At 43.0% G+C, this 72,089-nt stretch overlaps 3 protein-coding genes across 3 annotated transcripts in view; 1 reads left to right on the top strand and 2 right to left on the bottom strand.

The window, feature by feature from the left end:
• Nucleotides 1–3,465, top strand: part of LOC120380101 (olfactory receptor 1020-like) — an 8,750-nt gene extending 5,285 nt beyond the window's left edge. Inside the window, exon 2 of the mRNA XM_039497597.1 lies at nucleotides 3,411–3,465. Coding sequence (XP_039353531.1) covers nucleotides 3,411–3,465 — 55 coding nt within the window. The remainder of the gene's footprint in view (nucleotides 1–3,410) is intronic.
• A 12,089-nt stretch (nucleotides 3,466–15,554) lies between these two features.
• Nucleotides 15,555–19,243, bottom strand: LOC120381268 (olfactory receptor 10A4-like). Its single transcript, XM_039499452.1, has 2 exons — nucleotides 19,235–19,243; nucleotides 15,555–16,510 (listed from the first exon to the last, which is right to left on the bottom strand). The coding sequence occupies exon 2, from the start codon at nucleotides 16,488–16,490 to the stop codon at nucleotides 15,555–15,557; it is 936 nt and encodes a 311-aa protein (XP_039355386.1). The 5' UTR covers nucleotides 16,491–16,510; nucleotides 19,235–19,243.
• Nucleotides 19,244–22,094: 2,851 nt separating this feature from the next.
• On the bottom strand, nucleotides 22,095–58,981 carry LOC120380100 (cytosolic phospholipase A2 gamma-like). The gene is made up of 17 exons (XM_039497596.1): nucleotides 58,758–58,981; nucleotides 47,825–47,976; nucleotides 47,422–47,450; nucleotides 46,421–46,537; nucleotides 45,317–45,459; nucleotides 41,138–41,336; nucleotides 39,291–39,408; nucleotides 37,149–37,289; nucleotides 35,236–35,289; nucleotides 33,973–34,038; nucleotides 33,337–33,393; nucleotides 28,711–28,773; nucleotides 27,272–27,316; nucleotides 25,512–25,607; nucleotides 24,488–24,642; nucleotides 23,244–23,412; nucleotides 22,095–22,430 (listed from the first exon to the last, which is right to left on the bottom strand). Exons 1-17 carry the CDS (start codon nucleotides 58,979–58,981, stop codon nucleotides 22,258–22,260), a joined length of 2,001 nt encoding a protein of 666 aa, XP_039353530.1. The 3' UTR covers nucleotides 22,095–22,257.
• Between the last annotated feature and the right edge of the window lie 13,108 nt (nucleotides 58,982–72,089).

The following is a 72,089-nucleotide window of genomic DNA, read 5'->3' as shown; positions in this document are numbered from 1 at the left end:
TTCTTTCTTTCTTTCTTTCTTTCTTTCTTTCTTTCTTTCTTTCTTTCTTTCTTTCTTTCTTTCTCACCACTCCTGCAAAATATTTACAGCCCTAGAGTGGAACTCCTCCTCTTATACAGGGACAGATTTTAAGGGTATTTTACATTCCAATGGGAGCTGAATATCTTTAAAATCTGTCCTTACTCATTTGAGTAGTCTTACTGAGCCAGATTTATTTAGACACCTAGTGGGATTCTCAACAGAATCTTGGTACCTAACACTCATTGTAATCATTGGGTGTTAGGTGCCTATGGCATCCAACTGCCAATGTTGGGGCCTAAATCCCATCCAGTGGTATTCACAAAATCCCTGCTCGGCTGCTACTGAATCTGGTAGCTGCCTGAACTAACTGGTCACCTAAGTTTTTGCAGTAAAAGCTCCCTGGTTGCCTATGTTTCTGCCTCTCGGCATGTGCACTACCGCTTCCCTCTGGACATCCAGACACTGAAGCCCCAGAGTGATTCATGAACCAGGGGAATAGGGGTCTAAACCACCTGGCCTGGTCTTCACTTTCACTATTGTGCATTCAGTCTATGTCCATGAGATAGAGAGATAGATAGATAGAGAGATAGATAGATAGATAGATAGATAGATAGATAGATAGATAGATAGATAGATAGATAAAGCCTCAGATGGAGCATTATGTGCAGTTCTAAGTGCCACATTTCAGGAAGGAGGTGGACAAATTAGAGAAAGTCCAGAGGAGAGCAACAGAAAAAAATTAAAGGTCTAGAAAATATGGCCTATGAGGGAAGATTGAAAAAAAAATGGGTTTGTTTAGTCTAGAGAAGACTGAGGAGTGGGGGTGGGCATGATAACTCTTTTCAAGTATGTAGAAGGTTGTTACAAGGAAGAGAGAGAAAAACACTATTTTCATTAACCTCTGATGATAGGACAAGCAGCAACGGGCTTAAAAGGGAGGTTTAGGTTGGACATTAGGAAAAACAAACTTCCTGTCAGGGTATTTAAGCACTGGAACAAATTGCCTAGGGAGGTGGTGGAATCTCTATCACTGGAGATTTTAAAGAACAGGCTAGACAAACATCTGTCAGGAATAGTCTAGCTATTAAATAGTCCTGCCTTGAGTGCAGGGAACTGAACTGGATGACCTACTGATGTCCCTTCCAGTCCTATATTCTACAATTCTATAATAGATGCTTTACCAGATGAAGAGACTCCAGTGTGCAAAATTATTTTTCTGCTTCTGTATGTTCTACAGGAGGTACGCTGTGGTTGTGTAACTTGAACAGAGTGGGACAGAAAGAACCAGAATTGTATAAACCAGCAAATGTCTACTGAAGTCAATGACTCAATGGAGGTATGATGATCTACACCAGTGTGATAGCTGGCCCCACTGACTGCAACAGGGTTGAAATGATTTACACCAGCTTGGTATCTGGCCCCATTGACTTCAGTGGAGCCATGTCTGCTTCACACCAACTGGGGTTTCAATGAGTTGAGTTCAATGGATCTTTGGCAATTGACACTAGCTGGGGATCTGGGCTTTTGAAGTTGAACTGGGCCTCTTAAGGAGAGACATTTTGTTGATTTTCTCACTTAAGCATCATAATCTATTCTATCCAACTTGATTTGATGCAGTTCTGCTGAGGTGCTTTCCAAAATCCCTCTTTAGGTGCCTAAATATCTTTGAAAATATGTCCCTAAGTGACTTGGGAGCCTAAGTTCCATAGTTTATTTCTCTGAGACTTTTACATTAGCATCCATAGAAAGGAGTACATGCAGTCTGACAATGTTCAGAGGAAAAGATAAACAACCATGCAAAGTAGAATTGCGAAGCTGGTTTTCATCATGTAGGGTTGACTGTCAGCTGCCCCTACCAGTGCATCTCCAGGGTTCAAAGTTATTGTATTAGCAATGACTATAGATTCCACTTATATTCAGATTCCCATTTTACCAGCCGCTGCACAGACATGCAACCAGAGAAAGTTTGTGCTCCCAAAAAACTCACCATGTAACCAGACAGAGCTGGAGAATGGAATTGTCAATAGCCACATTTTACAGATGGGGACTTGAGAAACAGATTAAGGTTGGGTCTTTCAAAGCTGCCTAAGCATTTTGGATACTAAAATCCTAATAAAGTCAATGAGAATTGGGCATCCAAATCCATCAGCATTTCAGCCTCAGCAGATTGCCCAGAGTCACAGAAGGAGCTAGAAATAGATTTCAGATTTCCCAAGTTATAGTCCAGCATCTTCACCACAAAACTATCCATCCCCACAATTGAGAGAGCTCCTCTTCCAAGGAACATAGAGATGAGCCTCCGATTCATCACCCTTACATTTTGTCTGGGATTTTCAAAGGAGTCAAAGGGAGTTAGATGTTCAACTGAGTGCCTAATTCCCTTAGGCCATTGAAAATCCCTGCCTTTGCCCATAATATTCACCAGCTGAGACCATTGTTCCATGGAAGAGCCTTGTTGGAATTCTGTTGTCTTTGGCACCCATTGTCATCCATCCCAAATATTTGTTCACTCTTCAATAGCCTTGATCCTTCAGGGAGCTGAGTGGAAAAAGCCTTTCTTTGTTAGTTGTTTTCTCAGGGCCCCTTTCACCTCCTTGTTCCTCAGGCTGTAGATGAAAGGGTTCAGCATGGGGATGACAATGGTGTAGAACACAGAGACCACTTTGCTTTGACCTGGGGAGGATATGGCCCCGGGCTGGGCATACATAAAGAAGATTGTTCCATAGAACAAGCTTACAGTTACCAGGTGGGTGGCACAAGTGGAGAAGGCTCTGTGTCTTCCCTCAGCGGAGGGTATCCTCATGACAGTGGTGATGATGAAACCATAGGAAATAAGGATGACCAGGCCAGTGCTCACTATGATGAACCCGCACACGGCCAACATCGCCATTTCACTGGCAAAGGTGTCAGAGCAGGAGGCTTTCATCACTGCGGGGACATCACAGAAGAAGTGATCGATTTCCCCTGGCCCGCAGAAGGACAAGGTGAATGTAAAGCTTGTCTGGATGCTGCAGTTCAGGAAACCTGAGAGATAGGAGCCTGCCACCAGGCAAACACAAGTCCTCTTAGACATTGTGACTGGATAGCGCAGCGGGTTGCAGATGGCGGCAAAGCGGTCATAAGCCATCACGGCCAGGATGAATGTCTCGGTGGTCCCAAAGAGAGAGAAAAAGAACATTTGGGCAGCACAGCCATTGTAGGAGATGGCTCTGTGCCCTGTTGAGAAGCACAGCAGGGCTTTGGGGGCAATGACGGAGGAGTAGCAGAGGTCCAGGAAGGACAGGTTCTTCAGGAAGAAGTACATGGGGGTGTGGAGCCTGGAGTCAGTGCTGATGATGGTGATCATGCCGACATTCCCCACCAGGGTGACAGTGTACAGAACCAGGAAGAGGACAGAGAGGAAGGCTTGCAGTTCGGGATGACCTCCGAACCCCATCAAGGTGAACTCAGCCACCGTTGTGTGGTTTTCCATGGCACCTTTTGTATATGGAGGAAAGAAGAAATAACTTGTGGAGAATGTTGTTTCCTGAATGAGCTCCAATCACCATGTTGGTATACACTAGCTGTCAGCAGACACATGCAGTGGACCGATCCATTGCAACTCTCGGCATGGGACAGAGAAGACAATACATAAGAATCATGCTTTCTTGCATCAGGTGTCATACTTCCTTATCATGAGCAAACATCCAAACATATAGTGTATCATTGTAGAAATAGACTGGTCCTGAAAGTTGAAAGAAGGTAGAGAATTACTGAGAGAACTTCAACAAGCCGGGAAAACTGTCATAAAAACGTAGATCTAAATAAATATATTACATTAAAATAGCTAGAAAAAAAGAGAAAGGAGAGGAAATAGAGAAAGAGATTAGAAAGGGAAAACAGAGGGAAAAGATCGATCGATCGATCGATCGATAGGTAGATAGATAGATAGATAGTAGGGCTACTGATTAATCACAGTTAACTCACGCTATTAACTAAAAAAAAAATCATGATTTAAAAAATTAATCATGATTAATTGCAGTTTTAATCGCACTGATAAACAATAGAATACCAATTGAAATTTATTAAATATTTTAGATGTTCTTCAACATTTTCAAATATATTGATTTCCATTACAACACAGAATACAACGTGTACAGCGCTCACTTTATATTGTTATTTTTATTACAATATTTGCACTGTAAATATGATAAACAAAAGAAACAGTATTTTTCAATTCACCTCATACAATACCATAATGTAATCATTTTATCATGAAAGTGCACCTTACAAATGTAGGTTTTTTTAGTTATGTAACTGCACTCAAAAATAAAAACAATGTAAAACTTTAGCGCCTAAGCTTCCACTCAGTCCTACTTCTTGTTCAGCCAATCACTAAGACAAACAAGTTTGCTTACATTTACAGGAGATAATGCTGCCGGCTTCTTATTTACAATGTCACCTGAAAGTGAGAACAGGCATTCACATGGCACTTTTGTAGCCAGCATTGCAAGGTATTTATGTGCCAGATATGCTAAACATTCATATGCCTCTTCATGCTTCAGCCACCATTCCAGAGGACATGCTTCCATGCTGGTGACAAAAAAATGTGCTAATTAAATTTGTGACTGAACTCCTAGGGGGCCAATAGTATGTCTCCTGCTCTGTTTTACCCATTTTTTGCCATATATTTCATATTATAGCAGTCTTGGATGATGACCCAGCATGTTGTTCGTTTTAAGAATGCTTTCACTGCAGATTCGACAAAACGGAAAAAAGGTACCAATGTGAGATTTCTAAAGATACATACAGCACTCAACCCAAGGTTTAAGAATCCAAAGTGCCTTGCAAAATTTGAGAGGGATGAGGTGTGGAGCATGCTTTCAGAAGTCTTAAAAGAGCAACACTCCAATGTGGAAACTACAGAACCTGAACCACCAAAAAAGAAAATCGACCTTCTGTTGGAGGCATCTGACTCAGATGATGAAAGTGAACATACATCGGTCTGCACTGCTTTAGATCATTATCAAGCAGAACTCCTCATTAGCATGGACGCATGTCCTCTGGAATGGTGGTTGGAGCATGAAGGGACATATGAATCTCTAAGGCTATGGCTACACTTAAACTTCAAAGCGCTGCCGCGGCAGCGCTGGCCGCGGCAGCGCTTTGAAGCGCTAAGTGTAGTCAAAGCGCCAGCGCTGGGAGAAAACTCTCCCAGCGCTGTCCGTACTCCAGCTCCCGGTGGGGAATAACGGACAGCGCTGGGAGCGCGGCTCCCAGCGCTGGGGCTTTGATTACACTGGCGCTTTGTAGCGCCGCAATTTGCAGCGCTGCAGAGGGTGTGTTTTCACACCCTGCTGCAGCGCTGCAAATTTGTAAGTGTAGCCAAGCCCTAACACATCTGGCACGTAAATATCTTGAGACACTAGCTACAAATAGTGCCATGTGAACACCTGTTCTCACTTTCAGGTGACATTGTAAATAAGAAGCGGGCAGCGTTATCTCCTTTAAATGTAAATAAATTGTTTGTCTGAGTGACTGAACAAGAAGTAGGACTGAGTGAACTTGTAGGCTTCTAAAGTTTTACTTTGTTTTATGTTTGAATAAAGTTATTTTTTGTACATAATCCCACATTTTCAAGCTCAACTTTCATGATAAATTGTATTACAGTACTTGTATGAGGTGAACTGAAAAATACTATTTCTTTTTTTAATAGTACAAATATTTGTAATAAAAATAAATATAAAGTGAGAACTGTACACTTTGTATTTTGTGTTGTAATTGAAATCAATATATGTGAAAATGTGGAAAACAGAAAATATTTAAACAAATGGTATTCCATAATTGTTTAACAGTGTAATTTTCATGTGATTAATCATGATTTATGCTTTTAATTGTGCAATTAATCAGGTTTAATTTTTTTAATCACTCGACAGCCCTGATAGATAGATAGATAGATAGATAGATAGATAGATAGATAGATAGATAGATAGATGTGAAAACTTAAGTATTAAATTTTTGGCAAGTTAGGTGGGAATACATTCGATAACAACCAAACTCCTACATTTTTTCAATAGCCATTCTCATGACAATTTCACCATTCATGGTGGCAGAAAACCTCACAAGAGTTCAGCCCAAACCAATCCAAGCCAATTAGTCTTCTAGCTAGAAAAGGCTTTGCCCGATTGAGGTCCAAAGATCACTTCACTGATCCTCACTTGAAAGCGGAGAAAAGGCGTCCAAATTTTACTTCTGCTGAGAGCAGTGTACATCAGGAACAGATGTTAAGTCACTTTCCTTAATGAACTACTAGAAGGTGCTTGGATACGGGATGAGAAGTGCAGTATAAAAACCTATTTAAAATAGAATAGAAGAGAATAGAATATGAAAATATGTATTGAACTCAATGGTTTTCTCCTCTCCCTGACCCTCATGTAAACCAAGAGTACCTCCATTAGAGTCGGCAAGACTGATTCTGCTCTCACTCGCTCCAGTGTTATTTGACTGTATCTCCATAATGGTCAACATATGGCTTTGCTGTAAATTTGGTTTAAAAGACAACAGAATCAGATCTCTTATGTCCTTACATCTAATCATTTGACACCACCACAGAGTCGATTTATCTCTCCTTGCCCCCACCCATTATAAACTTATTTGTCTTCCCACCCAAGAAGGACTAATATTTTGTCACTAAAAATAAAACAGTGTAGCTACTGGGAATTTGACGCAGTCATGAATTACTTACTTTTCAGGTATATGCACCTCCACAGTGATTTACAGATAATCCATTGAGTTTATTTCATTCGGAAAAAAAGGTGGCTCTTCAGAAATATGCTAAATAAAAAAACCAAAATAACAAAATCCTGAGCTATGGAACATCCAGAAATCCTATGGCAGGAAAGCAAAGAATCTGTTTAACCATGGATGCCAGGGGCTATATGAATGCAATGAAGCAGAAGCATGAAGAATAACACTTCCCTCAAACTCTTTCAAACGATTCAGTTACTTTCAGAAGTTTGATAAAAAAACTGATTGCCGTCCATAAAGATGCCCACCTACCACCAAAGGACAAGCCGGTCTCATGATCTCACTTGGAACATGCTGCCTTCACTCTGTTTACAAAGTTTAGATGCCTCCTTATATTTGTATACTTCATAGGAGACAGCTGTGTCTCTGTTGATACAAAAAAAAAAACAAAGGGAGAGAGAGCAGAAAGTTCTACCTTTTCTGATACTAAGTTTTTAATGAGACTGATTGCATCTGAAAACTTTTTAATTATGGTCTCAGTTCACTCTATAACTGGTATAGCCATTTTGATAATTCCAAAGAACTTTTCCTCCTAATGAAGCCCAATGTGAGTTATTTTTCCCCTTATGCCATTGCATTTAAAAGAGAAATGAAAAATCTATTTAATCTGTGGGGCATGTTTTAGATTTGGCCAGGTTTCTGTTTATGAACTGTTCTAATGTCTGTGCAGGAGATCAACTTACAATACATTTAAATGATGTTATGTTAAACAATAATAATAATAATAATAATAATAATAATAATTATTATTATTATTATTATTATTGTTTAACATACAATAATGTCTGTGCAGATCAACTTACAATACATTTAAATGATGTTATGTTAAACAATAATAATTATTATTATTATTATTATTATTATTGTTTAACATAACATCATTTAAATGTATTGTAAGTTGATCTGCACAGACATTATTAATTATTATTATTATTTGTTATTTAATAGCAAGGAGGCCCAATTATGGGCTAGGTGCTGTACAAACAAAGAACAAATTGTTGCTTTGTTTTGTTGTCTGGTTAAGTTGTTGAAATAAAATTTCTAAAAGCAAACTAACACTATTTTTAAAGGGCTTTAAGCAGTTAGAAAGCTATCATACGTCTTTTTACTTTTTTTTAATTGTAAAATTCCTTCTTCACATGAGGGTTCTGTATAATATTGTTATTCCTCATGAGCTAATTTATTCATAAGTTACTTGCCTGTAATCTATTTTTACATGGGTTTTCTTAAAATGCAAATTATTTGGACAAAAATTACTAAATTTTTTTATTTAAATTCTGTCACAGGGATGATATTTAGTTATGGAAATTAAGTAAACTTAACAATTTCCCACTCTTGGCACTTCCTCAGGATGTAAAACTATGCATATATTATTTTAAACATTTATGATGATATAGCTTTTAAGTATTTTATTTCAATTTTCATTTTATTTCATTTTAATGCTGTGATTAAATATTATTTCACTGCAAAAGTTAACAGGAGTTTTGTGTGTATGTGTGTGTTTTTAAAGCAGGAGGGTATGTGGAGAAACATGCATCTTCATCACTATGCCATTTCTCTTATTCATGTTGTTGCTCAATATTCATGATGACACATGGCTTTGACCTGACAGTCGGGTCAACTTGTGTGTGACTCACAACAACTTAGCAAGAGGCACTGAAATGTAATCAAGACAACCTACTTATATTGACAATAGGGTGACCAGATTTCCTGGTTTTATAGGTACAGTCCCAATTTTTGGAGCTTTTTCTTACATAGGAATCTATTACCCTCCACCCCCATCCCGATTTTTCACACTTGCTGTCTGGTCACCCTAATTGGCAATCATTATTGTATTCTATTGACACAAAGATCAAAGATGTAAGATATTGTAGGAACTAACAGTATTATTTACATTGTCTTCACCTTAATTATCTATGCTATAATGAAATGTCTTGATTGTTTGAATGGCTCATTGCCTTATGTGAATAAACACAGCTAATTTACCTGGGTATGCACAGGAACCAGAAGATTAGCTTCAAAGTTACAGTATACACTGCCTGTTCTTCATCCGAGGAAAGTCCTGCTGTGAAGATTTCTTTCCAGAGGCTTATCATCTTGCTAGAAGACTATAAAGAAAAAATCCCTTCCTGACCCTTTCTATTTCAGGTCTGCTTAAACTTTGACAGCGAAGATCTAAGCCACAAGATTGAGGTCTCGAGGTTTACTCTGGATTTACCCTGGAATTCTCATGGAAGAATTTCAAACAAACTCTACACCAGGACTACTACCTTTTGGTCTATAACCTTTTACACTGATTCCAGAGAGACTTTTACAAATCAGCAGCCTCATCATCTCTGCTATGAAATTGACCTAAGGAGTTTTCATATATCTGTATGAGTATTGATCTATTAACCCACTGCAATTCTCTTTCTTCTTTTTCTTTTTACTATTAAAACCTTTAGTTTTAGTTCCTAAAGAGTTGACACCGGGGTGATTTTCGGGTAAGATCTCATATTGATCTGGGTATCAGTGTCCGGTCCTTTGGGACTGGTGCACCTAACATATGGTGAATCTATTTTCAATAACCACTCACTATATTAGACTTGGCTGTCTAGATGGGAATCAAGGGCTGAGGTGCTTAAAGGGGAGAGTATCTGGCTTCTTGGTAGCCACAGTACTATTGCAGGAGATGTTTTGTTACTGTCTTGGTGAATCTAATTATAGAATAAACCACCAGTTTGGGGGATTGTCTGCCCTATTCCTTGCAGTTTGCCCTGAACATAGCATCCTTAGGCATCCAAGTATCTGGTCACAGAAACACATTTGTAAATAAGGTTTATCTGTAGCCACCTTGCCACCTGTTTCAGAGGGGTAGCCATGTTAGTCTGTATCAGCAAAAACAACGAGGAATCCTTGTGGCACCTTAGAGACTAAAACATTTATTTGGGCATAAGCTTTCATGGGCTAGAACCCACTTCATCAGATGCATGGAGTGGAAAGTACAGGAGCAGGTAAAAATACATGAAAAGATGTGAATTGCCTTACCAAGTGTGAAGTCGGTCTAATGAGACAATTCAATTGACCTGTGTTTTATATAAAATTCTGGACTGAGGATTTTCATATTATACCCAGGCACCTATTAGCAAATCTCCCCAATGGCCAGACATGGGGCGCCAGATGGGGAGGGCTCTGAGTTATTTAAGTTAAGGACTAATATTGGCAAAAGAAGAAATGGATATAAACTGGACATTAATAAGTGTAGGCTTCAAATTAGATGGAAGTTTCTAACCATTAAAGGAATGAAGCTGTGGAACAGTCTTCCAAGGGGAGTAGTGGAGACAAAAAAACTAACTTGTTTTTAGACTGACCTTGACAAATTTATGGAGGGGATGGTAAAATGAGATCACCTACAATGACACATGGCCCATCCATGACTGGTATTAGCAAAGATCCCCAACAGCCGGTGAAGGGACACTAGACAGGGAGGGCTCTGAATTACTACAGAGAATTCTTTCCCAGTTGTCTGGCTGGTGGGTCTGACCCATGTGCTCAGGGTCTAACTGATTGCCAGATTTGGGGTGGGGAAGGAATTTTCCCCAGGTCAGTTTGACAGAGACCCTATGGTGTGAGGTTTACTTTCCTCTGCAACATGGGGCATAGGGTCATGTATTGGCTTGAACTAGAGTAAATGGTGGATTCTCTGTAACTTGAAGTCTTTGAATTAATATTTGAGGATGTCAGTAACTCAGCCAGAGGTTATGGGCCTACTAAAGGAGTAGGTGGGTGAGGTTCTGGGGCCTGCAGTGTGCAGGAGGTCAGACTAGATGATCATGATGATCCTGTCTGGCATTAAAGTCTATGGGTCTGGAGGCCCAGTCATAAATCAGGGAGTCAATGTGCAAACACATAACAAAGGGACAGTCCTTTCCCCAAAGACCGTATAGTATAAGGGTAAGACATAAAATAGGAGAATACAACGAAGAGACAGAAGGAGAAAAACAAAACTGAGACAGTGCAGGTCAGCATGGAAAGCCTGGGCACAGCACACCAGCTACTTAACTATCATCAGATACGGCTGGTCAAGAATTTCCCACCCAAACTGTTTTGCACACAGAAATGTGAAAAGGGGCTTTTCATGAAGCGTTTCCAATTTTTTGCACTGAGAAAGCAAACACCCCAAAACTGAAACACTTGGAATCAGATGTCCTTCTGCAGCACCTCACAACAGTTGTAGCCCACCATCTCACATTCTGAGTGTGTTAACTCCTGGGCAATGGCTCTCTCTATCTGACCTGATGAAGTTGTTCCACCTTGTAAAGAACAATTAACTATTTACTGGAGCAGGGACTTGGCTCTGTTGTCCTGTCCCCTAACATTCAGGGTAAAGAGTCTCATTAACTATTTCATGCAAAGTAGGAATAGCTTCAAAAGGGCAGACTGAAAAAGCCCTGAACCAACATTGCAAGTAGGCCTTTGATAAGGGCGGCTTACTGGCTAGGAAAAGGCCTGAGTTCAAGTCCTCACTTCTCTCAGGTACAATAGGGGTTAGAACCCTGTTCTCCCACAGCCCAAGTGAGTGCTGTAACCATTTGGTTATAGGATGCATTTTAGGACAGTCATCGGGTGACCTCAAGCCACACCTATGGATCAGGGTCTACAAACAAGATAGGTGGGGGAATACCTAGTTTGGACTCTCCCTAGGACTGAGGCATCTCTGGGTATGCCCGCTGGTTGAAATCCAGGCACTAGCTAAGCAGGGATCTAAATTTTCGATGTAGGCACCCAAAATGGCAGTTAAGTGCCTAAATCCCTTGGTGGATTGAGCTCCCAGTGGGGTTTTAAGACGTATTTAAGGGCATGTCTACACTGCATCTGGGAGCGAGCTTCCCAGCCCTGGTCCACAGACTCAGGCTAGCAGGTTGCATGCTAAAAATAGCAGTGTAGGCATTGTGGCGTGGGCTGGAGCTCGTGCTGTGAAGCCTAATGGCAGAGCATTTGTTACATAGACATGTTTAGTGTCCTAGTGTGACCCACACTACCATAAGTGTGTGCACCCTTCCACAATGTAGCTTGCAGTGTAGACATGAACTGAGTGAGTTAGGCAGCTAACTCCCATTGCCTTTCCTTGGGAGCTAGATGTCTAACCTGATTAGGATATTATTTTTTGTCAGTTACTAATGGAGAGGTAGGTTTGCCACTAGACAATGCTGATATAATTAGCATTTACTGACTCTGTTTTTAGAATTTCAACCCATAAACTGGTAGGACTGTGAAGTCTGAATTCCATGCTCAGTCCTGGAGGACTTTCCAGCCACAGAGTCCATTGAGTTTATTAACAAAAGGAGATAGGATTTTAGGTGAATTCAAGTATCAGAGATAAAGTTAGAAAGGATTACAAGCAAAGAAAAGTGAAAACAAACATCTAAAAGTCTAAAACTTAATCTAGCAAGGTACAGCCTCAATTCAAGATGACTTTCCTCATTCACAGTCTTCTAGCAAGATGGTGTCTTACACCCCCACACCCCAGCCAAGATCTCTTCCAGAAACCCCAAAGTGCTGGTTCCTTTGTCTTTGTGAAAGAGATAACTTGGGGGGTAATCTGCCCCTTTCTTTTATAGTCCATTGAATCTTTGAAACAGAGTCTTCTGAAGGTTACTTGTCAAAGTAAAGTTTATTCAAGTTGTGAGGGGTGAAGTGGAGTCTAGTGACCAAGGAAGGTCCATGTTGTGACCCCCCGCACACACACACACATGCTGCCATTTGCTAAAATGCAAATTGTTCTGTTTCCAGCAATCTCTGCCCCTCGTTAGCTTGATGATCGTGTTTATTGCCTATATGTAAACTGAGGAAAATCTGCATTCTTTTGTTTAGGAATGACTTGTTTGCCAACTCCCCGACCATGCCTGCATCAAACGCTCTTTAGCCACAATTCCAGCATATATCCATAACTCTTAATACAAACTGAGTCTATCCATCATGCAAGAAGATTAATGAGCAGTGAGTTATTAGTGTTCAAATGATAGCTGACAGGGCACATTTTGTACAAAGATTGTTACAGAAGTGTGTAGGATGTGAACACCTGGGTGCTTTGGGTCATCAGCTGCAATTTTCAAAATTTCCTGACAAAAGTTTAGTCAAAACATTTTATGGTGGGTTTTTTTTGCTTATTTCAACAAATCAGCATTTTCCAGTAAAAGAAACCTTCATCACACAAATCCTGAGTAGCTTTGGCCTATAATTTTCTATCAAATTTGAAGTGCATGTAACAACGGTCTGAGATGATGTAAAGTTTACACAAATATGTAACTCCAGCCACATGATCTCAACAGGCTTACTCACATGAGTGACTTATTCATGGGCATCAGCTTTCTAGGCTCAGGACATAAAAGATGACTACCAAAGCTGAGTCAAACATCTCAGATCAGGTATTTATCTGCCTAACAGAGCTTTAGAATGACCAAGGGTGAGAATATGAAAGTTACTGCACATGCCAGGCATGGTAACTCAGCCTCTTCTTTTACACAGCCAGAATTATAAAGAATTCTCACTAAAATGAACAAGAGAGTTTTACCTTCTTCAGATGCAAAGACACAACAGAGCAAGACCTATTACTGCACAATGCCAGTGGCACATTCTTCTGCACTACACACTCTGGCCTCCTCCCTGCTTTAACCTCCTTTGGAAAACACTTGGATGTCTTTAGAAGAACTTTCCATCAGTCTCTCCCCACTTGCCTATGCGCTGGTAGCCGGTCACCTCCAGTGAAGTGACAGAGTAGAGGGCATTGGTTAGATTGCTGCTCACTCGTTTTCCAAAGGACTTTGTTAGCAAAGTTAGAAACTGACTCTGGATGTACCAGGGGACTTGGTCTCATTAGCTGCATCCAAGCAGCACCAGAAATAGTTCCCTGAACTTTTATATTTATTCTGGCCAAATTGAGCAGTTAGTGGAAACTTCTCACTGCCCCACAACCAGCCCTGACCTCCATGCTCCAATCACTGCATGGTGGGTCTGACATTCTAAGGTTTAAACACTGTGTAGGCTGCACATGATGGTTTCGTATAGTTGTACAGGATTGGAAATCTCCTGTCTGTCTAGGGTGAGCAGCAGGGTCTCTCACTTCAAGGTCATTGCAGGGCAGGTAACACACTGTGTTCATGATGGCCTAGAGATTTTATGGTCATGATTCAGCAAGACACTTAAAAATGTGTTGAACCTTTAGCATGTAAATACTACCACGGACTTCAATTAGACTAATCATAGGCACATATTTACAGTCTGTGGTGAAACAGGATTTCTTTCTTTCTTTCTTTCTTTCTTTCTTTCTTTCTTTCTTTCCAATTATCATCTGGATTGAATGCACATGCTCTGCTCTCTGTGTAAGGAAAAAGTATCAGGAGCTCCTAATTTCACAACTGTCCTTTATCTCTGTGTTTGGAAAAAATGCATCTTATTGTTCAGAGTCTCTCAACATTTGAAGGTAGTGCTTACCATGCATATCACAATGTTTTGACTCAGAGCTAGAATTGTTTGAAAAATGTCTTCAGCCCCACACCCCTCTCAGAAAATTTTGACATTTATTCCATGTTTTTTCTAGAAGAAGATGTTGGGTGATTTTTGTTCTTTTTGGTTTTGTCAGAAACATATACACAAATACACACAAACTTGGAAAGAAAAAATATTCCCTTTCCCTGTTGAAACCCCCTCCCCAGGGTGGCTTTCAAACTTTCAGCTTATGTATCTCAGGGAATGTCTAGTTCTAGCTCATGGCAAGCTGAAGAGTAAATCTACCAGGGCACTGGACTAGATGACCTATCGAGATCCCTTCCAGTCCTACATTTATATGATTCTATGATAACCTCACCTTTAAAAGGAAAAGGGAAAAAGACGGGAGTAGAGAAAAGGTAAAGAAAAGAAGAGAAGAAAAAAAGGAAAGAAAGAAAATAATGGAAAAGATAGAAAAAGGGGAGAAAGAGAGACATGAAAAAAGAAAAAAAGAGAAATAAAAAAGAAGAGAGAAAAAAAAGGATAAGAAGGTAGAGAGAAAAGAAAATAATTGTCTCTGAGTGGTCCAGGTGTCAGACCGCGAGCGTTCACCAGTGTGGGGTGGAGTCCTGTGATTGTCCCACTCCCAGTACCATGGGTATCAACCAGGATTGCTCAGGCGATCCAACTGGACTCATTACCAGCACATGATCTCTCGGGGAGCTGTGTCCAGTGGTGAATACAGTGATCCAAAACAGTCTTCTTAAAACAAAGTATTGTTTGACTTGAAGAGTAGGAGTATGACATAGGAGAGGATTAAAACAACAAAAGGTCTACCTTTTATCTTACCTAAACGCGGAGCCCCTCGACAGGCTAAGCTTCCTTGAGGACTGGAGGGGAGTTTCTCCTTCTAAACCTTCTCACCAAACCAGCCTCTCCTCTATTCAGAGACAGTGTCTCTTTAAATACCCTCAGACTTTTGATCTTCCTTCCTTTGTAAGGGAAGGATTTAGCCCTGGGAAAGCTGGCCTGGAAGGCCTACCATGGGTGGGCAGAGGTAGCATATCACAGTTAATTCTCCTTGGTGTTTGCTGAGGATCTCTTATCTTGGCTGTTGTGCTTCTTCCTGGGTAGTTCCTGGCCACTGAGCTCTTGTATTAGCCAAATATGTGAATACAAATAACATCTTTACAATATACAAACATATTGAATTCATAGGTTGCTACAGGCAGCTCCAAATCCACCACAAGAACATTTGAAAAACAATATTTTTACAGGTTTCAAATAAATATTTTTCTGACTATCATTCTTCTCAGGGCTTCCTTTACCTCTTTATTCCTCAAGCTGTAGATCAAAGGGTTCAGCATTGGGGACACCACTGTGTAGAACAGGGAAAGCAGTTTGTCAATGTGGAGGGAGTAGCTGGATTTGGGCCTCAAATACGTCATGATACCGGACCCGTAGAACAAGGTCACCACAATGAGGTGGGAAGAGCAGGTGGAGAAGGTTTTGCTCCTGCCTGTATCTGACGGTGTCTTGAGGATAGCATAGAGGATACGGACATAGGACACAAGGATGAGTAGGAAGGGGACCATGATGAAGAGGACACAGATGGTGTAAATAGAAATTTCATTCCTGTAGGTGTCTGTGCAAGCCAGCTTTAGCAGTGGGGGCAAGTCGCAGAAGAAATGGTTGAGATTATTGGGCCCACAAAAGGGTAGAATGAATATGAAACTTGTCTGCCCTAATGCCACCAGCAGACCAATGAGCCAAGACACAGCCGAGAGCTGGAGACACACACTTCTGCTCATCATGGCCCTGTAGTGCAGAGGGTGGCAGATAGCCACGTAACGATCATATGCCATGGCAGCCAGCAGGCAACACTCTGTGATCCCCAAGAAGGTGAAGAAATACATCTGCATGGCACAGCCCAGGAAAGAAATACTTTTGTCTTTGGAAAGGAAGTTCACAAGCATCTTGGGGATGGTGGATGAGGTGTAGCCGATTTCCAGAAAGGACAAGTTCCGGAGGAAAAAATACAAGGGGAAGTGAAGGGTAGGGTCCACCACTGTGATCGTGATGACGACGACATTGCCCACCAAGGTGATGAGGTACAACACCAGCACCAAGAAGAAAAGAGAGACCTGCACCTCCAAGAATTCAGAGAAAGACACGAAGAGGAACTGTGTCACAACTGAATGGTTCCTATTATCCATGTCCCCCTGTTGTTTTCCATCTGCAGAGACAATAAAATCATTCATTCACCGGTTAGCTGGGAGGATCCACCAGTATATACATATATAGCCCATGACAAACATTTTCAATAGTGGCGACTGGTCCTGGGTGCCCAAATTTTTGGATGTCCAACATAAGACCCCTTTTGGTTGATGTTCAGTGGGACTAAAACACACAGCTCCTATTGACTGGGCTTAGAAAATCAGGCTCAAGGGGCTAGATACGCAAAGGGACTTAGACACCCAATTGTCTCTTTAGGTGCCTAAATCCCAAAATTAGACCCCAGTGGGATTCACAACCCCCCCACTCAGATGCTCATGAACCATATAGGCCTCTGAACTCACTTGACACCTAGGTTTTTGCAATAACATCTCCCTAGGCTCCTCTGTTTCTTCCTCTGAGCATGCCCACTCTCGGTATCTGGACACCTAAGTCCCAGAGCAATGTGTGAACCAGGGGCAGCCAGGTGTTCCTCCACCTAGTTCACCTGCAAGGTCTGATCCGTCAGCATGCTCAGAGCTCACCTAACTCCATAAGAAACAGCTGGGAATGGATAGTGGGGTGGGGGGAAAGACCTCCCTCCTCGCTTTCAGCCCAGTGGTTAGGGTGCTCACCTGGAATGTAGCAGACCTTGGGTTATTTATTTATTTATTTATTTATTATTTTATCCAATTATTAATTGGAACAGCTTCAACAGGAAAGACTGAAGGAGCCTCATGTCAGGATAGCCCATAGCCCAAGGGTTGGGACACAAACCTGAAAGTGAGCAGATCCTTTTGCAAGGGGGCTAAGGGGGAACTTGAGCCAGGGTTGCCTGCACTCCTGGTGAGTGCCCTAAATACTGGCCTCACACAGGGGCGGCTCCAGGATTTGCGGCGCCCCAAGCAGGGCGGCATGCCGCGGGGCGCGCTCTGGCGGTTGCCGGTCCCGTGGCTCCGGTGGACCTCCCGCAGGCATGCCTGCGGATGCTCCACTGAAGCCGTGGGACCAGCAGACCCTCTGCAGGCACGTCTGCGGGAGGTCCACCGGAGCTGCGGGACCAGCGGACCGTCCGCAGGCATGCCTGCGGGAGGTCCACCGGAGCTGCCTGCCGCCCTCCCGCGGGACGCTGCCCCAAGCACGTGCTTGGCGCGCTGGGGTCTGGAGCCGGCCCTGGCCTCACAGTTATGAGCAAGGCCCTCCTCCTGCAAAAATGGTAAGAGGCACCTGACTCCAATAGAGAGTTCACAGCTGAGGCTCCCAAGCAGATAAAGGCGCCTCCCTGCAGCCTGGATTTAGGTGTTGAACTCTGTGAGAGGGGCAGGGATTAGGACACGCCCATCTCCATTGGCTAGTTTAGGCAGAGAGCTACATAGCATGCTGGGTTCTACAGGTCCCATTCCTAGGTGCCTGTATCTCTCCATTCATTGCATAGGAAGCCTTGGCTTTGTGAATCCCAGAAATTTCCTAGGTCCCTAATTTCCTTTGTACACCTAGCCCCAGGTGTCACAAACTAGGCACCCAAAACTGAAGGCACTTAAAATCAGCGGCTAGTTGTGAGTGTATCAGCCTGGAGCTCCCTGTTCTGTAAAAGGAGGGCAGTGTTCCTTTGTCTAGTACAGATGCGAGCAGGTAACAAGTGGATTTTATTCCCTGTTGCCTGGGTGAGAATGACAAAGCTTGATGTCCCTGGGTTCCACTGCCAGCCAGACCACATTGGGCTCTGATCCTGAAAACCTACAAGTAGTCCTGGCTCAGTGATTACTCTGAATAATTGAAAGGCGTCTGCCTGCTGCATATTTCTAGGTTTCATTCTACAGGAGATTTCATGCAGGTAGACACATACTGATTGAGTGCACAAAAACACTGCAAACATGTTCCCATTTCTCTCTCTCTCTCTCTCTCTCTCTCTCTCTCACACACACACACACACACACACACACACATTCAAATCTTTGGTCTCACAAACAATTTGTTCAAAGATGGCTGAAATGTTAATCAACTTTCCAGCCAGATTCTTCCTTCAGTTAACAGCTCCAGTGCAGCAGCAGGGTGAAATAATACTCCTTTTTGGCAATTTAATATGCCTGACTTCCCTCTCTGTCTGGCTTTACACCACAATCCACTGTAACTCAATTATCTTCACTAAAGTTACTAATTTCCATCTGATGAAGTGAGAGGAGAATCAATGCCATCAAAATTCAAGTTATCCACCCATCCATCCATCTATGCATCCCTTCATCCCCAAACACACCCCTCTATCCATCTATCCAGCCATCCATCCATCCCCACACACCCCTCTATCCATCCCACCATACCCATCCATACCCATCCATCCAAAGGCAGCAGGAGATATATGGATCCAGGTCACTGTGAGAGCCAGGAGCAAGCCAGGAAGGGGGTGTTTAGTTATTTGCACTTGTGCAAAGCTCCCAAGACTTCTCCATGCCCACACACTGCAAGCAGCATTTTACAACCACTTCACACAGAGGTAAATGATTACACAAATTGGACAGCCACGCAGACTCGAGTCTTGACTTCTAACAGATGCTGCAGCATTGAGCACAGTGTAAGAATCCATCGAGAATTGTATATAGATTAGAATAAGTTACTTAATGCAAAATAAGGTTGGGGCTGGGACAAATTAAAAATCTAAACGAAAAAAATAACCAGTTATGGTGGGTAACCCTGGATGGAAGGAGCAAAATCAGTGCTAAGCAGAATCAGTAGGGGAAATAGCACTGACCTGAAACTCCAGGATGTTTGCAGCTTGAAGTAATGACCTCTTATTTCCCAGGATTGATGACCAGGATTCAGGTCTCACATCTCAGATTTATCTGTGTGTTTTCTCCACAATTTGGATTCTCTAGTTAAAGAGCCTCACGTCCCAGGAGCTGGGACTGGACGGCAGGGGATGGATCACTCAATAACTGCCCTGTTTTGTTCATGCTCTCTGGGGCACCTGGCATTGGCCCCTGCAGAAGACAGGATACTGACTAGATGGACCATTGGTCTGATGCCATGTGGCTGTTCTTAGCATGAGCAGAAGCCACAATCTCATGTGGAAGAACATGCTGCTTATAAAGTAGAGATGCTTGCACATATTGATACCTTTTCAGGAGAACACTGTGTCTCCCCCGAGAGCGCTTGTGAAAGAGAGTCTGGGGAGTTATTTCTATGTCTTTTGTGTTGATGGCACAAACAACAGTCCCAATGCAGGCAACGTTCTAAGTCACATGAGATCTCCCTGCTGACATTTCATCACTGGGGATGGTCAAAAAAATTTGTGAAATCTTTTTCTGAAGGAAATTTGGGATTTTAACTAAGGAACAATTCTACACAAATTGTTTAATTGGAAAACTTAAAAATAAAATAAAATAAAATAAAATAAAATAAAATAAAATAGTTTTTGGACCAATGGATTGTGAGTTAAGTAAGTTTTCAGCAAAAGTTTTTTGGCTTTCAAACTTTTTTGTTTTTGAGTTTTCAGTAGAAAACAATAATTTTTGTAGATGATAAATTTAAATTTCAATCGAAACGTTCTACAGAGACAAAGGAATTCCTGCTAGATTTACTACTGAAATTACAATTATAATGTATTATTTGCATTGTGCAATCAGCGAAGATCCCCAGTCATGGCCCAGAACCCCATTGCGCTAGGTGCTGTACAAACACAGGATGAGCTCTCGATGGCTGAAATGTAACTCTTAGCCCTGTTATGTCCCAGTGTAGGCTAGCCAGCCTCACTCCAGAACTCCTTATTCACACCAGCACCTCTAACCACCAGGTGACAGACTCATTCTCTTAGCGATTGCTCTGTCTCTGTCTCTCTCTCTGGGCCATGGGCTCTTCATTTATTTATTCACAGTGTAATAGCTTCAACCGGAGACAATGTGTTGAATGCTGAATCACAGCCAAAGTGAAAGGAGAGCTGTGGCCACTGGCTTCAGTGGAGTTAACTTTTGAGTTATTTATGTCCAGTGAAGAGTCTCACACCTGCTCCATTTTACTGTTTGATATTGTCCCCTGCTCACTCTCACCTAGGGTGACCAGATGAGAGGAAGAAAATATTGGAACACATGCGGGGGGGTTGCCAGTGGAGCAAAAGAAAAAGTGGAGTGCCGCCGGCGGAGCAACCCCCCGCCCAAATGGAGTACCGTGATCAGGACAAACATTGGTCTGGACGCAGGACAAACGCCTAACTATCAGGACATCTGGTCACCCTACTCTCACCTGTTGCTTTACCTTGATGAATGCAGGCAGGGCTCATCCAGCAGGGAAGGGATCTGGGGCGACCCTGGAGATCATTCCGCTCGCAGGGTGCCTCTGAAAGCTCTGTGGTTGCAATCTTACCTCCAGCTGGATTAAGCCCACAAGTGTCAGATCTATGAGCACATGCCATACTGCTGGTGCTGAAGAACCACCTCCCACAGCTGAAAGTCTGCAGAAGACTCAGTGTTTATACATGATCTAGTCACTAGAGGGGGACAAACAGCCTGACAGGGCTACCATGGGTTATGCAATGCCCTGGACTGCAGGAGCTCGTCCCAAGCAGCAGAGATCAATGTCAGTTCAATTCCCCATAGGTGCCAGCACTTTGTCACTCCGCTTGCTCCTTCTCAGGCAGATGGATGAAAAGGGTCAAACTTGAGAATTTGCAAGATGTAGCTCTTCACGTCATGAATATTTGAGTCTGCATGTTTGTATTGGTTCCCTGCAGCCAGGGGAAACTGGAACGTTTGGAAAAAAATTGGAAATGTTGGAAAGAATTTGGTGACATGATTCTGTTCCCCGTTACATCTGTATGAAACTGGACCAATTCCAGTGGCTAGAATGGGACTGGAACAGAAAACTCATCATTACTCCTCTTCTTTTCTTTCATTTTTATCTGTTTTTTAAATCAGAAGTTACCAGCAAAAAACATGATGAAAATGTTCCATTTATCCAAAATATTGGTTTCAGTTAAAAAGGTGCTATTTCAAGAACATTTTCAATAATATTTTCACAAAACATACATCTAGAACTTAGAAATGAAAATGATTCTTTGCCCACAAAACTAGGTTCTCATTTTTCTAACCTCTCTATGTATCAAAGGCCCTATAGCATGAGAAGAGCTAGGGGAGATGGCTTTTACCACAGGTACTTGTGCCTTTGCCGGCTGTTTCTAGGAGAGAGGCACTGCGTGCAAATCCTGTGATGTTATAGGCTTTATTGATTGAACATTAATTGTGTGGCAAGAGACAAAGGCATCTGGCATCACACAGAGCAGAGACAGCAAAGAATCCTGTGGCACCTTATAGACTAACAGACGTTTTGCAGCATGAGCTTTCGTGGGTGAATACCCACTTCTTCAGATGCAAGTGGTGGCCACCCACGAAAGCTCATGCTGCAAAACATCTGTTAGTCTATAAGGTGCCACAGGATTCTTTGCTGCTTTTACAGATCCAGACTAACACGGCTACCCCTCTGATACTTGACAGAGCAGAGACTGATTGAGCAACAATTCACACCAGCAAGCAAAGAATGATTTATACCAAGAGAGAATTTTTCTTTGACTAATGTGCAGAATCAGAATTGCTGAACTAAAGTGCAGTCAAGTCACGAGGTTAATTCATGAGCTAGATACTAGTGCTCTCATAGCAGAAGCTGAGAATCCTCACCCCACTGTGATCCCAAATAATGACATTTGCCAGCCAGGTGACAATTCTGTAGTTTGCAAAATCTACTGGGTGGCTTTAACATATGCAGAGAATAGATGAAAAAGTCTTCTTAAGAGCTTGCCTTCTTGTTGGAGCAAGCCACAATATGTTTGATCTCTTGCAGAATCTTGTCTTTGTTGTTCAACACATTCAGTCTGGCTGACTGGAGGAGTTTGTGGATGTCTCCCTCGTTGTAGAGAAAGCGAATGGGGGTGAATTTAATTCTCCATTCCTTCACATAGCCTGAAAGCAAAGAGAGAGAAGATGTGAATACGTTTTTAGGATGAGAATATTAATCTTACTAACGTAGTGTCAATAACTACTACTACTATTATTAGGACTAAAATACAGGTAGATATCTTTATGGATATTTTGAAGATTCACATTTAAATTAATTAAAATTAAAACAATGAATGGGATATAGGGCCAGATTTTCAGAGGTAGCTAGGTGTGGAAAGATAGGCGACTAGTGAGATTTTTGAAAGCACCTGTGTAGGTTAGATAGGTTAGGTACCTAATTCACTTAGGCACTTTGTAAATCCCACTAGGTGTCTATCTGCATCTATAGGCACCTAAATACCTTTTAAAATTGAAATGTTTACAGTTCAGTGAAGAAAAAAACCAAACCAAACCAGAGGTTAGTAACAAAAAACCTGTATCATAGATTATTAGGGTTACAAGGGACCTCAAGAAATCATCTAATCCAACCCCATGCTCAAAGCAGGACAAATCCCCAAACCATCCCCTCAAGGATTAAACTCATAACCTTGAGTTTAGCAGGCCAATGCTCAAACCATTGAGCTATTCCTCCTCCCCAGAGATCTCCATAACTACCTACTCTGTAATTTCTCCCAACTTCCTGTTACGTTTCTATCACTGGCTATTCTAAGATAGGACATCAGACTAGATGAATGTGACTTATTTTCCCAATCCTTATGTCCCTTTGCTACGTTACCCCAGCACAAATCAGACTCAGCTGTATTTAAGTCACCCATGTACGTGAAATAAGAGTGAGGTCAGGAGCCTTTAAGAAAGTTGGCGTGATGTGAAAGTTACCTGGGCAATTCACTTTGTTGAAAAGTGGGAAATGCATGACGGTAGGAGCACCCTCTCCTCTGAAGATGTAGCAGTCAGACGGGTTATCTGGGTCTTGGAGCAATTTCTCGTCCACCTTAGGGAACGGGATGCAGTTTTCTTCACAGTATTTGGCAGCTTGCTTGACTGTCTAAGAATGAGGGAAATGTGATAGTTTTATTTAAAAGAACTGCTGCTGTCCACAGATAGTCAAATACTCAAGAGCAGGTACCTCAAAACACAAAAAGGCTAACTTCTCTCTGATATCTCAAATAAATTGACTAAGCAAAAAACCTCCAGTGCAAATCAGACCCTCTGCTCTTGGGATAGGAAGAATGTTTGTGTAGCAACACATGGCTGTCTACACAGAAACCCCTTGGCTGGGATTTCCAAAAAAACTACAAGGAGCAAGAATTTACCTCCCTGGAGAAGTCAATAGGAGCTGGGCACTTAACTCACTTTAAAAATCTCAGCCCACAGCCATAATCAAACATGGCATATTGAGTCCAGCACCCTGGCACAGAGCTAGAAGGTTCACTGCAGCCCACAGCTGTTCCACAGGGATAGATCTGAGTGGTTCAGTAGGACCCGAAGGAAAGCTCTGCATAAGCTCAAAAGCTTGTCTCTCGTACCAATACTAGTTGGTCCAATAAAATTCATTACCTCACCCACCTTGGTTCAGTAGGAGACATTTTCCTCTATGGCCCAATATTCACCCCTGTACTCATCACATCAAAGCTCAAGGCCACTAACGCTTCATCTTACAGTTTACAGATTTCCTTTCCTGTGGTACTATGGGGTGGATTTTCAAAGTCACCTAATCCGTTGCCCGACTCCCATTGATTAAGGCACCAAACTGTCCATTATGCATTTGAAAATCTCTTCCAACAGAGATCCATTCGGCCACCTCCCAAAAATACTAGATTTGACTCAAGTCTGCTGACCAACTTCCTACTTGGATGGTTGGATTCTTTCCACCAAACATTCCCCCAGCAGGTTCAGAATGGTCTGGGATCCTTTGCTCACTTCCTGTCATGAACTGTTCTCCAGCAATGAAGTTAAAAGAAAAAGTTTGTTTTTTTTAAAGATTCTAAACTCCTTTTTTGGACCCTTATCGCTTGTGATCAGAGACAACATATTTTTCTATGTTCGAACATCACCTGGCACAATTGGCCTTCGATCCTAATTGGAACAATAGTAAAAATGATAACAATGATAGAAGTTACCTGAAACGGATCAAAAGGTCCATAGTCAAAGGAGAGGATCAGTTTCACTTTCCTGTCTGGGCGGAGAACCAGGGGGTAAGCACAGTTTATGGCTATGCCAGCATCAACCAAGGAGATGACTTTATTGTTCACCAGCTCAGGAGTGTCAATACCAGCTAAAGGAATGTATCCAAAAATAGAGTTTTAATACTAAGAGATTAGAATCTGCACCTACCCATAGCATGCGAACAAGATTTATAAATAATATTCACTGCAGCTATGGTTTGGTAAAGAGTCTGTATTCTGTGTCCATTATACAGTATAGCCGCCCCTTCCCCACCCTCATCTTCTGCTGCCCCTAATGCCCATTATACATTATACTCATTTCTTATTCTTAATCCTTCCATCCACTGGTCATTATACAGTACAACCACCAATTTCTGATTCCTGAGCTTCTGTTTCCATCTACGGGGCATCATTATAGGCACTGCTGGAAGCAGCACTTATAGTTACATTTTTCTAACACTTCCCATTACTCTGTTTTCTGTTTTCAAATTTTTTATTAGTTTGGGTGTGGGGGGTATTATATAAGCATGTAATTAAAGCTATATCATAATGCCTATGCAGAAGGAAGCTTTACTGCAGATCCATGGGCAACTTTAACTCTGATCTGTCCCAAGCTTTGAGTGCTTGACCCTCCAATCTTAACATAATATTGAGTACATAATGCTTTTGATTGGAAGCATTAGATTTTTATCGGTCAATAAACATGGAGTTCACCCTATATATATAAAGCAATGAAAGCCTGTTTCCACTGATGAAAATCTAAATGAATAAACATTTTGAAAAATGCTTAAAAATAAACATTGATATTGTCTGTCAAAATTAAAAAAAAATAAACATCAAATTCTTCCAATCCTAACAAGACAGTGTAAAAAGACAACCCTTCCCCATAGGTTTCTGTGTGATGTATTTACTGTCAAAACAGGACCCTAGGAAAGGGAGACATTCACACCACAGAGTCCCTAATCTGTATTTTACTTACAGTATTTGTAAAGAAAGTTATTATTGGTTCCCCATTTCCAGTGCAAGAGATCGTAAGTGGTTTTAGACAACATCCTAGCTAAATCCACTGCTGAGCCTGTGAGAGAGCACAAACCAGAATTAAAATATCAGAGCTAAGTACTAAAACATATTCAGGAACTTCTGAAAATCAGAGTTTCTCTTATCTTGTATTTGCTAGTATAGACAAGGAGCTGGGGGGGAAATTATGGTGTATCTTTTATGGAGCAGAAGCTGCAAAGCAAAGCTGATTCTAAGGAACATAAGGGGAACTCTCTCCTGAGACAGAGAGAAGCTGTGGTATTCTCAGCATCCTGGATCCCACACTGTGCCACATAATGCTCCACACATGCTTCTCTGCATTAAGATACCATGTTCTTTCCTTCACAAAAAACCTGCTGGAAGTTATAAATCATTTCCTATGTTCCACCATGTGAGATATGTAGCCTAGTTCTGTTAGTTCCTGAATTGAGCTGTATAAATAACAGATTTTTTGGTTCCATGGCTAAACAAACAATTGTCATTTAAAAAAAAAATGATTTTTTTTTCAAATTTTTCAGCAAACAGAAAAAGTAAAAAAATAACTTTGTGTGGAAAGAAACATTTGGCTTGACTCACAATGAAACATTTCATCCTGTTTTTTGAGCTTTTAAAGAGAGATCTTAAAGTGAAACTGAACACAATTTCTAAATAAAAAGGTTGTTTTAAACCAAAACATTTCACTTTGAAAATGTGACTATGAAAGGTTTTGTGTTTGCTTGAAGTGCTTGGGAAACCTCAGCTCAGGAACAGGGACTGGTGTATGTCCTTCCCACATTGAGGGAGGGGCAGACTGGGTTATAATGACTGGTCAGGCTTCTGATTCCGGCATGATGATACGGTTGTGGGGCCCTAGACCAGGGAGCTGGGGGGCATTGGCTGGAGTCTCTCTGTTCTTGGTTCATGAATAGCATTCATGTCACTCAGCAGGGGGTGCCCCTGCCTGTGGATGGCTGTGTAAGTGCAATACCTGGAGGGCTTTGCAGCTTGTCACAGCATCATAGTGAGCAAGGGATCCCAGGCTGGTAAGCAAGAGGTCCCAGCGGTACCCTAGTTCCAGGTTGCATACTGGGGAACCCATCACACACACACAACCAAAACAGCCGAAATGGTCAAAATCAATATGAGCCCCCTCTCCCAATAATCATTTTCAGTGAATCTAAACATTTTGGCTAACATGAAATGGCCTTTAGATGCCTAAATGCTTTTGAAAATACCACCAGGCACCTAAATACCTTTAAAAATCGAACATTACGTGACTTAGGATCATAAGTCCCACTGAAAGTCAACAGGGCTTCTGCTCTGATCCCCTTTACATGCCTTTTGAAAACCCCACCATACATCTGTCATGGTGCTGCCAGTCCAGGAATAATCACGTTGCCCCAGCTGAAATGGACATTCTGAAAACACATTCATCAACATTGGTGAAGGGGTCCAGAAACTTTCGTAAAGGGCATGACACAAAACCCTACACATAAATAGGGCTAGTCTGGAACAGCTTTGTCCTGAGCAGACATCTGCCAAAAACTGACGACATGAGAATTATTATTCACAAGGCAGGGTGTGCAAGAGCCGAGAGATTTGTTTAATTCAGCAGTGCACTCGGCGTTAGTCTCTTCTCACAATGACGCCAAATAACACCTCATGTAGCCAGTGTACGAGAGGAGATTCAAACTCAATGCATAGGGGATTCGACTGACTTACCAATGCCACTCACAATTTCTCCAGTAATTGAACTGCCCATAGTACCTGAAAAAATATATTTGGGTTATCAGTTACTGCACACTATCACTGACCTAGGAAACATAATTCAGGGCACAATGAGTAAGGCCGTGTTAACATTTCCTGCAGGTTGTATCATAAGAAAGAAAGAAAGTAGTGGAACTACGTCTAATATACAGTATCTTCAATTCTTCTATAAGTCTGTGTCAGTACCTTGCCACTTTCCCCTTTGCAATATATCTAAACTTACCCTTTGGCTAAAATCCTTTTCCCAGGCTCCACCATCTCTGTGTGCATCTCTGTAGCTTCCCTAATGCACAGAGCCCCCGCCCCCAACACACACCACAGTCCAATTGTCCACATTAAATCTGCTAAAATGACCTTTGCTTGGATTCTGATTAGCCAGTGAACTCTTTGAATCTCTCCACTGCAGCCCCCTTGCATATTTGAGGTTAAAATTCTCTTCCTCTTTTTCAATGCCCCCTCGCAATTTCATCCTTGACTACTTGGACAGGATTCTGCTTCTGCTTCTGGCTTTGCCAAAAGCTTTCTCTGTGGCATTTGAGAAGTCGCTTAGGCTGGGCTATGTAAGGAAGTCATCACTCATATGCCACTGAAATTCAGTCTTAACTTGTTTAGATTCTGTTGAATTTCCCAACTTTATATCTGATTGAACCCTCAGTTTCCCATCCTGAATTTTCTTAAGGTTCTCAGATACTTTGGTGGTGACCACCAGAGAGTTGCCTATATTAATAAAGAAATATGAGCTTCCCACGAGGCTTTAGGCTGGAGCACACACTCAGCAAAGAGAGAACATTACTCAGGAGGATCATTTATGTCATTAACGATCTGGATATGATTATCCTCTCAGGCTAGGGTGACCAGATGTCCCAATTTTTTAGGGACAGTCCCAATTTTGGGGTCTTTTTGTTATATAGGCTTCTATTACCTCCCACCCCCATCACAATTTTTCACATTTGCTGCCTGGTCACCCTATCTCAGGCAGGAGTAGATCAGAAGCAATTCCACAGCTGCCAATGCAGCGGTGCTGTAATGAAAATGTGTAGCTATCACTTTACCTTTAAGGGGTTTCCTAGTCATGATTGTGGTCTACAGGGGCTCTGAAGGAGGCATGTGATCTAGGTTTTTCAGCAGTCATGCTGCAAAAAGCCAGCCTAGATCAAGGTGGGGAGAGTTGTTCCTCTCTGCCTTAGGGAGCAGCCTGCTTTTACTCTGTTTTTGTTTTCTGTGTGCGAAGGTTCTGGATTTTAAAAGACATAAAGTAATATTACATTGCAACCTTCTAGCAAGAGTATTTAATGTTTTTTTTTAAATCTACCTTCCATGTTTGAATGCTGTGAACATAATAGCAGTAACATCTGTAGGGTCAGAGCCAGAGATCCAGGAATATATACACCTACCTATTGAAAAGGCACGTGGTGAAGGTCCTCCTGGCCCAGTCTGTAAAGCACCTTCCATATCACCTGAAAATGTTATTTTTCCCAGTCATTTCACACAGCCACAGACAATAACACAAACATCTAAGGGCTGGTCTACACCTAAAACGTAGGTTGACTTAGCTACTTTACTCAGGGTTTTGAACAAGTCACACCCTGAGAGATGTAGTTAAGTTGACCTAAGCCCCAGTATAGATACCACTAGGTTGATAGAAGAATTCTTCCATCAGCCTAGCTACTGCCTCTCAAGGGGGTGCATTAACTATAACAATGGACCCCCCCACACACACTGTCACTGAAGGAAGTATTCACAATACAGTACAACAGCGCCATAGCTGTGCCACTGTAGCATCTGTAGTAGTGAAGACAAGCCCTAAGAAACAACACTGAAATTACAGTGAAGATATTCATCAGTAGACCAAGGACAAAAATATTAGCTGAAATATTGCAGGATAGAATCTTCCCTCCTCTACCTCTAATCTGGGTTGTCCAACATTTTGCCCTTCCTGTGTGTGTACATGGCTAAAATCAATGCCCAGATTTTATCATTCCCCTCTCAACTATAGGTTAGGGGTTTGATACAGGAGTGGATGGGTGAGATACTGTGCCCTGCGTTGTGCAGGAAGTCAGACTAGATGATCATAATGGTCCCTTTTGAACTTAAAGTCTATGAGTCTATGACATCCTCTTCCTCTATTGCCTCCACAATATATGCATTAATCCCACTCTGGGAGGTTCGAAGTTTCACCCTGAATATCATCTTCCTCAACTGCATTATGGACACATCAGTATTAGGGCTGATGGAAAGTATTCTGTCCAAAATCCCCAAAATTTCAATGAAAACAGAAATTTTATATCTTTTAAATAATTCCATTTAATCAAAACACTATTTTTCACACACACATGACCTGGTCTACTTCGTTGATTAGCACCAAAGTGAACACAACAGGTACTTTACTGGCTTCCAGCAATATAGTGCTATCCTGAAACATGTTAATAGCTGCCATAAGTGTTTTCTTTGATCTGAAGACCGCCAGAGACCTTTTCAATGAGTCTGCCATGCATCATAGAATCTCAGAATCATAGAATCTCAGGGTTGGAAGGGACCTCAGGAGGTCATCTAGTCCAACCCCCTGCTCAAAGCAGGACCAAACCCAACTAAATCATCCCAGCCAGGGCTTTGTCAAGCCTGACCTTAAAAACCTCTAAGGAAGGAGATTCCACCACCTCCCTAGGTAACCCATTCCAGTTCTTCACCACCCTACTAGTGAAAAAGTTTTTCCTAATGTCCAACCTAAACCTCCCCCTCTGCAACTTGAGACCATTACTCCTTGTTCTGTCATCTTCTACCACTGAGAACAGTCTAGATCCAGCCTCTTTGGAACCCCCTTTCAGGTAGTTGAAAGCAGCTATCAAATCCCCCCTCATTCTTCTCTTCCGGAGACTAAACAATCCCAGTTCCCTCAGCCTCTCCTCATAAGTCATATGCTCCAGCCCCCTAATCATTTTTGTTACCCTCCGCTGGACTCTCTCCAATTTATCCAAATCCTTCTTGTAGTGTGGGGCCCAAAACTGGACACAGTACTCCAAATGAGGCCTCACCAGTGCTGAATAGAGGGGAATGATCACATCCCTCGATCTGCTGGAAATGCCCCTACTTATACAACCCAAAATGACATTAGCCTTCTTGGCAACAAGGGCACACTGTTGACTCATATTCAGCTTTTCGTCCACCATAACCCCTAGGTCCTTTTCTGCAGAACTGCTGCCCAGCCATTCGGTCCCTAGTCTGTAGCAGTGCATGGGATTCTTCCGTCCTAAGTGCAGGACTCTGCACTTGTCCTTGTTGAATCTCATCATATTTCTTTCGGCCCAATCCTCTAATTTGTCTAGGTCCCTCTGTATCCTATCCCTACCCTCCAGCGTATCAACCACTCCTCCTAGTTTAGTGTCATCTGCAAACTTGCTAAGGGTGAAGTCCACACCATCCTCCAGATCGTCAATGAAGATATTGAACAAAACCGGCCCCAGCACCGATCCTTGGGGCACTCCACTTGATACCGGCTGCCAACTAGACATGGAACCATTGATCACTACCCGTTGAGCCCGACCGTCTAGCCAGTTTTCTATCCACCTTACCGTCCATTCATCCAGCCCATACTTCTTTAACTTGCTGGCAAGAATACTGTGGGAGACTGTATCAAAAGCTTTGCTAAAGTCCAGAAATAGCACATCCACTGTTTTCTCCTCATCCACAGAGCCGGTTATCTCATCATAGAAGGCAATTAGGTTAGTCAGGCATGACTTGCCCTTGGTGAATCCATGCTGACTGTTCCTGATCACTTTCCCCTCCTTTAAGTGGTTCAGAATTGATTCCTTGAGGACCTGTTCCATGATTTTTCCAGGGACTGAGGTGAGACTGACTGGCCTGTAGTTCCCTGGATCTTCTTTCTTCCCTTTTTTAAAGATGGGCACTACATTAGCTTTTTTCCAGTCGTCCGGGACCTCCCCCGATCGCCATGATTTTTCAAAGATAATGGCCAATGGCTCTGCAATCTCATCGGCCAACTCCTTTAGCACCCTCGGATGCAGCGCATCCGGCCCCATGGACTTGTGCTCATCCAGCTTTTCTAAATAGTCCCGAACTACTTCTTTCTCCACAGAGAGCTGGTCACCTCCTCCCCATACCGTGCTGCAGAGTGCAGCTTTCTGGGAGCTGACCTCGTCTGTGAAGACAGAGGCAAAAAAAGCATTGAGTACACTAGCTTTCTCCACATACTCTGTCACTAGGTTCCCTCCCTCATTCAGCAAGGGGCCCACACTTTCCTTGACTTTCTTCTTGTTGCTAACATACCTGAAGAAACCCTTCTTGTTACTCCTAACATCTCTGGCTAGCTGCAACTCCAAGTGTGATTTGGCCTTCCTAATTTCACTCCTGCATGCCTGAGCAATACTTTTATACTCCTCCCTGGTTATTTGTCCAATCTTCCACTTCTTGTAAGCTGTTTTTTTTGTGTTTAAGACGAGCAAGGATTTCACTGTTAAGCCAAGCTGGTCGCCTGCCATAATTACTTTTCTTCCGACACATCGGGATGGTTTGTTCCTGCAACCTTTATAAGGATTCTTTAAAATACAGCCACCTTTCCTCGACTCCTTTCCCCGTCATGTTATTTTCCCAGGGGAACTTGCCCATCAGTTCCCTGAGGGAGTCGAAGTCTGCTTTTCTGAAGTCCAGGGTCTCTGTTCTACTGCTCTCCTTTCTTCCTTGTGTCAGGATCCTGAACTCGACCATCTCATGGTCACTGCCTCCCAGGTTCCCATCCACTATTGCTTCCTCTACTATTTCTTCCCTGTTTGTGAGCAGCAGGTCAAGAAGAGCTTTTCCCCTAGTTGGTTCCTCCAGCACTTGCACCAGGAAATTGTCCCCTACATTTTCCAGAAACTTCCTGGATTGTCTGTGCACTGCTGTATTGCTCTCCCAGCAGATATCGGGGTGATTAAAGTCCTTCAGACTCATCAAAATGCACATATACATCAGGCTACTTGGGAAATGGTTTTCTTGTTCCACAAGAATTTTGGAGATTTCCAACATTTTCCTGTCTCGAATTGAGACAAATAGTCAATATCACAAAATGTTTTGCAAATCAACATACCTCACCACAAAAATCAGTTCGGATCAATTGAAATATTTCATTTCAATTATTTTGAAATGTTTCATTTTGACTCTGAACTTTAAAAACTTTTCCCTTAGTATAAATGATGTTGAACTTCAAAAAGAAGTCAATTTCAACTGAAAAAAAATGATTTTTTTAATTTAAAATAAGCCAAAACAGAATTTTTCAACAATTTTGAAATTATTTTCCAACTTTTTTTAGTTGGGGTGTTAATAGATATTGACCCTTTCCAATTAACAGTTTCAGTTTTAGCAAAGTGGCTGAACGACCCCCACAACATTTTGTCAAAAACTTCCCAATCATCTCTGCAATTAAGAACATAAGAATGGTCACATTGGGTCAGACCAAAGGTCTATCTGGCCCAGTATCCTGTCTTCCAACAATGGTCAATGCCAGGTGCTTCAGAGGGAATGAACAGATCAGGTCAACCATTGAGTGATCGATCCTCTCTTGCCCATTCTCACCTTCTGGGAATTACACCCTTTTAGCAAAACAAATGCATACAGTGGAGAGTATTTCCAGCCACAGGTCAGAGTTCAGGCATGCATCCTGAGGAGTTTCCCTGTTTGCAGATGCTACAATACTGGTTGAAGGCCGGGTATTTCACAGCAAGAAAGCCAAGAGAAGGAGTTGTGAATGTAACCCTGAAAGGAAGCTCAGAGATAGAGCTCCTTGGGCACAGAGCTCATTAGAGTGGCAGATTTGGGAATTTCTGAGCAAGGAAACTGCTGAGTTTTTTGTTTCTACTCTGCTCAGGGAGACAGGATGTAGTGTACATATTTTGCAAATAAAGACGATTAGACCAAATATACCTGACTTGTATCATCTATTTTTCCTCTTAACAAAATGGCCCTGTAGGTCCCAAATATTAGCTAACAGCTCAGGACAAAACAGACAACCATATGTATATACTTACCAGCTTCAGGTTCAAGGGTGGGTGCTGGAAACCCCTCCAAAGTTCCTTCCCAATCACCTGAAAATGTCATTAGGATTATCAGTCATTTCATATAGCCAGGATCAATCATATAATCAACTGGGAAGCAACATTCAGATTACAGTTATCAGGGTCAAGTCAATATTTTCAAGTTTCATAAGAAACAAAATAGGTACCAATGAGAAGAAATACAATATCGTATTAGATGAAATAGCTTTTCAACCAAAAAAAAACAACAACCCCAAACAACAACAAACAAACAAAAAACAAATGAACATTTCTGTACAGCAACATTTTTGGGGGTTATTGTTTAATGAATAACCAAAATATCAAAACTTATTTTTTCAGTAAATTTGTTTTGGTTTTGGTAAAAATAATTGTTGTTTTTTTCAGAAATTTTTAGTGAAATATTTTTTATTTCTAGTATTTCAATGATCAACCAATATTTTTTTCCCTCTCAAAAAGAAGATTTTCCACTGGCATGGTTGGAATGCCCCTTTTCAGTCATCAGCAGTACAATGTAGTACCATTCACTTATCCCTTGCCTTACCACATAGGCACTTATGGTAAGTAATTCCACTTGTGTCATTGGAGTTACCATGGACTATAATGACCTACTTTTGTTAGCCACCGAGAATGATGAAGCCGATCCTCTTTCTCCCTTAAAGATGCCAAAGAACATATCTGAAAAAAAAAATTAGGAGTCAGTCATTTCACCTTACATTGACAATAACTCAGTCCTTTAGGAATCAACCTTTAGGTCACACTGATTTAGGAGAAAAATATATTGACGAAATTATAGCACAACCATTTCCATCTACTCCCACCAAGCTTGTCACAAAATCTCTGTCTTGTTAATATTTTCTTCATCCTGTGTTGAACATCCACTTAGCGTGGCACTGTGTCCCCCTTTGGAGGTGCTTGGGACACTTACAGATGTTGATATCACCTTTATTTATGGTTGAACTAGAGGTGGACAAAGTAACACTTGGAGTGGGAGTAGCTTATCTATCCCTTTCTGTATGTCCATATGGCTTAAACCATCATCTAGACCTCATTACCCCCCCCCTTTGACTTATTGACTCATTAATTAAGGTTTTTTTTAAAAAATATATATATATATAAAATATAGCTGATATAAACATTTTGACCAACATTTTTTTTTCCTGTCTGAAAATGTGGCTTCATCAAAGTCAAAATCTTCCATAGGAATATGTCAGTTTTGACCTTTAAAAAAATATCCAGGAGAAAACTATGAAAGGAAACAAACAACAAATCAATGCAAAATTACACTTTATTTTGTTTTGGTTTTTATAGAAATATTTTTCCCTACATTTGGAGTTTGGATTTTCACTGCATTTTATAACCTTTTCCTTCCTTTTTTTATTCCACACCTTCTTATTTTTTTAAACTCCCTGGAGAATATGGGGGGATATAAAAAGAAATGAGAAATGTGAAGTAAAACCCCATTTTCCACACTTATTTTACTATTTTCCAGCTCAAAAAAGTTGAGTATTTTTCTCACCAAAAATTGTGGTTTTCTGATCTCCCCTAATAAAAATTAAAAATAGTCAGCTCTCAGCCAGTCTAGAACCTCTTCCATAAATTAAAATAGAATAAAACAGACAGTCTGCAGAACATAAAACACCCCTGCCCTCAGCAGCATACACACAGAGATGCCTTTTCCAGTGTGCTGTAGAAATCCCTAGAACTGGGTTATTTCAGACCAGTGCAGGAAGCTGATTCTGGAGCTGATGATCTATAGGATCCCATCCAGCAGGACATACTTCTGCAGTGCCTCTTTTATAAGGCACCTGTTCTGTTTAAGTTGAGGACCTACATTCCAACTCCAGTGTGCTATGAGGAAAGAAACTGACATACCCTTTATGACTTTTTCATTTTCTTCTTTGCTGCCAATGCAACTTCCCCACAAACCTGAAAATAAGAAGGAAAAGAGTCTAAAATGAGTTGACTCTCTGTTTACTTGGACAGGCTCTGCCCAGGGCTGATAAACATATTTTCTTCTAATTATTTTTCAATAGAAAATTGGGGACTAGACAAAATGAAAATTTTGAGGAAAATGCTTTTATCAATTTTTTTTCATTAGAAAACTGATTTTTTTTATTTTGATTTATTTATGGTTGAAAATTGAAATGTTTTTGGTTTCAGGAGGTTTTGGACAAATGTATTTTGGTTTTCACTTGTTTGCCACTGATTTTTTAATTATTATTGTGCAGGGTTTTTTATTTGTTTGTTTGTTTTGTTTTATGAAATGTCATAGATTTCCCATTGAAAAATTTGATAATTAAATGATAATACATTTTCCACATTTCACTCATTGTTCTGTTCACTCCCTCTGAAGCATCTAGCACTGGCCACTGTCAGAAGCCAAGACACTGGGCTAGATGGACCATTGGTCTGACCCACTATGACAATTCTTATGTTCTTATTGAAATAAAGTGTTTTGACTGACCTGAACTGTCATAAATAAACATATCAGGGTTAAGGTCTTTTTTACCTGGAAAGGGTTAACAAGGTCAGTAACCTGAGAAACACCTGACCAGAGGTGTAACCTGAGAAACACCTGACTTGCATCCGAAGAAGTGGGTATTCACCCACGAAAGCTCATGCTGCAAAACATCTGTTAGTCTATAAGGTGCCACAGGATTCTTTGTTGCTGACCAGAGGACCAATCAAGGGACAGGATAATTTCAAATCTCTGTGGAGGGAAGCCTTTGTCTGTGTTCCTTGTTGGCTCTGAGTGCTCTCTTTGGATCTAAGAGAGGCCAGACATGTCTCCAAGTTCTCCTGGAGTAGTTCCTACTATCCAATAGTGAGTATTAATTAGAAAGGTGGATTAGTCTTATAATTTGATTTCTACATTTGCAATTGTGTGTTTGCTATAGAATTTCTTTACTTCTGTACTGTTAGTGCTTTTGCTGAGAAAGAAAGGAGGGGGGATTCTCTCCAGAGATGGATAAGTTTAGACCCTGTATTTTTGCATCCTGGTAATACAGAGATAGTTACTTTCTTTTTATTCTTTAATAAATCTTTTCTGTTAAGGACTTGGTTGATCTTTCCTTGGGTGAATTCTCAGGGAAAGGGGAGGAGGGAGGAGGACGGCATCCCTCTGTAGTTGGATGCTGGTATCTCTCCTAGGAAAAGGGAGGGGGGAGGAAGCAGGGGGGAATGGTTTATTTCTCCTAGGTGTAAGAACTCCATGGATTTGGGGTTCTTGGGATCCCCAAGGATTTTGGGGAAGGACTGTGTCCCAATACACGTACGTTATTGGGTGGTGGCAGCTTTTACCAGATCTAAACTAGGATTTTAGTTTAGGGGAGTCCATGCAGGTCCCCATTTTGGAACCCAACAGCTCTAAGTGGGGGTGAGACCTATGACATGAACCAAAATGTTTTTGTTTTTGTTTTGTTTTTAGTTTGTGAATATTTTTGAGATTTTGACTTTCTGTTCCGATTCTGGAAAGGAATTTCTATTGATAACTCTTTTTTTTTCCCAGCACAGGAAAACTGTTTTCTGCCCACCTCAACTATCTATATAAAAGCTTGATGTTATTATGTAGGGCATTTGTTGGGTGTTAGAAGAGATGAGTGAATGGAAGGAGGGATGATATGGTATATGTAGATGGAATGAGAGCTGGCTGGACACTCTCCACACTGCTCTATAATATATGTAAATATTACATATTTACATTTTAGAATTACATGGTTGACTTGCAATATCTAGCCATGTAACCAGCCTCAGTTCTCTCTATCTGCAGGAACATGAGCATTCACCTTGTAGGTAACTCATGTTTTTCTCTTCTTTCTGCTTCTTTAGCGCCCCATTCTTGTATTCACTTCCAAAGTATTCCATGGGTACACTTGCTCCATAGCCAAGGAAGCTGGCTTCATGAGGTGTGAACTCAAACCAGGTTTCTGAAAAATAAAAACAAAGAGTTTTGAAATCGGTCCAGCAATAGTTTTGAGTGGCAAATTAATCACCAGGAGGTATCCATAACTCATTGGAATGTGAGCATGATTCAAACAACATCTACATTAATAAAGTTTCTTCCCATCCATGTTGTCCCATCTTCTCATCCACTCTTGACTCCTATTCACATTCTGTATGAAGCTATTGGTCCTCACCTCCCAATCCCACACCACCTGCGTCTCACTTCAGAGTTCTTACCACTGAAGCTGAGCAAATAATGTAATTTTATTTCAGGGGCTGAACCAAAAACTCTGGAGAAATATCCAATTTGGTTCAAACTGAAAAAAAAATCTATATTTTTGCCAAATTAAATTTAAAAAAATCATTCTGAGTTGACACAAAGTGAAACTTTGTTTTGTTTTATTCAAGTCACAAAAAACATTTTAGTCAATTATTTTTTTACCTCCTTGGTTCAGCTGTTTTCACTTATTTTGAATGGTCACATTTAAAAATTGAAAGATACCTTTTACTTTGAAAAGTAGAAACAAAATGATTTTGCTCTTTAGAAAAATTTTCCTAACTGAAATTATTCATCATATTGAAAGAGACTCAACAAATGGGTCTGAAAATGCAGTTTCTGGTGAAAAATCAATTTATTGAAAAAAATTCTCCTAGCTCTACTTAATCACCCCTTTTGCTCCACCACTGAACTCCCTACCTCCCCATTATCTTCTCCCATTGTCATCTTCATGCCATCTTCCAAGATGCCCCAGCCATGCAGGGTTCTCTTTATGTTTCAGAAAGCCCACATGACGCACTAATTCATCTGCATTTCCTCCTATTGGTTCCTACTGCAGATAAGTCCCTCTGAACCCTCCCCAAAATGTATAAAGCACCACCTGGCCCCAAGCTCCATCCAAAATACTGGGCAAGTCTAGGGCGGTGCAGAAGCTATATTTCCCATTTAGAGGGAAATGCCACAGCTTTGACATTTGTTTTTGCCCTGAATTGGATTGAAAACAAACTTTAGAAAATCAAAATTTCCTGCAAAAAGAAAAGTTTAAGACAATTATGGTTTGGGTCAATCAACAAAGTTTCATTTTGATTTTGACTTTTTATTTCACGTTAATTTATTATTTATAAAACCTAAAATAAAATACATTTTGAAGTAAAATGTCATCTTGAAACTAAAAATTGAAAGGCTTCGTTTGGGTATTTTTCTAAATGATTTTTTTTGGTCAAAATTGACACATTTCCATGGGAAGTTTTGATTTTGTTAGAACACTTTTGACCAGTTCTAATCAAGCCTAAAAGTGAATGGAGACTTGGCTGGTAAGTTTCTTGTGAAATTATTTTTTCAAGCTGCTGGAATTTTGCTGTGTTATTAATGATGTTAGCTTCCCACATGCTTCCACAGGCATAATTTTTATTGCTATATCAAAATAAGTAAATAAGATAATAAAGTGTGTCTCCACCTAAAAAGATATACCAATGTAAGAGGAAGTTAAAAAGAAAACAAGAGTGAGTTTGAATTTTGCTGACAAAAAGTTTTTGCATGAAAAGTAGCCTTTTTTCAAAATGAAAACTTCTTATCAGTAGTAGTAGATGTTACCTGAGGTTTCCAGGTTATATGAAACTTTCTGCCATAGTTTTTACTGAACTTTTAAGCAAAACTTTTATAGATTTGTTTCACTGATGCTTTTCTTAATGAAAATAAAGATTTTGCCAAAGAAAATAAAATTAAAGATATGTTTTTGATAAAATGTCTAGGGGGAAAACAAGGGGAAAATATTGTAGAAAATTTCATGAAATATGGAAAAAGACCCATTAACAACCCTGACAATCAAAGGTTTAAAATTTTGAATGTTTTTGCCATTTTTTTTCATTTTTCAACAAGCTCTAAAGACAACCTTGACATCTCCGCCTTGAGGCGTTGCATGTTGATGTAATAAAAGACAGGCTTCTTTACACTGAGATTATTTGGAGATTTGTGTGATTGGTTTTACCTGGAGAGTATTCAGTTAGTTTGCAGAAACTTTGCTCATCCACAGCTGCATAGATGGGGTAGGGATTATTTCCATTCTCAGATGCACCCCTCTGTTCCGACAAGTGCCCCTTATCCAGCTGTGAAGATAGAATTTTATAGGTTCAGACAAAAACATGCCTAACTTTAACCTATGATTTTAACACTGTCTATATTCCCTGCCCAGACAGCTCAGTCCAAGCCTGAGCTCAGGACACCAGCATGTTACCACATGCTGAGACGATAGCTAGACAGATGTGGAGTTTGCTCTCAGTTACCCAAGCATATAGATGAACAAATTCAAGTAACTTCATTGAATTCAGCAGAGCCAATCAGCATTTATATGGGTATAACTGAGAACAAACCTTCCTCAATGACTAAGTGGTCAAGCCGTTAGCCTAGGACTTAATTCCCTGCTTCCCCTGCAGACTCTCTGTAGGGATGGGACAATGCACAGAGATCCAGAAAATCCATTCAAGCATGTTCTGGGTGGAACCCAAAGCCTGTTTAGGGAGATTTCACACATCTCCCCTACACTGAACACCAAGCCTGGGTTCTGACTCAGGTGTGAGCCCAAGACCTGCTTCTGTGCATGCACAAATCAGTCTGACTTGGCTCAGCTCCCGCTCAGGACCCAGGTCTTAGGACCTTAGTAGAGGAGTGGGTCAGAGCCAGAGTCCCACAGTGACTTGGGTCCAAGCCCTCTCGTTTTGCAGTGTGGACGCAAATAAAGCCGCAGACCAAGTCAGAAGGTTGGGTAGTGCAGTATGGCCGCAATAGAATGTCTGTGACACCTGGGTACAACAGCTGTGGGTATGTCTGCACTGCAACAAGAAACCCACGGCACCAAGTCTCAGAGCATGGGTCAATTGACTTGGGCTTTTGGGGTTTGACCAGTGGGACTTAAAACACTAGTGTAGACATTCTCCTTTGAGCTGGAGCCCAGCTCCATTGCCGGGTTTCAAAGCACAGGCTCCAGCCCGAGCTGAAACACCTACACCGCTATTTTTAGCCCAGAAGCCAGAGCTCCAGGAGTCATGGACCTGGTCTACACTGGGGGGGGGGTCGATCTAAGGTACGCAATTTCAGCTACGTGAATAGCGTAGCTGAAGTCGAAGTACCTTAGCTCGAATTACTTACCCGTCCTCATGGCGCGGGATCGACGTCCGCGGCTCCCCCGTCAACTCCGCTACCACCACTCGCTCCGGTGGAGTTCCGGAGTCGATGGGAGTGCGTTCAGGGTTCGATATATCGCGTCTAGATGAGACGCGATATATCGAACTCCGAGAAATCGATTGCTACCCGCCGATCCGGCGGGTAGTGAAGACGTACCCCAAGTCAATTCACCAGGCTCTGAGACTCAGCACTGCAGGTTTTTCTTTGCAGTGTAGACGTAACATTTAACCGCAGGTATACACTGCAATGTGGACATTCCAGCCCAGGCTTGGAAATGACAGGTCCGCCAGCCTGGGTCCCACAGACCCAGCTTTACAATGCAGTATAGCCATACCTGGTATGGCCTTGAGCAAGTCAAGCCAGGCCAGTTTTTAAAAGGTATTTAGGAACCTAGTAGGATTTTCAAAAGCATGTGGGCTCCTAACGCCCATTGAAATCAATGGGAGCTAGGTGCCTGCGTGCTCATCCCACAAGGTGATAGCTTTAAAAATCTGGCTCTGGGATGCTCCACACTTCAGTTTCTCCTCTGTACACTTCCCAACCTCACAGAAATATTGTGAGGATAAACACACTTCATGAAGAGCCCTGGTATTTCAGTGATGGGGGCCAGACAAGGACTTTAGAGATTTACAAAAGGGAAAGTTTTTCACCCACCTCATGTAACATTCCATAGACCACGGTGTAGGCCCAGAACTCAGTCAGAGAATAGTCTTCATCCTTAGCTGCCTCGAGTAGCATTTCCACGGCCTTTCTGAGGTTCCAGGTGGATTTGGTAAGTGTATCACACATGTGTTTCTCCAAGGCCTGCAATTTCTCTGCCCAGTCCCCATTGTTGTAGAGAGAGGACATGCACCTATTACAGAGACAAAACACACACTGCAAGGGGAATGGGATGTGGGCTATTGTCCCCAGCCTTTTCAATCTCTGCACAGTTATTAATTTATTATCATTCTACCATTGCAATACACCTGTAAGCCGCAAGGATTGCGTGACTGGTTGGCTGCTGTGGAAAGCCACGGCCTCAGCCGAGAAAAAATTCAAGTCCCCCAGGTCCTTACCAGACTATGCAAAAGGAGAATCTCCATTAGCAATATGCAGGGTCCATGACACATAGTTTGAACAGCTCTGATTACATCCAGGACATTTGTAATATCTACAGACCTGTCCAGCCCATCATGACTCTGCTGCCCTAATGCTGATGTCAGTGGGACCTTTTGCGCAGAAAGGTCAGGAGGGGAAAGATGGTTCAGTGTTTAGGGCGTTAGCCTACAACTCGGGAAATGTGTATTCCACTCCTTGCTCTCCCATAGATTGTACCCCAGTTGCTAATTCTCCCCGAGCCCTGGTTCTCCATAGGAAAAGGGGAGGCAGGCACTTCACTACCTCATAGAGGTGCTATGGAAATAAATAGGGCGGTGCTCAGATGCTATGTTAATGGTGTGTGTGTCGAGGCAGATAAGTACCTATGAGCATTAGAAAGCCACCCACTGTGTCAGTCTTCTGTTGAATTGCACCAACAGCTGAGTGCCTGACTCCCTTAGGCTCCCGTGTCTATTGCTATTCCCTGTAAGGCTGTCAGTGGGTGGATCAGCTGGATTTTCTGAAGGACAGTCTCCTTCTCCACTAGGAAATGAACTCTCCACTTTATCCTACAGTCTTACAGTCATTGTTTCCCCAGCTTGTGTTACATCCAGTGACTTGTTCCTGTTTAACGACCCCCAGTTATGTCCATTACTCACTATTCCCATGGCACAAACCATTGTACACACCCTGCCCCTCTTTAAGGACATTGTAAACACCCTGCCCCTTGCTGAATGAGGGAGCGAACCTAGTGACAGAGGATGTGAAGAAAGCTAGTGTACTCAATGCTTTTTTTGCCTCTGTCTTCACAGACAAGGTCAGCTCCCAGACAACTGCACTCTGCAGCACGGTATGGGGAGGAGGTGACCAGCTCTCTGTGGAGAAAGAAGTAGTTCGGGACTATTTAGAAAAGCTGGACGAGCACAAGTCCATGGGGCCGGATGCGCTGCATCCGAGGGTGCTAAAGGAGTTGGCCGATGAGATTGCAGAGCCATTGGCCATTATCTTTGAAAAATCATGGCGATCGGGGGAGGTCCCGGATGACTGGAAAAAAGCTAATGTAGTGCCCATCTTTAAAAAAGGGAAGAAAGAAGATCCAGGGAACTACAGGCCAGTCAGTCTCACCTCAGTCCCTGGAAAAAATCATGGAACAGGTCCTCAAGGAATCAATTCTGAAGCACTTAAAGTAGGGGAAAGTGATCAGGAACAGTGAGCATGGATTCACCAAGGTCCTAAATGCCTGACTAACCTAATTGCCTTCTATGATGAGATAACCAGCTCTGTGGATGAGGGGAAGGCAGTGGATGTGCTATTTCTGGACTTTAGCAAAGCTTTTGATACAGTCTCCCACAGTATTCTTGCCAGCAAGTTAAAGAAATCTGGGCTGGATGAATGGACGGTAAGGTGGATAGAAAACTGGCTAGATGGTCGGGCTCAATGGGTAGTGATCAATGGTTCCATGTCTAGTTGGCAGCCGGTATCAAGTGGAGTGCCCCAAGGGTCGGTGCTGGGGCCAGTTTTGTTCAATATCTTCATTAACGATCTGGAGGATGGTGTGGACTGCACCCTTAGCAAGTTTGCAGATGACACTAAACTGGGAGGAGTGGTTGACACGCTGGAGGGTAGGGATAGGATACAGAGGGACCTAGACAAATTAGAGGATTGGGCCGAAAGAAATATGATGAGGTTCAACAAGGACAAGTGCAGAGTCCTGCACTTAGGACGGAAGAATCCCATGCACTGCTACAGACTAGGGACCGAATGGCTGGGCAGCAGTTCTGCAGAAAAGGACCTAGGGGTTACGGTGGACGAAAAGCTGAATATGAGTCAACAGTGTGCCCTTGTTGCCAAGAAGGCTAATGGCATTTTGGGTTGTATAAGTAGGGGCATTTCCAGCAGATCGAGGGATGTGATCATTCCCCTCTATTCAGAACTGGTGAGGCCTCATTTGGAGTAGTGTGTCCAGTTTTGGGCCCCACACTACAAGAAGGATGTGGATAAATTGGAGAGAGTCCGGCGGAGGGCAACAAAAATGATTAGGGGGCTGGAGCACATGACTTATGAGGAGAGGCTGAGGGAACTGGGATTGTTTAGCCTGCAGAAGAGAAGAATGAGGGGGGATTTGATAGCTGCTTTCAACTACCTGAAAGGGGGTTCCAAAGAGGATGGATCTAGACTGTTCTCAGTGGTAGAAGATGACAGAACAAGGAGTAATGGTCTCAAGTTGCAGAGGGGGAGGTTTAGGTTGGACATTAGGAAAAACTTTTTCACTAAAGTAGGGTGGTGAAGAAATGGAATGGATTACCTAGGGAGGTGGTGGAATCTCCTTCCTTAGAGGTTTTTAAGGTCAGGCTTGACAAAGCCCTGGCTGGGATGATTTAGTTGGGTTTGGTCCTGCTTTGAGCAGGGGGTTGGACTAGATGACCTCCTGAGGTCCCTTCCAACCCTGAGATTCTATGATTCTATGATTCTATGACAACTAGAATAAGGGACAACAGAAGGTACTAGGCGCTGTTCTCCTATCCGGATTTCAGCACTAATGCCAACAACAAGTGTGCCAAAAATCACAAGTCAGGTTGCATAAAATCCTGAGATTGGCTTAAAAATCATGAGCATGATTTTAAATATGTGGATTCTTTTTATTTGCCTCTTGGCATTTTTGCTGATAGGGTTCACATTTCCAAATGTCTCTCCACAACCACCAGGCTAGAAACTTATGCTTCATAACATCATGAGAGCTGATGCCTGGTTACACTAGCCTGTCAAGTCGGCAAAAATGTGTTGCTCAGCGGGGTGAAAAATCCATACTCCAGAGCAGCATAGTTAAGCCAACTTAAGTCCCTATGTAGGCAGTGCTAGGTTGAGGGAAGAATTCTTCTGTTAGCTTGACTACGGTCTCTCAAGGAGCTGGATTACCTATGCGAATGGGAGAACCCCTCCCTCTGCTATAGGCAGTGTCTAGATTGAAGTGCTACAGCAGCGCAACTGCAGATTCGCAATAACATTGCAAGACCTATAAATATTAAATTAGAACTATAGGCCTGGGGTACTATCACTTTTGCCCATGTAAAAATCTTAGGAGGGTCACGCCCACACAGGCTCTGTTTCTGTTAACCTGGGGCTTGAGTGTCTATACTCAGTTGTAACCCCAGGTTTGTAATTGTTGAACCCTGGGTCTCAACATGGGGCTCCAGAATCTACACTACATTAAGCAGGACTGAATTCAGCCACCCATATCCCAGACTTTCTAGTGTCCTCCCACAATGTAGCTGCATTAGCCCTTTGTTTGTGATGCAGTGTGGGAAAAACTTATGCTTCATAACATCATAACATCATTGACTGTTCACAGGAAGACAGCCTGTGGGACATCTCTGGTGGACTCCCGGAGCATGAGTCCAGTGGGACTGCATAGCAATAGGGTTTGAACCCTGGGTCCTGCCCTGATTCAGGCTCAGACCCTCTACTCTCATGGAGCCCTGGGACCTTGGGTCTAAGCCCTGGGCTAGCATGATTTGGTGTAGTCGGAAGAGGGCTTGAACTTGAGTCCGAGTCTGAACCCTGGGCTTACACTGCAGTGTGGACGTACTCGCACAGTCTCACCTCCTCAGAAAATGGATAGACAGTGTTTTCCCACTGGTGATGGAGTACCCAACATGTCCTTTGGCTAATAATAACAATGGCAAGAATTGTCCCTGGCTGTCAGTTCTATAGAGGGATACACTTTCACTCACACGTCTCTTGGCATGTGCCTACCATGTTGCACCTGAGACCCCACACATGTACATGATGGTGCCCAGGAGACCATGCTTTTGTAGCTCCTGCAGGGTTCCATGAAGGGCGATCATGGCCCGCAGACCTCCCCCAGCTCCCAGGATGGCAATATTGGGCACATCTTCCTGAGGAAGAGAAAAGACACAACAACATATAAACTAGGATTACTGAGGAATCTCCCTTGCTCATGTAAATTACTTGTGTAGTATCTATAGTCACACACCTGCCATTCCCACCTGGGACAACCCCCATCACGTAGTTTAAAAGAGTAACTTGTAGGACCCAATCTGGCAAGTGTTTACACCTGTGAGTGTCTTTATTTACCTGGGTAGCTCCTTGGCTTATATGCAACAACTCCCATGAGCAAATTTACTCACAAGCTTTTCTGATTGCCGCAATGAGTTCTGATTTTTCCTCTTGATCTACAAGAATAACTGCAATAGCTGCTACAATATATGATATGTGTGTGTATATTATGTATTACATGTATCATAACTACTGTTAATTATCAGAACTGCTGGAAAATATTTCAGCGGGAGGGTTTGTTTGTTGGTCAGTTTGGGAGGTTGGGGGATGAAAAATGCATTTTTGATTTGATACATGTTGGGGGTTTTGCCAAAACCTGGGGGGGGGAGGATCATTGTTTAACAACCAAAAACTGCAAAATATATATGTCTGACACCAGTGCCACAATATGTTTGGTTTTAGGAAACAGAAAAAAAAATCAGATTTAAGGTTTTAAAAGAATTTAAAAAAAATCTGTGAAAAAAAATCAGCATAAATGCAAAAAAAAAAGGAATAGAAAATAAAATATATTTCCCAATCTGTTTTATCTGTCATTTATATATAAGCATGCATTTAAGTTCATCCCAATTCAGGAAAGCTCTTAAATGTGCACTTAATTTTAGCCACTTACTGAAGTCCCATTGGCTTCAATTGGTTTTATTGTAAAAGCCTGGGCGGGGGGAACCGGAAACAAAAAAACCACAACTTTTTGACGAACACATTTTCACCATCTCTGCATGAGTAATCATTACTATTGTCAATGTTCCTCTACAATTCAATAAAACATTGATGGACTCCTACCAGATTACAGGGAATCCCAAGGCTATCCAGGCATTTCTTCACCTGCACCTTTCTGTTGCTTGTGCCTAGTTTTTCCCCTTCTGAGAGCTCATAGGAAATTCGGACTTTACTTTCACCCTGGGGAAAAAAAATGTCAAGATAATGTATCATCTCTGAAAAATCTGCCAGGGATGGGACAATGCAGAGAGATCCAGAAAATCCATTCAAGCATGTTCTGGGTGGAACACAAAGCCTGTTTAGAGAGATTTCACACATCTCCCCTACACTGGAACAGCAGGGAGAAATCTCCATGAGGAAAAAGAAAGACAAGGTGGATGAGGTGTTATCTTTTATTAGACCAACTTCTACTGGTGACAGAGACAAGCATTCAAGCTCCACACGGCTCCTCTTCAAGTCTTGGAAAAGTACTCTGAGTGCCACAGCCACATACAAGGTGGAACAACTTGTTAAACATAAGCAGTTAACACATGTTGCAAGAAATCACTCAAAATCTCATATCCTGGGACCAACATGGCTGTAAGTACAATGCAAACAACTATGAGGAGAAACTCATGGACACTTCCCAACACTTCCCCCGCTTTTCTCCACCGCCACTCTGAGTGGTGAATAGACCCACTGACTGCATCAGAAACACAGGAAGGAATAGATTTTGCATGCATCATCTGCACTACATAATGCCTTCTCTCCACTCTCCACAAAATGATCAAATGTGGTAGCGGCAGTGATGGTGGCAGGGCTCAGCTTGGTCCCCACACTGAATAAAAGGCATGCTTGTATGAAAGACCTAAGATCCACAGGCATGCTCAGTTTCTGACAATTTGACTTTATGCTTCTGTAGCTTTTGGCTGCAGAGTGGGGATGAGACTGTGGAACTTATCCAAAGTGCATTTCATTGAGCAGTGTAAATAGGAAATGGTCAAAATGAACCCTGCAGCTTAGAGTTTCAGGTGTATATTAGCTGCTCTCAAATATAGCAAGATTGGGCCCTGAGTCATTCTTACATAGCTACAAGGAAACAATGTGACATTGTCTTTGAATAAATGAAACACATAAAATTTCAGAATAATTTGAACAGAAAACCTGCAGATGAAATTATTTGGTGGCCCTTCATATTATAAATAGTAAATAGCTGTTATAAGCATATTAAAGAAAGTGATATAGACAGTAATAAACACATCAGTGGAAGATATTATAGATGCTTATACCTCATAACTAAAACAACCTGTTGAGCTGCTGGGCCCTATAACAATTGGTTAGCCATTTATTCAAAAATGTATTTGTCATTTATGAACTCTTTATGAGCTGTTTGTGAATGTACCCTTAATATAAAATATGATCAAGCATTTCAGCACTTCCAAGTAACAATAGGTAGTGAAAATGCAAACCATAAGAGGAATAGTATACCTGGTGTTTGTGAAATATTTCCATCTTTGCTTTCTTGTGTCTCCGTGAGATGCCCTGGGATTTCAAATTCCTCCTTCAGTGACAAAGGAAAACTCAACCTCTTCCAGGACTTCCAACAGCTCAGGACAGCATCCAATTTATTTTTCCCTTGACTAAAAGTATACAAGAGAAAATGAACATTTAATATAGTATACAAGAGAAAATGGGCATTTAATACAGTAAGATAGGCAGCACTGAAGTATTGGATCAGACTCTAGGTCCATCCAACTCTGATTGCTACCATGCACATTGGCCAGTACCAGGTGTATTTCGGAGGAAAGTGCAAGAAACTCCAAAGTGAGTTAGTAAGGAATAATGTGTCCTTTTGGAAAATGTCTTCCTAATCTCTTCAGTTATATTGCTGAATGAATGGAGGTGCAGGCTGGGGGCCGTGGGTGTGTGTAGGGGAGAAAGATCCTGGGATTTTCAAGCAAGCATATTTTTTTCCAGGCACCCAACTCCTTCTGAATTTCAATAGGAGTTGGGTACCCAACTGTCATAGGTTCTGCTGAAAATCCTAGCCATAATAGCAATGTATTTCCCTCTTGCTACAAGATAACAGAGACTTCCTGCATTCACACTCCTCCAGTTCTTTTAAAGTTAATTATAAACAAAGGAAAAAGCCCACTCCAATGTTATCATTGGCATTGTTTTCTGACAAATCCTCTGGAGAGAGAATACTCACAGAACGGACCCAGGAGAGAAGGACTGTGGGACACAGCTGGCACTGTTGTATTCAGTGGATGTCAGGATATATATCTATACTGATGCCACCCTGCCTGGATAGCTGCTGGGTCTCTGCATATACTGCATGGCCTGGGCTGAGTCACTCTCTTATCTCTCAGCTTTATCTATCTGCCAGGAGAGCCTTGTTTTATAATGTTTACTGAAGTGTTATCTGATGACCAGGGGCGGCTCTACAGTTTTGGCCGCCCCAAGCAGTCATGCGCGGGAGGCGCCCCGGAGCCGCGGGAGCAGCGGACCTCCCGCGGGCATGACTGCAGAGGGTCAGCTGGTCCCGCGTGGCCCGGCTGGACCCCCCGCGGCTGCCGACGGTTCGCGGATCCCGCGGCTCCGCTTGAGCTGCCGCAGTCATGCCTGCGGGAGGTCCAGCCGAGCCGCGGGACGAGCGCTCCCTCCGCAGTCATGCCTGCGGCAGGTCCGGTCGTCCCGGGGCTCCGGTGGACCTCCCGCAGGCATGACTGCGGCAGGTCCGCCGGCGCAGCCTGCCGCCCCCTAGATTTGGCCGCCCTAGGCACCAGCTTGTTTTGCTGGTGCCTAGAGCCGCCCCTGCTGATGACAACTCAGCATAGCCTGCAAACCCTAGCTAACTGCAGAGCATTGAATGCAATGCTTCTGGTGCTGTTTGGGGAAAGCAGGAAGATAGAATAGAATATCAGGGCTGGAAGGGACCTCAGGAGAGCATCTAGTCCAACCCCCTGCTCAAAGCAGGACCAATCCCCAGACTGATTTTTGTCCCAGATCCATAAAAGGACCCCTCAAGGATTTAACTCACAACCCTGGATTTAACAGACCAATGCTCAAACCACTGAGTTAGCATGGACAGAGAAACTGTAGCCAGCTTGTGTGATCCTGATGACAATAAGGTTGTTGTTTTGTAGATCAGGATGAAGAGCTGGGAAGTCAGGATCACTGGAATCCACACGGAAGCAAGTGTCTAATAGTCAGTGAAAATAGAAGTTCCCTGCATGATTCCTATGTGGTCAGGACGTGCTTTGGGACAACTGGTCAATGACTGACCGTGTGCTGTTGACATTTCCATTAGATGTCTATATGTCACTTAATCAATCCCTTGCCACGGAATGGGACTTGGGCATTGGTGCACCTCAGTCCTGTTGTAATAACTAGGCCTACAAGTTTGCCCCCAGTGTTAGCTCAGCTGTGGGGAAAGAGATACAAGTTTACAAAATCTTCCGATCATGCATAAGGATAAATGGTGGTGGGAAAAGCTGTAAATGGGAGACAGATACTGAATTGGGTCAAACAAACATGCTTCCTGGTAAAACTCAAAAATGTAGGTGTCAAAAATGAGTCCTGGTTGGTGACCGAAATAAGGAGAGAGGCTGGGTTTTCCTGTCCATCAGTCACTTTTGGGGTCCTTAAGAAAAATGGATTTGGAAAGAAACATGAGCGCAACAATTGATGACTGAAAGGAAGGGGAGGAGCGAGCACCACCACCATGACAGCCAACCTCACCATCTCCTGGGACAACAGGAAGCACCGTGACATAACTTGTCCTTTATCATGGCCCTGAGAGAAGTCCTGACTGGACCAGGCCAGGTCAGAGACAGGGCCCCAGATGATACCACAACCTCTGTCAGCTCTGGCTGAATCCCAATCACCACCTGGGTTGTGAGAATTTGACCGCCCTCCTTCCCTGCCTTATTTCTTCTATTTCCTATCCCTCTCCTTCTCCCTTTTCCTTCTGTCTAATAAGAGTCTGGCTTAGCCAGCCCAGACTGTATATTTTGCAACACTGTTGTGTGCCTATGACCAGAAAGAGGCAGCTAAAAGCAGTGACTTAAAGAGCACAACCTTGGTACAAGTTTGCCTTGTCTGAAGGCTGCAGATAAGACCGCATGCTGGGCTTGTGTTTCTTCAGTGGGGTAATGTTGCAAGTGAGCGTCAACACCACAGAGAGAAGCTGCATTTTCTCCTCTTGTTTATTTTTTCTCTCCCCTTTTCTGCATGTTTGTTTTCTTTGGTGTTCTAGGAAATGGGATCAGACTATAACAGCAGCAGCCACCACAGTCTCATCCCATCTCAACTCAACTGCTTCTCTTTCTGCCAAAAGAACAGTTATTACAATCTCTAAGAGCATCCAAAAGACAGTCCGACAAGGGGTTTTCATTCTAAAGTCTCTTTACAGCTAAAGGGAATGGGAACGGGGAATGCTGTTAACGTGAAAGCATTATTTAATACTTTACATTTCAAGTACTTTAACTTTTTCCTTTTTTTATGCATCTTTTATAAAGGGTTAAAATGATGTTTAATGGTGTGTTTGTCATGGTGCTAAGCAGGCTGAGGTTTCTGTATACCAAACTCTGAACCTTGTTCAAACTGCTTAATATTGAGGAGTCCTTGTGGCACCTTAGAGCCTAACACATTTATTAGGGCATAAGCTTTAATGGGCTAAAACCCACTTCATCAGATGCATGCAGTGGAAAATACAGTAGGAAGATTATATATATATATATATATATATATATATATATATATACACAGAGAACATGAAAAAATGGGTGTTGCCATACCAACTTTAAGGAGATTCATCAATTAAGGTGGGCTATTATCAACTATTTCCTCAGGCTAATTTCCCCCATACTGTTACTCACATCTCCGTGTCAACTGTTTGAAATTGGCCATCCCTGATTATCACTACAAACATTTTTTTGGTTTTTTGCTCCTGCTGATAATAGCCCACCTTTGCATAATTACAATAGGACCTCAGAGTTAACTTCATATTTCTTGTTTTAGATACAAGAATGATTCATACATACAAATAGTCACCATCTTTCAGCACAGTCCCAAGTGCTGATAATACGATTTCACCTAGAAGAAAACCTAAGGCCCTTCCACAGGGCAAAGCTTCAGAAAAGGGCGAAGGATTTAAAGGAATTAAACCATTCCATCTAAACATCAGAAAGCTCCTTTTGAATGAGGTGGCATTTGAAGGACATAAATCCACACCGTGTAGAGGTCAAGCATAGGAGTTTATTACACACAGTGCTAGCGGAGTGTCACCTTGCTTAGTAGGCTCAGAGATACTGTCAATTAGTTGATTACAATAGAATATATAGATTTTCCATGGGCGGGGGAAAATGACGGGGTAGGCAGTTCCACACCCCAAGCAAGACAAGATAGCACATTAGCCAATGGTTAAAAGGTTACATAATGTCTCTGCCCATGGTCTTAAGTTAGCAAGTTAACATTTAATTAATACTTTGATAAAATTTTATTAGTATTATATATATATGTGTTGAATTCTGATTTGGGGTCCATAGGAATGGAGCAACTCCTTTGATTGACCAACAGGTACATTCCTAGGGGTTAAAGCAAAGAAACAGCAAAAGTATATGGCAATAAAGATTGTCCCCTTTATGTCTTAAGGCAGGCATTGGTCCCTGGGAAGGGAGGTGGAAGGATGCCATATCTTATACTGACATGTGCCAATTTTCATAAACTCAAGGTTGGATTTATGGGAAGAACGTTCCCTACAGAAGAAACTGACACAATAGGATCCTTTGTTCAATTTGAAACATTGGATGAAACATAATTATTCAATTATTGCTTGAGCATCTGGCATTTCTACTGACCAAGCATATCTTAGCAAAGGCAGTTATCTTGTTTACCCCGCTTTCTCTTAGCTAATCACTATTTGCTAGGACTCTGGTCTCTTGACCAAACTCTGGACTTTGGGTCTAAAACAGAGCTGGCATAATCCATATACCAGGTTGTTATATAAAATGCACATGGATTTTAACCCTTCAGCATTCCTCCCTCAGGATTGCTAACAGGCATCCCAATCAGTTAATGTGGGGAACGCACAAACCAGACAGGAGAACCATGCCACATGAGTAAACAAGCTAAACACAAGCCTGTCATGCCCTTACTCCAGCCAGAGAGCCATTATTCACATTAATAAATTGTGAGGCAGTGAGACTGAGTTAAAAGAGCACTGGAGTGCAGGTCATGATACCTGGGTTCTAATGGCTCCTTTGCCTCTGTTTATTCTCCTACCTAGATTATAAACTACCGTACTTGGAGCAGGAGCTGTTTCTTACTTTATATGTAAAGGACCTGGCAGAGTGGGGCCCGGATCTCAGCTATAGTATCAATAATACTGTAATACTTGCACAGGGATTTATTGGAACAGTGCAAGTACCAGCTCCAGCACACACGGGTTGCTAAACCCCCCAGATCAGATTCAACAACAAAATAACCTACCAGACAACAACTTAGCACTAAGATAAATATGCAGAACCTTCTGTTGGTGGAGGTGCTGTCTGCGCTGATCATTACAATTTCCTCCCTTTAGTCAAATAAGAACTTTAAACAATAACTCCTAGGAATCCAGATAGTCTTCCATCCATGCAGGTTTCCAAGTTGGTCTGCCTGCTCCAGTCCTATATTCAGTCATGGAGACAAGACTCATAGTGTATCTAGATTATCAGTGAGTTCAGGGTTCAGGTCCTCTAGATCAGGTCTATCCATTGTGGACAGACTGTTTGTTGAAGACGTCAGGGTGTTGAGATTCCTAGAACACTCTGACAATTCCTCCTCCACACCCAGTGTCCCACCACAAGCCACAGGTACCGGCTAAGGGGCATCAAAATCCTTCTCTGCCTTCCTGGGGGATAGTGGTTGAGCATCCTCAGTGTTTGCCCTCCAGTTTCTTCCAATGAATCTGTGCACCAATTCTCCATGCACTACAAAAAGCAAATGCTCTCCCCACTAGGTATCAGCAAGGATAGTTTTGTAATCACTGTGTAAGGCCTCCTCCAAAAAGGACTAAGTTTGTTGTTTTTTTCCAAGCTGCCTTTTCCCACTTGCATAACCACACCTTCTCACCTTCCTAGATGGGCACACTATTCTCCTTTTTCTTGGCATCTTATATCTGGCATGCTCGCCACCAGATCATCTGTTCTTCCACTCCCCCATTGCTCAGTTGGAGGATGACACTGGTCCTCACCTTGATTTTCTGAAATTGTTGGCAAACCATGTGTAAGACCTGGGATTTGAATTCCTGCCCCTGAGCATCTCAAATGCAGCTGAGTGAGTGAAACTGCAACACAACGTGTTTCATCAGTTATCTGTGACTGTCTCAGTCTTTTTATCTGTCTGTGGTTGTACCCCCTTGCACCTTGAGAAAGTGTTGTACGCTACAAACAGACACCAATTTTCAGCTGGAGATTCTGGTAGCAGGGCTTTCAAGTCGATCTGCATGAACTCCCAGGGCTTACTAGGTTGGAGCATTTCCCCCAGAGGAGTTCTGCCTCCACTTACTGATACTTTCCAGACTTGACAGGTAAAACAGGAGAGTACCTAGTCCTAACATCTGCAGCCACCCACATCCAAAATAATCTGTCAGTGTCTTTTTATATCCCAGGTGTTCTGCTGCTGCATTATCATGAGCACCCTCCAGTATTGTTTTCTGAAAGCTTTCTGGCAGGTCAGTCCTGTTACCCCCAGACACCAGCAAGTTGGTAACTGGATCAATGGACTGTGTTCAGCCGGCCCACTCCAATCTGGGCCTCCTTTGGTAGATCTGTTGGTGCCAAACATAACTCAGGGGGCTTAGACTGTTCTTGCCACGTCCTCCCGAAACCAGCCTGAGCCTATTCTCACGGCCCTCACCCCGCCAAGAGTGACCACAACCACACTTTGCTTTCCAGGTTTATGGGGAGCTGTGCATGCGAATTAAAAAAGTTTGTGAATCCATCTCCACAGGCATCCTCTGTTATGCTTTGTAAAGGGCTGCCACAGAACACTGGTATATGTGTGCCCTGAATTCCACACACAGACCACAGGGCCCTGGGATGACTCAACTGTGGCAAAGTCCCGTCTCAGACTCCCCAGCCTCCGCTGTTTTTAGCTCTGGTGAGACCAGCTAGGGTAATGCAGTCCCTCTTAGGACTCAGGGGAAGTCTGTCCCCTGTCTTCTCACCAGTCTTAATTAAAGTATTTTTACCCTGCCTTGTAGGAGAGCGTCCTGCCGCTCTGCCTGGGAAGGCTTGCTGCTCCAATACTCCTGGTAGCCAGGCTCCTTCTCTCTCTGCTTTCGCCCCCCCTTCCTTCCTCCCAGGAAGGGGTTTAAAAAGGTCTCAGGCAGCTCCAAGTTGTAACCAGCTGATCCTAATTACCCTCAGGTAGCTCCCCTCAGCTGATTCTAATTTGCTACCTTGGTAACCCTTTCTCAGCTGAACCTGCTTGACCTGTAGTTGCCTCTCAGTTGATAAGGAGGAGGGCCTTTTAACCCTCTGGGACTGACTCCTCCCCCCCCTCTGGCAACTGTCTGTCCTGAGTTTATCACACATCCCCCCCCCCTGCTCAACACTACAGGGTTGGGCTACTTGGGTCGGCAAAACAGTGTACCCTTGAAAGGCCATCCGCGTTGCCATGCTTGATTCCAGACCTATGTTGTACTCTGAAGTGGAAGGGTTGTAGCGACAGGAACCACCTGGTCACTCTCGCATTTTTCTCTTTGTTTTGGTGCATCCACTTCAGGGGAGCATGGTCCGTGACAAGGGTAAACTTCCGTCCGAGTAGGTAATAGCGAAGACTTTCAATGGCCCACTTTACGGCCAGGCATTCCTTTTCAACTACGGCATATTTCCGTTCCCTGGGCAGGAGTTTCCTACTGAGGAACAGGACGGGGTGTTCTTCCGCTCCAACCAGTTGTGAAAGCACCGCTCCCAACCCAACTTCTGAGGCATCCGTTTGCAAGATAAACTCCTTCTCCCAGTCTGGAGCTACCAGCACTGGGTCAGTGCAGAGCGCGGTCCGCAGATCTGCAAATGCCTCCTCAGCCGCTAGACCATTTCACTATATCTGGGCCACGGGCTTTCGTTAGGTCAGTTAGCGGGCATGCCCTGGTGGCGAAGTGGGGGATGAACCGCCTGTAGTACCCCACCAGCCCCAAGAATGCTCTGACCTGTTTCTTCCGGACAGGTCGGGGCCAATTCTGTATTGCCTCTAACTTGTTGAGTTGGGGCTTTACCACACCTCTCCCACTATATATCCAAGGTATTTGGCTTCTGCTAGCCCAATTGCGCATTTGGAGGGATTTGCAGTCAGCCCTGCCTTCCTCAAGGTGTCCAGGACTGCTTCCACCTTCCCCAAGTGCGTCTCCCAATCCGGACTATGGATAATGACGTCATCAAGATAGGCGGCCGCATACCTGCCATGTGGGCGTAACAGTTTGTCCATGAGTCGTTGGAAGGTGGCAGGAGCCCCATGTAAACCGAACGGGAGGACAGTGTATTGATACAGTCCCTCTGGAGTTGAAAAGGCCGTCTTCTCTTTGTCGGCCCTGGCCAAGGGAATTTGCCAATAACCCTTAGTCAGGTCAAGGGTGGACAAAAATCGTGCTTTCCCCAGTCAGTCAATTAGCTCATCTATCCGGGGTATAGGGTACGCATCAAATTGGGACACCTCATTCAGTTTCCGGAAGTCATTGCAAAACCTCATACTGCCATCCGGCTTAGGTACTAGGACCACTGGGCTTGACCATTGGCTATGAGACTCTTCAATGACCCCTAGCTTCAACATTTTCCTGACTTCTGACTTGATCTCTTCTCTTTTCGCCTCCGGGATCCGGTATGGCTTTACATTCACCTTCACTCCCAGCTCTGTGAGGATGTGATGGTGAACCTCAGTAGTCCGGCCTGGCTTTTCTGAGAACACGTCCTGGTTGCATTCAATCATGTGGATCACCTCCGCTCGTTGGTCAGAGGTCAATTTTGGGGATATTCCCACTTGGCCAGGCAGGTTGTTCTCGGGAGGGGGTGACCCTATAGTGACCATATGCGCTTCTCTGTCTTGCCAAGGTTTCAACAGGTTCACATGATAGATTTGTTCCAGCTTCCGGCGTCCGGGCTGTCGGACTTTGTAATCGACCTCTCCAACGGCTTCTATTATCTCGTACGGCCCCTGCCATCTGGCCAGGAGCTTGCTCTCTGCTGTGGGTACGAGTACCATCACCCGATCTCCCACCTGGAATTTTCGTGTCGTCGCCTGGCGATTGTAATATGTTTGTTGGGCCCCTTGTGCTCTCTCCATGTGTTCCCGCACTATGGGAGTGACTTGGGCTATCCTGTCTTTCATCTGCAACACATGCTCGATGACGTTTCTCCCTGGGTTCGGCTGTTCTTCCCAAATTTCTTTGGCAATGTCCAGTATGCCGCGGGGGTGGCGACCATATAACAGTTCGAACGGGGAAAACCCAGTCGAAGTCTGAGGCACCTCCCTGATCGCAAACATTAGGTACGGTAGCAGGGTGTCCCAGTTCCTCCCATCCCGGCTCACCACCTTCCGTATCATGTTCTTCAACGTCCTATTAAAACGCTCGACGAGGCCATCGGTCTGCGGATGATAGACTGATGTCCTTAGGGTCCTTATGTGGAGCATTGCACATAGATCTTTCATTAATTTAGACACAAAGGGAGTTCCTTGATCTGTCAGGATCTCTTTGGGTATTCCCACTCTAGCGAAAATTTGGATTAATTCTTTAGCTATGGTCTTGGACGTAGTGTTCCGTAGGGGAATGGCCTCGGGGTATCGGGTGGCGTAATCTAGCACCACCAGTATGTGCTGATGGCCCCGGGCTGATCTTTCTAACGGCCCTACTAGGTCCATAGCTATCCGCTCAAAGGGGACTTCAATAATCGGGAGAGGTACCAAAGGTGCCCTTAAGCGGGGTCGGGGCCCGTGTAACTGGCATTCTGGACAGGAGGCACAATATCGTCGGACCGCTGCATATATTCCAGGCCAAAAAAACCTCTGTAGAATTCGGTCCAGGGTTTTATCTACCCCTAGATGTCCCCCGAACAAATGGCTGTGAGCTAGCTCCATTACGCCCCTCTGATGTTTCTGTGGTACTAGGAGCTGTTCCACGACTTGCTCTTGGATACGGACAACACGGTACAGCAGATCCTTCTTGATCATATAATACGGCCCTGGGCCCTTGGCTCTCCCTTCCACAGGGACCCCATTCACCTCCACTACTTCTTTGCGAATGTTCTGGTATACTGGATCATTGGCCTGATCCTGTCCAAAATTCTCTAGTGAAGTTCCAAGTTGCCCAAACTCAGAGGGTTCTATCTCCCCCTCTTCTTCAAGGGAGGTCCCTGGGGAACTGGGCCCGGCTACTGGCTCCCCAACCTCCTGCCTAGTCCCCTCGTCCGTTGGGCCAACTCTCTCCCCTACGAGTATAGGCTTCTGATTCTGGGCCAAGATGCTCGTTCCCCTCCTCTTATCTGCCCTCCTTTCTCGCCGAGTCTTCCTGGTTTTCCCAGGGGGCGAGAATAAGTCCTGGGCAAATTCTTGGAAGGCTGGGGGGTTGCTAGCTATTGAGGCCACCCCATTGCTCTCTGGAGTGTTATCTTCTTCTGACTCCTCTCCAGGAAGTAGACTGCCAAACCCTGGGAAGTCTCGTCCTATGAGGACTGGGTAGGGGTGTTTTGGGACCACCCCTGCCATCTCCTTAGTGGGGTTTCCTTGGACCTCTATTTTCACTCGGATGGTCGGATAGTAATTTACATCCCCATGGACACAGGATATCCCTGTGCGCTTGGCCCGGGATAGTTGGTCATACCCGACCAGCTTTCCCGAGACCAGCGTGACTGCACTTCCTGAGTCTACTAACGCGGTGGTCTTTATACCATTCATTTTGACTTGCCTAGTATATCTATGAGGGACCATCGCTACTCCTACTAGGCTTATCAGGTCACATGACTCTTCTAGATTTCCCAGGTCGCATTGCATGGGCTCCTCTCGGTTTGGGCATTGGGCAGCTATATGCCCTATCTCTCCACATGCATAGCATCGGTACCCTCCTCGGGGCAGCCCCTTAATTTTTGGGCTGTGGGGCCTTACCCCCCGAGTCTCTCTCTCCCAGTCCCCAGCTCCCTCCGAGTACTTTGGCTGCTCTTCGTTCTCCTTCTTCCCTGCCATAGTACGGCCTGGAGCTATGGCAACTCGGGCCCTTGGTACGTAGCCTTGCCTCCTATCCTGGCGCCTCCCTTCCCCAATGGTCTGAGAGAGTTCCTGTGCTGCTAGATGTCTCTCTACAAGGGCAACTAGCTCATCAAAGGAGGAGGGATCATTTTGACTGACCCATCCTCGTATGTCCGGCGGTAGCCCTCTCATGTACCTGTCCACAACTATGGTTTCCACGACTTCCTCCGGCCGGCGGGTCTCGGGGCACAGCCATTTCCGGGCCAGATGGAGCAGGTCAAACAGCTGGGACCTCGGGGCTTTGTTGGCTTGGTATTTCCACTCGTGGAACCTCTGCGCCCTTATAGCGGTCGTCACGCCAGACCTTGCCAGGATCTCCGCCTTTAGCTGGGAGTAATCGGAAGCTGCTTCTGTTGCCATATCAAAATACGCTTTCTGTGCCTCCCCACACAGAAAAGGTGCCAGGATACTGGCCCACTGGTCTTGGGGCCAGGCCTCCCGCCGGGCCGTCCTCTCAAACGCAAGGAGATACGCCTCCACGTCATCATCCACTGTCATCTTCTGTAAGTAGCGGCTGGCGTGCAGGGGCCGAGTCCCATGGGGGCCGTGCGTTAGGGTGGTCAGGGCCTTTAGCTGGTTCACAACCTCATGCAAGGTGGCTCGATCCTGAGCTGCTTGGCTCATCAGGAGTTGATTTGTCTCCTGCTGCATTCGTACCGCCTCCTGCTGGGCAGCCATCTGCACCCTGGTAGCTTCTTGCTGGGCCGCAGTGGCCTGCACCAATGCCTTCACTACATCTTCCTTTTTTTTTTTTGGGGGTGCTTTTACCCTGCCCCGAGACGGTTTGCCGCAAAGTCTCACTGCATCCCACTCCTGACACCACGTGTGGCAAAGTCCCGTCTCAGACTCCCCAGCCTCCGCTGTTTTTAGCTCTGGTGAGACCGGCTAGGGTAATGCAGTCCCTCTTAGGACTCAGGGGAAGTCTGTCCCCTGTCTTCTCACCAGTCTTAATTAAAGTATTTTTACCCTGCCTTGTAGGAGAGCGTCCTGCCGCTCTGCCTGGGAAGGCTTGCTGCTCCAATACTCCTGGTAGCCAGGCTCCTTCTCTCTCTGCTTTCGCCCACCCCCCTTCCTTCCTCCCAGGAAGGGGTTTAAAAAGGTCTCAGGCAGCTCCAAGTTGTAACCAGCTGATCCTAATTACCCTCAGGTAGCTCCCCTCAGCTGATTCTAATTTGCTACCTTGGTAACCCTTTCTCAGCTGAACCTGCTTGACCTGTAGTTGCCTCTCAGTTGATAAGGAGGAGGGCCTTTTAACCCTCTGGGACTGACTCCTCCCCGCCCCCTCTGGCAACTGTCTGTCCTGAGTTTATCACACAACCCATACCAGCACCGTGACTGCCTGTGCCAGGTGACATCTCTGCTCCACACCCCTGTTGTGAGGATGCTACAGCCAGAATGGCTGAGAGGATCAGGGCAAATCCAATTCCATCACTATGCATAGACCCCTTTGACCACCCAAGAGTGCACTCCTCAGGGAGGCCGCCATTGTGGGCCACTTGCCCTGCCCAGTTTTCTCTGTGACTTCAATGTGGTGTGAAGAAGCAGCATTGACGCACCTAACTTTGAGGCACCTAGAAAATCGTTGAGACTCACCAGGCCTGAGTTCCACACTCAGGCTCTCTGAACAATGAATGGCAGGTAATGGGCACCTCAGAATGGGAGTCACAAAAGCCAGAATGCTAAGCAGCTCCGCCACCAGGGAGCTCAGCGCCCAAGTGCCGGCCGGCACCCGTCTCTGAGCTGTAAAACCTTCGCTGGCATTAGGCAGAGATGTCACTGCTATGCCACACCTTGATCATGCTGCCCCGGAGGCTGGACAGTCTCCCTGATTGATTTTCTACTTGACCCTCATGATTGTTTATATGTTAACAAAAAACAACCAGCTGAGGGCCTTTACCAAAGTGTTCTCTGTCTGATGCACTGCCCTGACACCTCTGCTCAGTCCCCTCCTACAGAGCCCGAGAAACAAAGAAATAGAGCAGGCCCTATGGATGCCAGTCCGTACATTTCAGACCTCCCATAGAAAACATCACTAGTTTTGGTTTGGATAGAACAAAATGGAAGTGGTTAGAGTTGATCTGTGGAGTGCATATGATTCCTTTGGACTCACCATTTGGCTAATCTGGCTGAAAAAGAAGCAGTGTGGCTGAGTGATTAGTTTGTATTGTATCAGAGGTGTAGCCATGTTAGTCTGGATCTGTAAAAGCGGCAAAGAGCTCTGTGGCACCTTATAGTCTAACAAAACGTTTGTTAGTCTATAAGGTGCCACAGAACTGTTTGCCACTTTTAGTTTGCATTGATTTGTTCATTCAATAGATATCACCTCCTTTTTTCATCTGAATGGCTGATGAATAATGATAATCTTTTCAACTGTATTTGTTTTCCACATGATTCTCTGTTGGGGTAAATTGTGTATTTAGAGACAGACTTTCAGACTGCAAAGTCGAGGCCCGATGTCCTGAAGAGCCTGGCTCTCATTTAAGCACCAACCTTCAAAAGTTCTCGGGGTTAGAAAGTTAATGTTGCAACAGCAGAGATGCATGCAACTCATGCAACTTTATCTTGCTTCTTTTAGTATTTGCTGTTTTATGGTAAAGCTGCAGCTCCTCGATGCACACAATTATGTTAGAAACTCTCCAGGGATTTGGGAAAGAATTCTTTTCTCTGTGCAATATAAAGAAGGGACTTAAACATGGTCTCCTACCACCCTTGCATGCCCTAACCACCACACTGTGAAGTCTTTCTTGCTTTCTATCTGGACTAATGCATGTTTAATTATTTACATGCAGGAGAACAGCTTCAATGGGAGGGACTAAGAGAATAGCGCATAGCTTGGTGGTTAAGGCATGACTCTGGTAGGTAGGCTGGGACTCATAGTGAGAAAGGTTTTCCCTACTATCTAACCTAAATCTCCCTAGCTGCAGATTAAGTCCACTACTTCTTGATCTTTCCCCTCAATGGACATGGAGAACCATTGATCCCTGTCCTCTTTATAAGCCTGTATGATATTTGTAGACTATTATCAGGTGCCCCGCCCTCAGTCTTCATTTTGCAAGATTATACATACCCAGAGTGGTTTTTTGTTTGTTTGTTTGTTTTGTTTTGTTCGTTTTTTTGTTCTTTTCACTTTTCCTCCTGGGTCAGATTTTCTAAACTTTGCATCATTGTTGTTGCTCTCCTCTGGACTCTCTCCAATTTGTCTGCATCCTTCCCAACTACCTGGTAGTTCAGTTTGACTTTACCTAGTCTGCTATTTTCCTGGACCTGACCCCTTGCCCCATTTCCCTGCTAGTTTACTGGTCTGCTGGACTCTGCAAACTTTGCAACCAGATGAGCCCTGACCCCCTGCTACTCTCAGCAGATCTTTGCCAGGTTGCAGCATGTCTCAGTCTAAAACAAGTTTTCTAGTTCACTTGTATAATTGCAATTTAGTCCATTTTGAATCAGATGCAAATTTGGGGCAGGGGAGGTTCTCAAGACAGCTCAGCAGAACTTCCCTTTGGATTGGCATGAGCAACCTAAGGGAATGTCCATGCCTTCAATTTACCAAACCCTACAGCCCGTCTATCCCCTCTAGCTAATTTGGGCTAGACTATAAGTAAATAGAATTAATTAGGGTTGATTTGGAAAGTATGTATGATTCATTTGAATTGGCCATTTGGCTAATCCTGGGTGAAGGTGAAGTAGCAGAGCTGGAAGAATAGCTTGTATTGATTTGTTTACTCAATAGATGTCACCTCTTTTCTCTGGGCGAGGTTTCATGAATAAATAGCAATCTTCTTCATTATACTTCTTACTCCATGTTATTTTCTGAGGAGCTACATTGTGCATTTAGAGACAGACTTTCAAAGGGGCTCTGATTTCACAAGCGAGGCCAGGGCGCAGTTCCCATTTTAGCACCACAGTCAAGTGAGAAGATTTCCAAAAGTTCTCAGACATTGTTGCTCAACAACTGTTTCTTAGAATTAGTGACCAAACTATCAGAAGTTCACAGTATTAGAAAATCATTACCACAGTACAGCAGTTGCAGAACTTATGCAACTTTAGGTGTTTGTTGTGAAACTGCAGCTCTGAGAGTCGTACGCGTGTGTTAGAATCTCATTAGCGAGATGGGAGACATCACTTCGTTTCCCCTCCCCGCCCTGCTTGAGTTAAAGAAGGGATTTGAACAGACATTCCCCCTCCCCCCTTAAGTGAATGCTTAAACTACTGGGCTATCTAGTCATTCCCTCTCTGTCTGGCCCAATGCACATTTAACTATTGTGCCACAGTGGAACGGCTTTGAGAGGGGAGAGATCCACACCAGGGTGGACTGTCACCCAGCCATTAGGGTAGTCACATCCCTGGACGTTTTGTGTGGTGTTAGACATGCTCTTAGCATGGGTAGAGTCCTGAAGGTGAGCTAGGCTAGGAGAATGCCTCTCTTCACCTGGTCTGAGGATCCCGCTAGGAAATAGGCATGAGATAAGGGTCTGGATGCCCAGACTGAGTTATGTGTATGACTGATGGCAGAAATTTAGGCTCACGGGGGACAGATGGATGGGGGAAAAGTTGGGAAATGGAGGATTTTAGGAGCTTCCAGAGTTAAGGAGTTTGACTTGTTTAGCCTAACACAACAAAGGAGGAGGGGAGCTATGGCTTCTCTTTATGAATACATCAGAGGGAAAAACACCACATAGGGAGAGGAGTTATTTTAGTTAAGGGCCAATGTTGACATAAGAACAAATTGATATAAACTGACCAGTGATAAATTTAGGTTTGAAATTAGGTGAAGGTTTCTAACCATCAGAAGTTTGAAGCTCTGGAACAGCCTCCCAAGGGAAGCAGGGGAGCAGTAACCTAACTTCTTGTAAGACTGAGCTTGATAAGATTATGGAGCGGAAGGTAGGATGAAATTGCCTACAGTGGCATATGACCCATTCACAACTGTTTTAGCTAATATCTGTTCTGGCTGGAGATGGGACACTAGATAGAGAAAGCTCTGAGTTACTACAGATATTCTTTCTGAAGTGTCTGGTTGGTGGGTCTCGCTAATATGCTCAGTGTCTAATATATCACCATATTCGAAGCTGTGAAGGAATTTCCCCGTAGGTGTTTCAGCATGGGTCACAAGTAACTTGCTCATTTGAACTAGAGTGAATAGATTCTCTGTAATTATAAATCTTTAAATCAAGATTTGAGAATTTAGTAACTCAGACAGAGGTTATAGGCCTATTCCAGGAGTGGGTGAGCATAAGAACATACAAAAGACATATTGGGTCAGACCAATGGTCCATCTATCCCAGTATCCCGTCTTCCAACGGTGGCCAATTACAGGTGCTTCAGAGGGAATAAACAGAACAGTCAATCATTGAATGATCCATCCCCTGTCGTCCACTTTCAGCTTCTGGTAATCAGATGCCAGGTACACTTAGAGCATGGGGTTGCATCCCTGGCCATCTTGGCTAATAGCTATGGATTGACCTGTCTTCCATAAACTTACCTAGTTCTTTTTTGAACCCCATTATAGTTTTGGCCTTCACAACATCCCCTGGCAATGAGTTCCACAGGTTAACTGTGCGTTGTGTGAAGAAGTATTTCCTTTTTTTGTTGTAAACCTGCTGCCTATTAATTTCATTGGGTGACCTTTGGTTCTTATGTTAGGTGATGGAGTAAATATCACTTCCTTATTCACGTTCTCCACACCTGTCACTATTTTATAGACTTATATCATATCTCTTCTTATTTGTCTCTGTTCCAAGCTGCTTCAGACAGTAAGCAAGTATTAAGTATCAGAGGGGTAGCCGTGTTAGTCTGGTTCTGTAGAAGCAGCAAAGAATCCTGTGGCACCTTATAGACTAACAGACGTTTTGCAGCATGAGCTTTCGTGGGTGAATACCCACTTCGTTGGATGCATCCAAAGAAGTGGGTATTCACCCACGAAAGCTCATGCTGCAAAACGTCTGTTAGTCTATAAGGTGCCACAGGATTCTTTGCTGCTTAAGCAAGCATTGTAAGAGTTGTGACTTGTGTCAGAAGTGTAAGAGATTAATGGGACCCTGCAAAGCATGGCTGCAACATTTGCCCATCATTAAAGAGGTGTTTGCCAGAGCATCTGTAGCTATTGTGGGGCCCCCTCACTAAACCACCCAGAACTGGGAAGAAGTACATACATGTGGTGGATTCTGCCACCAGGTACAGTGAAGTCACTGGTGCTGGAATGGACCTGTCTTCACCTGGCTCATTTACCTGGATGCTCTATCCCTACTTGCAGTTATGGCTCCTAGTCTGTATAGTGCTTGTCTTCTGCTTGACCACATCTAGTTTGTTATTTTCCTGGACTTGACCCCTTGTGACATTCCCCTGCTGGTCTGCTGTGCAACTGGACTCTGCAAACTGCAGCCCCGTGATCCCTGACTCTCCACTGAGGGTCAGCAAAGGATTTCTGGTCAGCAAGTCCTCTCCAGGTTGGGTCGAAGTGAAAGGCAGTTTCTAGTTCACTTGTATAATTATTGTTTAGTCCATTTTGAATCAGATGGAAATTTGGGCCTCACTCCTTCTTGATGTGGTCACAGGAGCTCAGCAGAATGTCTCTTGTGACAGATGTGAGCAAAAGCGGGGTCCTTCCTTGGTCCTTATCCCGGAAGGACCTATATCCCACCATGTCAAACGATGGCTTATTTTCTCAAATTAAGGAAGCCCTGGGATACAACATGACTAGCTCACGTGATTTATGTGTAGTGCTGGGGAGGAGCTGGTGGTTGTAGTACATGTAGGTACCAATAACATAGGGAAGGATAGAACAGAGATCATGGTGGCCAAATTTAGGCTGCTAGGTAAGAGATTAAAGCCCAGGACCTCCATGGTAGCATTCCCTGAAATGCTTCCAATCCCGCGGACAGGGTCAATTAGACAGGCAGACCTGCAGGGTCTCAATGTGTGGATGAAATGATGGTGTAGGGAGGAGGGGGTTAGATTTATTAGGTACTGGGGAAACTTTTGGGAAAGGGGGAGCCTATCCAGGAAGGACGTGATCCACCTAAACCAAAATGGAACCAGTTTGCTGGCACTTAACATTAAAAAGGTTGTAAAGCAGTTTTTAAACTAAGGGCTGGGGGAAAGCCAACAAGCCCAGAGGAGCAAGTGGTTCGGACAGAGACATGCCTTAGGGGAGGATCTATTAATAGAGATTCTCTATGTCATAGTAAGGAGGAGAGGATGGAAGATGATAAAATACAGGTAGGATCTGATAAGAAACAGTCAAATGAAAAGACACCCATTCAATTGCATCATGTAATGGCAGACAGCCAAAACATTTTTTTTTAGTGCATCTATACAAATGCTAGAAGTCTAAATAATAAGATGGGTGAAATAGAGTGCCTCATATTAAATGAGAAAGTTGGTATGATAGGCATCACAGAAACTTAAAGGAATGAGGATAATCAATGGGACACAGTAATACCAGGGTACAAAATATACTGGAAGGACAGAACAGGTGGTACTGGTGGGGGAGTGGCACTATATGTGAAAGAAAGCATAGAATCAAATGAAGGAAAAAATCTTAAATGAACCAAACTGTACCAGAGAATCTCTATGGATAGAAATTCCATGTTCTAATAATAAGACTATAGCAGTGGGGATCTATTACCGACCACCTGACCAGGATGGCGATAGTGACTGTGAAATGCTCAGGGAGATTAGAGAGGTTATACATATAGAAAAACTCAATAATAATGATGGATTTCAACTATCTCCATATTGACTGGGTACATGTCACCTCAGGACAGGATGCAGAAATAAAGTTTCTTGGCACCTTAAATGACTGCTTCTTGGAGCAGCTAGTCCTGGAACCCACAAGAGGAGAGGCAATTCTTGATTTAGTCGTAAGTGGAGAACAGGATCTGGTCCAAGAGGTGAATATAGCTGGACCACTTGGTAATAGTGACAATAATATTATTAAATTTAACAACCTTGTGCCGGGGAAAACACCACAACAGCCCAATACTGTAGCATTTAATTTCAGAAAGGGGAACTACACAGAAATGAGGAAGTTATTTAAACAGAAATTAAAAGGTACAGCGCCAAAAGTGAAATCCCTGCAAGCTGCATGGAAACTTATTAAAGACACCATAATAGAGGCTCAACTTAAATGTATACCCCAAATTAAAAAAAAATGGTAAGAGAATCAAACAAGTGCTATTTGTGGCTAAACAACATAGTTAAAGAAACAGTGAGAGGCAAAAAGGAAGTTAAATCCTAGTGAGAAAAATAGGAAAGATCATAAACTCTGGCAAATGAAGAGTAAAATATTATTAGGAAGGCCAAAAAATAATTCAAAGAACAGCTAGCCAAAGACTCCAAAAGTAATAGCAAAAAAAAAAAAAAGTACATGAGAAGCAGAAAGCCTGCTAAACAACCAGTGGGGCCACTAGATGATTGAGATGCTAAAGGAGCATTCAAGGATGATAAGGCCATTGCAGAAAAACTAAATGAATTCTTTGCATCAGTCTTCATGGCTAAGGATGTGAGGGAAATTCCCAAACCTGAGCCATTCTTCTTAGGTGACAAATCTGAGGAACAGTCCCAGATTGAGGTGTCATTAGAGGAGGTTTTGGAACAAACTGATAAACTACATAGTAATAAGTCACCGGGACCAGATGGTATTCACCAAAGAGTTCTGAAAGAACTCAAATGTGAAATTGGAGAACTACTAACTGTAGTTCGTAACCTATCATTTAAATCATCTTCTGTACCAAATGATTGGAGAATAGCTAATGTAACACCAGTTTTAAAAAAGGTCTCCAGGGGTGATCCTGGCAATTACAGGCCAGTAAGCCAGTCATAGGTTTCACCCCCACTCTGAACCTTAGAGTAGAGATGTGGGGACCTGCATGTGAACCTCCTAAACTTAATTACCATCTTAGATCAATGGGCGGCCACCATCCAAATGTTTGAGTCATTTGGAAAACTCTGTCTCCCCCCCAAAAACCGTCCTCTCCCTGGGTAGCCTTGAGAGACTCCTCCACCAGTTCCCTGGTGAACACTGATCCAAACCCCTTGGATCTTAAAACAAGGAAGAATTACTCATCCCCCTCCTTTTTTCTCCCCACCAATCCCTGGTGAGTCCAATTCCCTTGAATCTAAAAAACAGGGGGGAAATCAATTAGGTTATTAAAAAGAAGGCTTTTAATTAAAGAAAAGAAAGATAAAAGAAAAAAAACCTCTGGGAGATGGCATACAAGCTGATCTCACAGACAACAGATTCAAAACACAGAGGATGTTCCCCTGGGCAAAATTTAGTACACAAAAGAATTCCCAATTTGATTATTCCTCTAACAGCACAAAGACAAAGTCACAAAAAGAAAATAAACATAAACCTATTTATTCCTTTCTAAAACTTACTAGCCTGATAAGAGGCTGGTTCCTTGATCTTTTCCACTCCAGCTGAAACTGAAACTGACTCTAAACAAAGGAAACTTCCCTCCTTCCTTTTGAAACATCTTGTTCCCCCATTGGTTCCTCTGGTTAGATGTCAGTCAGGCTAGGTGAACTTCTTAACCCTTTACAGGTAAAAGAGGCATTAACCCTTAACTGTCTGTTTATGACAAAGCCTGACTTCAGTACCGGGCAAACTGGTTGAAACTATAGTAAAAAACAATTTTTTTCAGACACATAGATGAACATAATTTCTGGGGAAGAGTCAACATGTTTTTTGTAAAGGGAAATCATGATTCACCAATCTACTAGAATTCTTTGAGGGGTTCAACAAGCATGTGAACAAGGGAAAGCCAGTGGATATAATATATTTAGATTTTCAGAAAGCCTTTGACAAAGTTCCTCTTCAAAGGCTCTTAAGCAAAATAAGCAGTCATAGGTTAAGAGGGAAGGTAACTGGTTATAAGATAGGAAACAAAAGATAGGAATTAATGGTCAGTTTTCAGAATGGAGAGAAGTAAATAATGGTGTCCTCTAGGGGTATGTTCTGGGACCAGTCCTATTCAACATATTCATAAATGATCTGGAAAAAGGGGTGAGGTGTCAAAACGTGAAGTGGCAAAATTTGCATGTGATAAAAAAAATTACTCTGGATAGTTAAGTCTCAGGCAGACTGCGAAGGGCTACAAGAGGATCTTACAAAACTGGGTGAATTGGCAACAAAATGGCAGATGAAATTCAGTGTTGATAAATGTAAAGTAATGCACATTGGAAAACATAATACCAACTATATATATAAAATGATGGGGGTCTAAATTAGCTGTTTCCACTCAAGAAAGCGATCTTCTAGTCATTAAAAAAATGTGAACAGGATGTTGGGAATAATTAAGAAAGGGATAGATAACAAGATAGAAAATATCATACTGCCTCTATGTAAATCCATGGTACACCCATATGTTGAATACTGCATGCAAATGTGGTCGCTTCATCTCAAAAAAGCTATACTGGAAATAGAAAAGGTTCAGAAATGGGGGAAAAAAATAGGGGTATGGAACGATTGCCATATGAGGAGAGATTAATAAGACTGGGACTTTTCAGCTTGGAAAAGAGACAGTTAAGGGGGAATATGACCAAGGCCTTTAAAATCATGATTGTAGTGGAGAAATTAAATAAAGAAGTGTTATTTACTTCTTCCGGTTACACAAAAACTAGAGGTCACCAAATAAAACTAATAGGCAGCAGGCTTAAAACAAAAGGAAGTATTTCTTCACACAACACAGTCAACCTGTGGAACCCTTTTCCATAGGATGTTGTGAAGCCCAAGACTATAACAAGGTTCAAAAAGGAACTAAATAAGTTCATAGAGGGTAGGTCCATCAATGACTATGTACCAGGATGGGCAGAGATGGTGACCCTAGCCTCTGTATGCCAGAAGTTGGGAATGGGCAACAGGGGATGGATCACTTGATGATTACCTGTTCTCTTCATTCCCTCTGGGGAACCTGGCATTGGCCACTACCAGAAGACAGGATATTGGGCTAGATGGATCTTTGGTCTGACCAAGTATGGCCATTCTTATGTTCTTCTGACTTCACGGGTGTTAAACTGTGTATGACTGAGTATTAAGGGTTGTTTCAAAGCCAAATCATTTTTATATTTTTTTACATCTAACTAGGGTCTAAGTGAAAAGTGAATGACAATGTTGGCCTTTGTGTATTAGCAAACACAATGTTAACTTCCCCCTCTCTTCTCACACTAGACAACTCTTAATGGTAAACAGGTTTTAGCTAAATTGAGCTTGGAAACAACTCTCAAACTAATTATAAATGTTGCCATTTCACTGGTAATACCTTGAGATCCTCAGTCTATGACTTATATTGTTCTGGGTCATATGGTGGCCAGGAGAAAGTATAGAATCTCTGTACAATTATGGATTAATTAACCAATTATGGACATTTCTTCATAACTACCATTTGCTAATGTTTGCCTATAATCTGAACAGTAAGGATGTAATTTTTTATCAGTTTCTCTCCTAGCTATTAGAACGATGGGCTAGATAATTATTCACAATAACTCTCTATCACTTTTTTCTTCAGTCCACCTAAATTCCTTTCTGCACAGATAAACAGTATCACATTCAAATAGATGCAAAGAATCACCGATGTGATACAATTAAATGGGGAAAAATAAAACTTAGATTTTCAAAAGTCATAGAATTGAAAGAAGCCTGGGGAAATCCCAGTATGGTAAATTATGCTTTAATTTGATGATGTTATTATTTTGCTTATGATGGTAGCTTTAACCACAACAAAAGAAATATTTCCAGTGTGTGTTCTACACTGCACAAACACATAGTAAGTAACCTGAGGAGGTTCAAATCTAAATCGACAAGAAAGGTTAAAAATGGGAGGGGAAGCCAAGAGAAAGAAAATAGAAAGTAAATCATAATCTTTATTTTTTGATCATGTATTTCCTTTTCCCTAGATAAAACCATGGTGAATAGAGATCAGGGAAATCAAACATCCATTACAGAGTTCATCTTCCTGGGATTCAAAAAATATCCTTGAATTACAGACTCTTCTCTTCTTGCTCTTTCTAGTCATCTACATTGTGACCATGACTGGGAACATACTCACTGTTGTGGTAGATGTGGTTGATCAGCACCTTCGCACCCCCATGTACTTCTTCCTGGGGAATTTGTCCTGCTTTGAGATCTGCTGCACCTCCACCATCCTGCCCAGGATGCTGGCCAGTCTCCTGACTGGGGACAGAACCATCTTGGTCAGAAACTGGTTCTTGCAATATTATTTCTTTGCTTTCCTGGTAGTTGCTGAGTGTTATCTCTTATCTGTCATGTCTTATGATCGGTATTTAGCCATCTGCAAACCCCTGCATTATTCAGACCTTATGAATGGCAAGGTCTGTGCCATGCTAGCAGCTGCTTCTTGGGTAAGTGAGTTTCTGGCTAGCACCATAATCACCTCCATGATGTCCCAATTCATTTTCTGTGGCCCCAATGAAATTGACCATTTCCTTTGTGATTTCAACCCAATAATAAAACTGTCCTGCAGTGACACCCATCTGGTTGAACTTGCGGTCCCTATTCTGGCCTCAATATTCACCCTGCCCCCATTTCTTACCTTGACATCCTATGTTTATATCATTCTCAGTATCCTGAGAATCCCTTCCACCACCGTCAGGCAAAAGGCCTGTTCTACCTGCTCCTCGCACCTCATTTTGGTGACAGTTTTCTATGGGACCATAATTACTGTGTATCTCCTCCCCAAAACCAACACTGAAAGCCATGAACAAAGTGTTCTCAGTCTTCTTCACTGTTCTGACCCCCTGGTCAATCCATTCATCCACAGCCTGAGAAGCAGAGTGGTCAAGCAGGACCTGCAAAAAGCTGTCAATATATTTGTAGTTTTCACATGACTCGAGATAGTCCGATCTGCTTGTTCCACCTTGGAGAGAAAATGGGGGAAGAGAACACTTTTGGAAACATTTCAATGTTTTTAACTGCATTGGAAAATGGAGTTTTGCTTTTATTTTTACTCTTCTCCCCACTTTTTAATGGAAAAATTTAAAGTGAGAGATTTCCCCCCTACTTATTTCAATTTCTTAGCCTGTAAAAATGTGAAAAAAAGTAAAAAGAATATTTAGAGCGAAGAGAAAATAATATTTCCTCTCACTGGAAAAGAAACAGACTTGTATCTAACTTTTCTGAAAATAATAAATTAAAGGGATAGTTTGAAAACCAGACTTCTTTCCCACCAGAAAAATATTGAAATGAAAATGAAAAAAATGAAAGGAAGAGAAAGTAACATTTGTCCTCACCTCGCTATTTTGAATGCATGTTTCCAGTGGAAATAAGTAAAAACTAAAAGAAAGTGCAGGTTTTTTCACTAGAAAAAAAAAAGGTGGGGGTAGTTGAAATGTGAAAGTGGATAGGGGAATACCCCAAAACATTTTTTTCAACTAAAAATGGGAAACAAGTGGAAATATTGAGACAGAATCAGAAGTTTGTTTTCTTTCAACAATTTTGACAGAAAAA

This window comes from Mauremys reevesii, linkage group 13, assembly GCF_016161935.1.
Source record: "Mauremys reevesii isolate NIE-2019 linkage group 13, ASM1616193v1, whole genome shotgun sequence".
NCBI classification, from domain to species: domain Eukaryota; kingdom Metazoa; phylum Chordata; order Testudines; family Geoemydidae; genus Mauremys; species Mauremys reevesii.
Note: the sequence above shows the minus strand (reverse complement) of the source record. Positions and strands in the feature narration are given on the sequence as shown.

Bases quoted from the DNA above. Each gene is read 5' to 3' on its own strand.
- LOC120381268 (XM_039499452.1), bottom strand. From the start codon at position 16,490: ATGGATAATAGGAACCATTCAGTTGTGACACAGTTCCTCTTCGTGTCT.
- LOC120380100 (XM_039497596.1), bottom strand. From the start codon at position 58,981: ATGGCAACAGAAGCAGCTTCCGATTACTCCCAGCTAAAGGCGGAGATC. The intron at 41,337-45,316 runs GTAGGCACATGC...TCTCTGTAATAG, and splicing joins GGGGTCTCAGGTGCAACATG to GTGCATGTCCTCTCTCTACA. The intron at 28,774-33,336 runs GTAAGTATATAC...TAACATTTTCAG, and splicing joins CACCCTTGAACCTGAAGCTG to GTGATATGGAAGGTGCTTTA.